Genomic DNA, 72,089 nt, shown 5'->3' with positions numbered 1-72,089 from the left:
TTTTATGAAAAAACTCATGCATTAGAGTTGATATAAGCTTCCTTCCTGTTTTAGCATGTTAAGGATGTGTAATTGTGATCATGGAACGTTTTGAAACTTGTCCAGATCAAATGGGAAGCATGCATAGCTTTAGGATTGAGCCAAGCACCTTCCCCATGGATTGCAGCAGCTTTTTCTGCTGCTACCAGGTCCATCGGTCAGCTAATAGCAATCATTAGAATGACTGCTCGAGACCAATTCCAGTAGGTTTGCAAGTGAAAAGTGACGTTTCGGTCGGCTGGTACTGTTCATTAGCTGGCTGATGATTGAGTTTCGGCCTACTGGTACTGTACATCAGCTAGCTGATCCTCCCTGGAGCTTGGTTTCCTTTCAGCTTCTTGGACAGCTTTCTTGAGTCAACTTCAGAGGGTCATATCTCCTTCGTTTCTAATCCAAATCAGGTCATTCTTGAGCCTAAACTCAAGAGCTTGAAGTTATATTTCCAATGATACCTCCAACCATAGTGAGAGTTATACCAGTTTTAGTGAGATCAGGTCGTGGTACCTCTTAATCGGAGTACGCTGTTTTGTCCTATTTTTATATCTCTTCCGTCCGGATTCTGAATCAAGCGATTCTTGAGTTTAAATTTATTAATTTTTCATTGTCTTTCCAATGGTGTTCACGGTAGCACTTATTTCTGGGTGCAATGACCATATTACCCTTGGTCTATTTCTTCTAGGGTTTTAGAATCCTTGTTTCCTTCTTACTTCCGTTGAGCCTCGGGACTCCTCAAGAAGCCACTTTTGTGTCTTAGGGATAATATACATCTCTAGAGGCCATGTTTCTTTTTAGCTTCCGCATTTTAGATCCGTTTTGGGTCATCACAGGACACACTGGGTTTGTAAAAATCCAGGGTCGTCACACTTGATCACTCTTTTAATCCTCTTTATGACTATTACCCTCCCCCACCATTTTATGAAGAACCACCTCCATTACCTTATTCACCCGAGTTTTAAGAAAAAAATGTTAGTTCTACTTGATGTACTTAATTCACAAACTCAACTTATCCTTTCACATTCTCAAATTTTAGCCAAGCTTGAAGCTCAAGTTGAACAAATTGTAAGTACTCTTTCTTGTCAAGAGGAGGAGGAAGAGGCAAATGAAAAACATAGCAAGAACTTCAATTTATATAGATGAGGATGATGAAAGTGAAGAGTAAGAAGTACCAAGTGAGCAAATTGAGGAATTAATGAGTCCACCAATGGCGAGTCCGATAGAGCACGACATGACTTATAAGGATTTTCCTTATTTTGATCATGATTTGATTCTGACCTTTGATACTTTAGAGAGTGAGGAAATGTTGACCACTATAGAGGTAGGAGAAGAGGAGGAGGAACTTATTGAAGAGAACCTTCCTTCTATTATCTCCAAAGACCCTCTTGAGACATGCCTTTTTGAAATGTATAAAAATTGTGGTTTTGACCTTAAAAGCTCTAAAAATGAAGTGAACTCTCTAATGGACTCCTTAGCTAACTTGGAAGGCGAGGAGATGGTGATTTTTAAAGAAGAGAAGAGGGATGAAGAGAGGGTGTTTCCTATTAACCTAATTGAGTCTTTGAAAGACTTTGCCTTACCAAGTGTAAGGCCGCTCATCATTGATTTTATTTCCAAGACCGTGGATAAAAGGAACGAAATCATCTCTTTTATTTCTTTTCAAGTCGTTCTTTTGGAGGATGAGCATATTGTTGTTAGTGAGGCATAAAATGAGAAAATGGAAAAGAGGGTCAATAAGGATGTTTCATATCCGATTTTTTATTCGTTCGACTAGTGAGTCGACCTAACGTTTTGATAGAGACGTTAAACACTAGCATTCGTAGAGTTTTCAACTCTATTACCCTCCTATTTCTTTTTATTTTTTACTTCTTGTGGCGTCTAGATATGTTCCTCTGCACTTCATTATCAAAAATCAGGTTTTTAGACCATATTTATGCATTTTGGGGTTTAGAAAATTTTCTGCCTTTGAAAAATTTTCGAAATTCAGCATTTTGTGCCCAGGCAGCGCCCAGTTCGATCAATTGAAGGCTTTCTCGATCGATCAACGCTTATTCCGATTGATCAAAAATAGTCTCAATCGATCAAAAATAATTTCGATCGATCGGAATTGCGTCGAAAATTTTTGTTCCCAAGGCATCATTCTACAAGCTTTTTAATCGATCGAGCACCTCTTTCAATCGATCGAGCACTGTTCATAAAATAAATAAATAAATGAATATATATGTTTTTTTTTTTTTTTTTCATCCCTTATTTCATTGCATTTTTATTCCTTGCATGTTTGTTTGTTTTATTTTTGAGTGTGTGTACATACTTGTTATGTCAAAAATAAAAATTAAATTAAAAAAAAAAAGAGTTTTTATTTTCATTTTTCATTATTTTGTTCTTGCATCCTTTCTTACTTTTTGTTTTTCATTTCTTACATTGTACATATTCTTTCATTACATTTTACTTTCTTTATTTTTCATTTTGTATTTTGTTTATGCATTTTATTCTTTGATTTTCTTACATTTTGTATATACTTGCTTTCATTAAATGAAAAATATAAAAATTCACCATTGTGCCCTTATGTGTAGTCATGCTACTTTCATATTTTTCTATTAAGCTTAATCTCATATCTCTCTTTCATCTTGTACTATATTGCCTTAAAATGCTTGATTTACTTATCTTATCTCATTTGATATTTGATGTGAGTTTGCTAGTGTGGTTATTCAAGTAGGTTGTTGATTCCAAGTTTGGGGGTGCACTCTTTCCTAATGGATCACTACCGAGCTTCATGTTTTTGCCACTACGGTATATTCTTTCCATCTTTTCCATTGTTCTCATTGCACATTGAGGACAATGTGCGGTTTAAGTTTGTGGGTAAGGTGACTTTGTTGCATTATACTTAAGTTGAAGCTTTAATTGCATAATTGAGATGTAAAATCCTTGTTAGCTGGTGTCTTCTCGGAGGTCACACAAAACAATACACAAAACTTTGAGTTTGGAAATTAGTGTCAAGTGGGCACCAGAATTTAAATTTATAAACCGCTTAACATCTATACTATGTAGTATAAGTGAGAAGGGATCGTCCTAAGGGATTGAGTTGTTGTACTAGCTTGAGGAATCAAAATTAGGGTTAGTAGGTCGAGTGATCAAAATAGTGGTTGGTTGTTTGAATTAAACTAGATGCAAATTAAACTAAAGTAAGCAATAATGCAATAGAGAGAATAAAAGATAGAGAGATCTTGGGGTTTAGAGATCACCACTAAGCATAGCTTTTCTACATCTTTAATGAATAATTAATGAGGGGAAGAACATGTATTGCAATAAAGTATGTATGTGTGGTTGTTTCATCAAGCATGGATGACAAATTAAGCATATATTGTCTAAACAACATGGTGGATAGTACAACATATCAAATTAAGTCATTAGTCATTTCTTTAAGCTCACAATCCAAACACATCACAAGGTTAGAGATACATGTTACTTGCTTTTCATAAGTATGGAACATTAATAACAAGCATGGATTGTCTTCCCATTTAACAACTACACTACAACTAAGCTAATGACATGAAATTAAACTAATTAAACTTAAGGGAGAGGCACAATCCATCAAGCAATGAGTATGAACCATCAAATAAACCATAAGAACATGACATTAAGCACTATGTCTTGATAATCTCTAGATCCAAAGCATCAACACACATAGACATGCATCAATAACTCAAGAAATAGAGACAAACACATGAACATCTATTCTAGCATACATAAACATATGGATAGAATGAAATGATCAATTGGAAGCATTAAATCACATAAATCATTGAATAAATAAGATCTATATACATATAAGTGTCAAGACATGAATCACAATACAAATCCCCTCAAAAATACATAAATCAAGAAGTAAAAAGCATGTTTAAGGCTAACTCTAGCCCCAAGAGGATGTCTAGCCACTCATGGATGATGTCTCCAATCCTCAAGGGCAAGCTCCATGGAAGAAATCTGCTCCTTGGTTGATGAAGAGTCTCCAATGGTGTCTCTAGCCTCCTTCTCTTCTTTGCTTCCTCCCTAAGAGTTCTCTAGGTATGATATGATATGAGATAATACAATATGATCCTCTCTGTTCTTTATTACAAAAAGTGATCCTTATCCTTATATAGGTAGGTCAAATGACACCAAAAATGAGCTGGGGTCGTACAGCAAATATTCCCCAATGAATGGATAAAGGACAACTTTTGTGAGCTGGAAATTAAACTTTTTCGCACTGGAGGAAGTTCGATCGATCGAACCTTGGACTTGGATCAATCGAACATGGCTGAGATCTATCGAACTGAAGTTGGATCGATCCTCAATGGCGGCACCTTTTTGGATAAAAACAAATTTGAGATATTTTGAAGATATTTTTGGGAAAAGGACAAAAATGGTTGGTAGGGTGGTACAACTGGATAAGATCAATCATTTGGATAAGGGCAAGAATGTTCGATCGATCAGAGAAGGAAGTTGGATCAATCGAACTTTTGAAATCTTTGAACAGGGATAAACATGGCTTAGATCTATCTTGAAGTGCTGAGATTGATGAAAGTTGGATCAATCGAACTTTTCTTGAGATCGATCGAAGTTGCTGAAATTCCACCCTTTGCTTCCTTTTGCTCTATTTTACTCCTTTCTTTGATTAATCCCAGAATTGCTTCAATTATACTCTTATTTGGCTGAGTTAGCTTATTTTGGGGATAAGTACCTGAAAATGGAAATAACACGAAATCAATACAAAACGGTAAAATAAGATTGATAAAGGTTCTAGAATAACTAAGTTTAAGGGGTTTAAATACGCACTTTTCAGTGCTCATCATTAGTTATGATTTTGATCTTTTGAGTACCATGATACTTATAATTTAATAATTGTTTGACTTGAGAGTCCAATACTCCTTGTATGCCTTGTGGATGCCATTTAGAAGTAAATTTTTCGAAAGATTGATATCTTGCTTGCATTTGTGGTCCACATCATCTTGATCTTGTGATTGTTTTGAGATTCACTCTAGGATTCTACACTAGCACAGACGCACACTAGCATTCATTTGTGGGGTACATGCTTTGTTGACTATTAATTTGGTTATATCCCAATTGAGTTAGTAGTGCATTGAAAACTTTCATTCTTGATAAAGGTGGATAACAAACCCTTTTCACTAAGTAGCCGGGATTCTAGCCTCATCAAGCACTGAATTTCTCGCACCGAAAGGTAGAGGGCCCAAACTCTAAGTTAAAAAATAAAAATAAAAATAAAAAAATAAAAAAAAATGTGAGGACTTCTCCCAAACGGTGAAAAGTGGAAAATGATTAAATGGAGGTTATTTTGATTTGTAGCCTAGTTGATTTGAGCTTGTAAGTCCTTAGGGGTGTTTAAACACCTAATGCTCTAAAGTTGTTCAGTTTAGGAGTCATTGACCTAACGCTCGACCTCATGGATTGCTAGAGAGCTTTATAGATCACTACATTGTACCATGTTTCCATCTTTAATCCTCTAGGTTAGTAAAAAATAAAAAAAAAATAATAATAAAATCGAGTGTAAAGAATAAGCGCACCTAATTGAATAAAGCTTTAATAAAAGGTCCATTATTTGTCTTGATGATCGGTACTAAATTTGTGCGCTAGTTTGAGGCCGGATGTGATCATTTCTTTAGTTGGCTTAGATAGCAACATATTTGATACCGGTTCACTTAAAAAGGATTCTAAAGCTGTTTTGATTTGCATGATCATTGTATTGATGTATGGAGGACCATATTTGCTTACTTGGTGTTGAGATTTTAGGAGATTGCTTGGAAAGGGTTGAAAAATTACATACTTGAGGTAATTCTCTCCCGATGCTTGTTTTATATATTGGTTCATCTTTAGTGAGAAAGAGCTCAATGTTTGTGGTTATCATTTCTAGAAACTCTCACGAGACTTCACTTGTCCGCTAGGGGTAACCTAAGGGTTTAAAAGGCTTGTTGCATATGCTAAATGCAATCGTGTTCCCTATGAAAGTGGCGTTATCCTTTTATTGCTTTCTAGTTCATAGTTACTTAGTTATTTATTTCTTTCTTTTCCTTGTAGTTCATTGCTAGGGACTAGCAATATCTAAGTTTAGGGGTGTGATGAGTACTCAAATGTGACGCATTTTAGTACCTAAGTTAGGGTATTTTAGTCCATTCAACTATCTTTATTTTCCCGTTTTAGTACTTATTTGTGTTTTTGTCTATTTTAGGTCAATAAGGTTCAAATGGGCTAAAAATGGTGCATTACAGCCTTTTTAGAGTCAAGCAAAAGTTCCGAGAAGATTACAGAAAAATCCGAAAAAAGGTCAAAAATGCTGAATTTTTGGATGGATCGAGAATTTTTGGATCGATCTTTGATCGATTGAAAATACGATGGCAGTGAGCTGTTTTATTCCTGTGCGCCCGAACTCTACCTACCACATAGCTACAGGATTAGATATTTTAAAAACTTATTTTCTGACTTGTTCACTACTCCAAGGACCTTGTATTTAAAAGGAATTGAACCATTTTGTAAGATATCTTTTGTCTTCAATTTTATTTTTATATTATAATAGTTAGTTTCTCTCTCTAGAAAAAATAGAGATTAGGGTTAGAAGAAAAGAGAAGAGTGGAGGCTCCAAGAACATATCTCAACATCTATACACACACACTCTCTCTCTAGAATTCAACAAAGAAAAAGAGGAAGAAGATGGAACTATGTTTAGGGCTAGCCCTTGAGGGTTCTAAGATCACACCCACCTCCTCCATAATTGGTTAGACTTCTCCTTGGGGCTTGAATGAGCCCCAAGTTTGTAATCTAAACCTCCATCTCTTTCATATTTTTTGGGAAATAATATCTTGTGATTAGTGTTTTAGCCTTATGAATTTAATGAATCTTAGGTTCTCCTTTGATTTCTATGGATTAATTCTTTCTATTGATTCTCTATGTGATTACATATTATTTTATGTGTGATTATTTGGGAATTGATCTCTACACTAGTTTTTCTATATTAATTGCATGTCTATGTGTGGTTGATTAAGAATCTAGTGATGGCTATGCATAATTTTTATTAGATGGGTTTGTCAATTAATTTGATGGATTATGTTTATGCTTGATAGGTTGTTCTACAATTTAATTCATGCTTGTAAGTAGGTAGACAATCTTTACTTGATTTGATATTCCATGGCTTATTATTGCAAATTCCATGATTCTCTAGATTGATGTGTGCTACAATTGTGACTAGTTTGATGGGTCATGCTTAGAATTGATGAGTTGTGCTACACTTAGTTTATTTGTCGGTCAAGTAGACAATTCATACATGAATTTGATGGTCCATGCTTAATATTGCAATTGGTAGTCACATTTTGTTCACAAGAAGGTTTTCCCTAAATTAGTTGAAAGTGTGTGGTTTGGTGAACAAGTTTGGTGACAAATTCAATAGACCCCAAGACCTCACTTCTCATCTCTTAAATCCCTAACTCAACTTAGTTTATTTTAATTGCATTTTAATTTCCTTGCATCTTAGTTTAATCTACCAATCTCTCTCTTTGCAATCAATTAGTACATTAGAGTCAAAATTAAATTCCAACACGTATAATCCTTACGGACGATCCCTACTCACTATGCTTCATTAGTTGTAGTAGTGGTATTTATAAATGTAAATTTGACTAGAAAGGCTTCTGAAACCACATTCATATTTTGACCTTGTGAAGCGACCTCTCACATTAAAAATCTCAATTTTCTAACACATAGAAATGGGCTCGTCAGTTAGGACGGTGTTGCCACATAGGCACGTTGCTCCATTTGGTGAATCAGTAGGTTGTAGTGATGAATTTCATTGATGTTTTGTGCACTATGTGTGTGGTTAGGTCACCTTAGTGATTCTTGGTGGCACGGGTTAGCGGTGTGTCATTATTCTCACGAGATAGAGATTGTCAGTTGGAAAGGATTCTTCTATAGATAGAGTAGAACGTGGTATTCTGAGTAGCATTGGTTGTTCCTTAGCATTATTACATTATATGTGTTGATGTTCTTATGTGGAGTTATATTTTATTTTATTTTATCTCTATGTGGCTTTCTTGGCACTCGATGTGTATGTAGCGTATTGTAGGCTCATTTCCTTCTGCATCGGCATTTTATCATTTCACGTGCAAAGTCTCAGTGTTAGGTTTTTTGGGGGATTCCCGATAGGTATGGGTAGTATGAGGTTGTTGATTTGGGACGGAATCGCGTAAAAATGAGTCAGCGTGATTGAAAGTTCTGTAAGCGTTGTCATGAGTTATCCATTTTTATTGGGTGTGAGTAGTTCAGTTTCATCTTATAAGGGTGGATGTCCACAATTGGACGCTTGATGAGTATTACGTGATGGGGTATTAAGTATGCCCAGATCCGGATTGTCAGTTCTGAGGAGTGCAGGGTCTATTTCCCTTCCTATTTGATATTTTGACATTGTCGTTTACGCGTTTTGTTTCTCATATAGGAGTTATGCATACTAGTGGCTGAGCGAACTTCTATAGAGTCCCCTCCTTGTTGGGAGTCTCTGATGAGTATTTTATTGGAGCTGGTTAACTTACTTCCGTAGAAGGAAGTGAAGGCCTTAGTTTTAGTTCCAGATTCGAAACCATTTGAGTTTAAGATGTGAGTTGTCATTAAGGGATGATGTTTTCTTTAGAGTCTTGTTACAATAACGACTAGGTGCGAGTAGTTATTTGGTTTATGGAACGGACGTGGTGGTTACCTTTGCTCTTGAAGATTCACATATGTGAACTTCCTGGTAGGATGGTTTGGGTTGTCAGGGATGGTTTTGAGGGCATGTGTAGTCACTGGACTATGACACCTCGTGTTTTATTGTGACCTCTAGGAGGAGCTTGGGGATTTAAAGGTTTGCAAGTGTAGTGCATATTCTTCCTTTTAGAGTTGTGTGAGAGTAATGATTTAAGTTCCGACCTGGAGACAAGAACAACATGAATGTCAGGGATGGACTGATGGGAAGGAGTGTCCTGGCCAACTATTTTTCTTAAGTCAATTCCGTTATTGACAAAATGTCAGGTCAAAGGTCAATGATCATTTCGTGTGTGGTGACTAGTGCAGGATGCAGTGTGTCACATAGATTGGAGCTAGATATTTTATTTAAAAGTGAGTTTCGTGTAGAATGGGTGTCATTGGGGAATGGCGATACTTCTATGAATTGATATGGGTTATCGTAAGCAGTGGCACATTTGGTTCAAGACAACGTGTCCAAAGAGCTTGAGTGGTTTAACCATTGATCCTTGAACGGTATTTTAGAGACTTGTGTATCAAGTGCTTATTTACACATTTGAGGATGTGTGTGATTCTTTGTTGCAACAATCATGAGAGGGGGTTTATCCTCATTACTTCCCTTGGGAGTTAGTGAGTATGATTGGTTACTTGATCGTACGATTGGTAATCGTTTGTGTGGTCATGGGGTTATATAGTTATGTAATGAGCAATGTGGTTGATGTTTGTCAGGGACAGCTTACGTGTATCCCTGGGATTTCGAGTCGAGCTCGCGTATAAGTGTGTTGAACGATTTTGTAACCGCCTATTCTTGTGAGCACTTATGGTGTTTAGCGTGGACTGTGTGGGGGTGTTGTGGGTTGGATCTACCTGATAGGGAATCCAATAGTTTCTGGTGAGATGTCTTATGAAGACTACATTGGTGTGGTTCTGTATTTTGGGGTCACTTTTGACTTTGGGTTTAGCAGTTCCCTTGATCTCATGTATGTGAGGGTAAATGGTTGGGTATTGTGATGATTTGAGTGAAGTAAGTTCCTTTAAAGATAAGTGAATTCATGTAGATTGATGGGGATCGTCATTTGTGGAAATATTATTGACCGGTAGTTATGTTCAAAGAATAGTGATTCTAATTGTTTTGAGTGGTTAGGTCTGGATGGATTCTCGTAATTCGTGTTGAGGACTTGTACCTCGTGTGCTTAGTGATTTCCTTAAGGGTGTGATGATGTTTTTTTTATTGTGATAAGTGACGATAGAGAGCTTTGTCTAGTATAAGGTTTACCTTTACGTCCAGTTAGTTATTTTGGGGGTAAAGCAATATGTGGCTGGTGGTCACAGTTCATTTGAAGATACGTTAGGTCATGATCACAGGATTGCAAATGACATTAAGATATAAGATTCTTTAGATCGTGTTTCTGTGGTGTAGCGTGTGCTGTAGATTACTTAGAGACGTGCTCCGCTTAAAGTATCCTGTTGTCCTTCACATGTGAGGTGACGTGATTTCGGGGACGAAATCCTTGTAAATTGGGAGATTGTGACGCCTTGGATTTTTCTGACATTTTTCAAATTTTCTGTAATTATTTATTTTCTACCTCGTTTTATGTGTCAGACACCGTTTAGCGTGTTGTGTGAGTCTCGGGAGTTGATTAAGACATTTATTTGAGTTTAGGACTCTTAGAAATGCATTTTAAGTCGTTTTACCATTTTTTGGGATTTTGGTCCAGGAGGTCTCATGTGGGTCCCAAACTCGGATTTTTTTGTACTCGGGGCTATTTTTCAAGTTCATTACATTTCATATATTATTGTTTAGAGGGCATCTATGTGATTGTGTGTTTTATTATTCATTTGTAGCATGTATAGAGTCTGAATACATAAAATGGGCTTTTTGGTCATTTTAGAGGTCAAACAGGACCTACATTGACCAATACATTACAAAGGACCACATGACCAGATTTTTTGGTTATTTCTTTTCCTCTTCAGCTCAGACCTTCTTTTTCTCTCTCGATAATTTCTTTATCTCTCTAAATTACATCTTCAAGCCTCCATTTCACCATTTTCTTTTAAGATTTGATCTTTATCTGTAACGACCCGGTTATTTGCCTTCCTTTCCTTTTTCCTGAAATTTTACGAATGAATTTTTTTCTTTTAATTTTCCTTTCTGAGCTCTATTTCGTGTCACTTAGTGTCATCTCGAGTGCTCGAAATTGGTTTCTGAGACTTTTTTATGTGAATTGACAACTTCCTTTGAGGACCGAGTCATTTTCGCATTTTTCGTTTTTGGACACTATGCGCTATTTCATTTTTTCCCTATTCTATCTTATCCCCGTTTGTCAGTTTTTGGCACAACCTCACTTTTCGTGCTCGGAGTTAGTTTTTGACTTCATATATCTTGATCTTGCGTGGTTTCCACGAAGTACGTATCTTCACTTTTTTAAGAAAGTACTCTAGTTACTCCCGGTATCCATAAGGGCATGGATGCACAATTCTTTAGAATCCTTTTCATTTCTTGGGGTGTTTTTCGTAAATATCTTTTGAAGATATTTTATTTCAGGGGCATTTAAGAAAATATCTCTTGGAAGATATTTTCATTCTAGGGCAGTTTCGCAGTTAACACTTTTTGTAGGCCCATTGTGCAATTAACGAAAGTTATTGCAAAATATCTCATCTGGAACCTGGATCCTCGTACGAGATTCATTTTCAATTTTTTTTGGCTCGTAAATTCATAGAATTCCGTTCTGGTCGTTTTTCTTCAGTTTCAGAATTTCTGGACCCGGTTGCTGCCGAACTTGTTCGGGGAATAGCTTTCTGCTCGGGACTCGGTTTTTGATGTCGTTTCTTCCGTTATTCATATTTTCTTATTTTAAATCTTTTTTGTTCATAGAGTTTTGCCGTTTGAGCGCGTTTGCTCAAAATCCACTTTTCCGAACCCGGTAGGGCCCTTTCGGGGCACTTTTTGAGATTTCTATAAATAGGTTGCCCTAATTTTTAAAATCAGATTTTCAGACCTTCTTCCTCCTCTTGGCTGGCAGCCATGGGAGCCCAAGGGGCTGCCTACTCTTTCTTCTCTTCCACTTGATTTCCTTGGTAGAAATCCTTCAGCCTTAGCATTTGTTGTTCGCCTCGTCGTGCTCACCATTACCCCTTATTAAAAACCATTTCTGACCAAATTTCGAGTTTGGGTTTGAGGCCAAGTTTGGATTTTCATGGGGCTTCTTGGGGATTCATATAGATCATGTTGTCCCCAACAAAACCCTTCGGTTTTGGCAGATTCGAACACTTTTTTTTCGGTGGGCCTTTGAGGTTTTCATCTCAAATTGAGGTAAGAGGTGTTATAGGTTTAATTCTTGTTATATAACATGCTATTGATGCATATACAACTTGATTGCATGCTTAAATATGAAATCTAGAGATTTTATTTTTTAATTTTCTTGTATTGGATTTGATTTTCCCGGTTACTTATGACTTGTTTTAAACATGTAGCATGGTAATATAATACTCTATAATATGGTCATTGACATATATTAAATTGAGGGAATTTGAACAAGTATTAAAGATTTTATTTAATATTTATCTTAGGTGAAAGATTAATTCACATAGCCTTAACTAGCTTAAAATCAATATGTGTTAGCATATTAAATTAGGCCTTAGCATGCTCTCCAACATAGTTGAATTTGAAAGTGATTGGAGGTGTTTTGAAAATTAGTAATTATTAATTAATTTGATTAATTAATTTGCCCCGAGTGCACTATTCACTCTATTTAAATTCCGACTTGATATTCTTGATTTACATGCCATATAACTTCACATATATTTGATTTGGAATATTCGGTTAGGTTTTGAAACCTTTTATTTAATTAAATTCCATGTTTAAGATTAATCCTCATGGTGATATACAACTTGAAATTGAAGTGTGGCATGCTAGAAAATTAAGCTTAGGTATAGTTGTTCACATATATTAAATTGGGATTAATTACATGAGAATTGCAACTTTTAATTTATATTTAACTTTAGTGAAAGGTTAAGTCACATGGTCTTAAATTGAATGAAATAAATTTGTAATGTGATATTACATTAGTCCTTGACATATTCTCTAAGATATGTTAAATTGAGAGCATTTGGTTAAGTTTAAAAATCTAGAGATTTTAATTAAAAGAATTAATTAAAATCTATTTTGTGGTCCCATTAGCTTAATTAAGGTTTTAACTTGATATTTGTATTGGCCATGACTTGTTTACTGGCATATATTAATTTGGGACTATCTGAAGTTGTTTTAGAACCTTAAGATTTAAATTAGCATGATTTAACTAAAGTTCTACTTTGTTGTTCTAACAACCTAATTGAGTTTTAGAATGGATATAGGTGATGACCTTGCCATGCCCTTTAACATGTATTAAATTGAGGTTAATTGAAATTGAATCGGAAATCTAGAGAATTTAATTGTGTTTATCTACTTAAATTCTATCAATTTGCTCCATGATTTAGTTGTGTTTTAGAAGTGGTTTCTATATTCAAATCATGGACTTAGACTTGTTGTATATTCATTTGGTTATGTTTTGAACATTGGATAACATAGTTGCTATATTTGTATTCGTGATAATATGTTTTCCTTATTGAATATATTGTTGCCTTGTGTAATTATTTACACACGTCGTGTTTAACATCTTTCATGCGTAGCGTGTAACAAATCGCACACTGAAGATTCGACATTCATCATATCATATTAGTTGTGGATTTAGAGCATGTATTGTATAGGTTTCCAAATTTGGTTGTGCTTAGTAGATAGTTGATTATCTTACATATTCCTGTTGATATGCGCGTTATTGCACAACTTGTTGATTTTGGAAACTTGGGGATGTCTTTGTTTGACTATGGCTAAGACGTGGTTCTAGTACGGGGGATAGTCCCTAGTGCGCACATAGGGAGGTTACCCATGGGCTAGTAACCCTAAATTAACTATGTTATCGGTCTGATCCGGCGTGACGTCCGAGTATTCACTTTGTTTGATTTCGCATTTCATTTTCAAGTTGATAACTAGATGATGTTGTAACTTGTTGTTTCTTATTTGTCGTTCCATTTTAAGTTACAGGATGTTAACTTTGCGAAATTATGCTTTATGCGTTGTACTGGAAGTTCCAATGTTGGTTAAATTGCATCGATATTGAAAATCGTGTTTTGACATTCTAATAAAGCTTAGGATTGATCCTATTGATTCATTTATAATATAGACGTTAAGTGGCATGAACCACTACTGTTATTTTGTGCTTTAGATTCTAAGTTGATGGCTTTGAGAACTTAAACCTTGTTGCATTGTATAACATGCTCTTTTGTTGTTGAATTGCATGGATAATGTGATTCTTGTTAACTTGTATTCAAATATGCTTTTGTCATGTTGTATGGATTACTCTAGACCTAGTTCAATTATATTGAAAATGCAATTCATGTTAATCTACGCTCAAGCATTCTTCTTGTCATGTTCTTTGGATTATCCCCACCATGATTCGTTTCATACACGTATGTATATCATGATTCTTGTTGCTTAGACTCTAAGGTAGCTTAGGATGCTCACCGAGTCTCACTTGGACATAGACGTTAGGTGGCATGAGCCCCTTTAACATGTTTCACCTTAAGGTGATAAATTTGTAAAATGCTAGGTCGATGCATGCTCATCTCCTACGAGTAACTTTATGTTACTCACCCGTACGATACTGGGGCATATTTCAGGTACGAAGACTTAGTTCGTGACGCCTAGCATTCCTTGGATGTCGTGTAGCTTTCAAGTTTCCATTTCATGCAAATGTTAGCATGAAATGTCATTTTGTAGACTTATATGTCAAAATATGTATGTTTGATTCCATGTATGTAATGTGTACTTAAGTACACTCCTTTCAATGTATTTGATATGTATGAGATGAGGCCGGAGGCCAATGACCACTATATTGTATTCTATATACTTTTTAACTTCATGAAATATTGTGAAAATCTTGAAAAATCGCAAGTCATTGCTTCACCATGGTTGCATCGGGTGTGGGAATTTCATTCTCATTCTTTCATAGGGTCTCATAAATCATGTTTCAAGTGTGGCCAAGGGCCAAACGATCATTTGATCCCGTTTTGTATTTTTGGATTCCGAGTTTTCATTCCAAGTTCCATTTTTGCCTTTTTGCCCTTTGGGGGGTCGGATTTTGTATCGGTGGTATATTTAAGTCGTTGACCATTGTAGCACGTCCAAATAGGTAAGTTACATTTGCATGCATGGTCGTTTCCGGGCAAAACCTTATCGTTTGTGTTTTGAGCCTCTAGTGAATTCATTTCAATTTTTTTTTTTTGCATATTTTGATCAAGGGGTATTATGGACCTTTCACGGTGGTTTTATTTTCTTCTTTCAACATGGTTGAATAGAAAACATGATTTTAGGGGGGGTTCTTTTCCGTGTTTTTCCAGAAAATGTCGTCTTGATATCGGAAATCGCTTACGAAGTTCAGCTCTCAGTTTTTCAATTTAGCAGCTTTTTGGACCTCCATGACCAGATTTCATGGAGGGGCATTTCGGGCATTCTATATTACATTTTTTTTGAATTCTCTCACAAGTCACGTAGAAAATTCAATTTTGAGGGGAGTTTCTTCTTTGTGTTTTTCCAGAAAAATTCATATTCTAGCCCCTTTTTGCTCTCAGTTGCAGACAATCACTGTAGCAACTTTTAACCCTCTTGTTCAGTTCTGATCTAGGGGCATTTTGGGGATTTCACAGTGAGTTTTTTTCGATTCCGTCCCCTAAGTCAGGTAGAAAACTCGATTTTAGGGGGGTTTCTTCTTCGTGTTTTTCCAGAAAAACTCGTCTTGACCTCCGTTTCAAGCCTCAGTTTTGGGCAGATAAAAAAAAAAAAAATGTAGTAGCAGCCAAGGGCTGCCACCAGCCATGTCTTTGGGCGCCGGTGTGCTCGCGCATGGGCGCCGTGTGCGCCATGGCCTTCGTCGGGCCGCCGCGACATCTCAACTTCAAACCCTCATTTCTCCCTCGTCCGGACTCCAAATTGAGTGAACTTTTTTTTGAACTTGACTAATTTTTCGCTGTCTTTCCAACGGTGTGCTCGGTTGCACTCGAATCTTCTTGGATAATTACTAGTTTACCCTTTTAGCCTTTAGTGCTCATTTTTCTTCGTCAGGCCGTTTCTCCTTTGTCTGGACTCCGAATCATGCGATTCTTGAGTCCATCCTAATTATTTTTTTGTTGTCTTTCCAGCAGTGTGCCCTGTGGCACCCGAATCCACATTTTTCAAAAATGACTATTTTGCCCCTGGGGGCTTATTTGTCATATTTTGACCTTTTGCTTCCGCATCAGTTCTCATTGAGTTTCACGACCTCATGGAAGGTCACTTTGACTTCTTAGAGTCCTGTTTTCTATTTTCGCTTCCGCATATCGGATCTGTTATCGGGTCAAATCTTCGATTCATCACAGGACACGCTGGCCTAAAAACCAGGGTCGTCACATTGTCATTGAAGGCAAAGTTGTAGAGCTTGATGAGAGTTTTGAATTGATCTGAGAAACCTTCCATTTAGGTGACCTAGGGAATTTTGAAAATTTGGGGTTTTTGCACCAAAGGAGGTAGAGTTGTCTAATTGATATATTCCTTAAGTTTTGTATTCTTTATTTTTCCCCTCTATATGCATACCAATTTGATGTTATTTGCATGAGAAAATTTTCTAAGGTTTGGTATATGTGTGAGTTCTTTCTATGTGATTAAATGCTTATCTTAGGTATAAATTACAAGTGGCATGCTACCGAATTTGCTATGTGATGGATTCTATGTTTTCATTATGTAATTGTTGAGATGATAATGACTATTCACATGCTAAATGCTATCCTAATGCTTGAAGTAATGTTATGATAATCAATTGAGCTTGTTGTGAGCATGAAAATTGCCTTTTGTATTATGAAAGCATGATGAGTAGTGAATGAGATATGTATGAAACATTTCTATATACATAGCATTGATGATGTTTATGAATTCATTTGGTGAGTGTGTAGAGGTGCATGTGTGGGATTATGAAAAGTTGAAAATGTGGATTTTATGAAGTTTTGGGAAAAGTTTTTCTCAAACCTAATAGTTGGGGAGGTACCCTTTTTCTCGCGGTGCTAGCTAGTTAATAGGGACACGGGAGGTACTCGTGAGTAATTTAGTGACTTTGGGCCCCAAATGGTAGTTAGGAAGTTACCATTTGTCAGGGACGACTAGCAAATTCTCCCTAGGGACGGTGGAGATACCAAAGTCTGGTTAGTTAATACGTTTTGGTGTGGGTGTGGATATGCGAGGGGGGGTGTGTGATATGTGATTGCATAGTGTATTTCATGCATTATATTGCACGTGAATGATGATAATGGTTGCTTGATGATGGAAATATTATATGTGAATCCCTAAAACGACCCATTTGTCTCATTTATATTATTTGTGTGTAAAACATGAGATTATTTACCTTACTTGAGGAGATGCCACTTAGGCAATCCCTATTGAGCCGTTTTGTTCATTCATCTACTTATCATCTCCCAGGAAATGGAAATGAGGTAATGGATGACCCACAACCTCTTCCATGATGGCATTGTGGACTTCTTTTGTCAACTAGGCATTAGCCTATTTTAAAGCTTGTAATGTTGATGTATAATGGGATTTGTAATGGACGTGTAAATTATTTTGTTGCACGCTTGTATGTAACCATTACTTGTATTTATTTTGAGGATGGAAAGAGTTTAGAGATCATCCTTTATTCTTCGTGGTCTTACTAGGATTTCTAATCCTATGTACGGCCTTATGGCTATGTTAAGATGTATTCGGATCCATTTTGGACACACTTTATGTATCAAGCTAGCTAAAATGATTATGTTGCTTGTTTGAGTGTTATTTTGTGGATTTTTTTATGTTAAATCCATGTTTTGGGGCAGGTTTAATTCACATTTAAGATCACAAGCAAACCACGGGTGTGTTCAAGGCCTTAGGTACCCAAAACTGGCTATTTTTTAGTTCCCAGGGCATGTCGACCAACTGGTGATATAAGTCAGCTGACCAACAGTGCATTTTTGGCATCGACAGAATGTAGGAAAGCCTGGGATGTTGTTTTTTGCAAGTTGACCATCACTATCAGCCAGATGACCCTCCATTTTCACCCGGCTGACCCATGGCTTCAACCGACCGACACAGCCCAACTCACCAACTTTCTTAGCCCGACTTCAAATGACCATATCTCCTTTATTTTAACTCTAAATTGGGTCAAATTTAAGTCCAATTTCAAGGTTTTTAGGCATCTTTCCAATGGTACCAATAACATCCAAAATTTTAACTGTAGAGGAAGTTATGACTATTTTAGTGAGGACTACTCTTAGAGTTTTCAATACTATGAAGGGCCGTTTGTGTGAAAGCATTGTTCTGGACCCTAGAACTTTACGAAATGAGTTAATAAGGACATGGTGACTTAGATAGACTTCCTTTGATTCATTTAAAGTCAACCCACTTCTCTCTCTTACCTTGAAATAACCATTTTGCCCTTGTATGTCCTCCGGTTAAGGTAAAGACCCAGTTAGCATTTCGGACCCCGAATTTGGGTCGTTACAGCCAGTCACCAGACTCTAACTCTGGTTGTATATATAGTGCCTATTTTAGGCTGACCTTAGAGATAACTTACAATTAATAGCCTACTAGTGATGAGGTTAGATGTTCCATTGAATTACATTTATCCATGGCTAAACAAGATCTCGTTTAGAACTATATACAAACTGCAATAATTTTTAGATTTGTTATGAGTTTGAAGCATGCATCAAAAGTTGAACATTGTTCTCAACTAAAATGGGTCGAAGTGGCAGCGGCACGCTGGCAATGTGGTGGCACAAAAAAGACTGGTGGTGGTGAGTGTAAAATTAGTGGCAATAAACGACAGTATAAAAGGTGGATGATGGTGGCAGATGGGGTTGGCATGTGATGTTGGGATTACAATGAACTACAGATTGACTTTGTTTTTTAATTTCACTCTTTGGAATGCCACCAATTAACATTATGCATAACTAAAATAAAAATGTATATAATTCAACAATCTCTACACTACTTCAATGGTTAGTTCAAGCTATATCCCAAATAACCCAGAAGGAAGCCCAAATTCATAAATTATCCTTTACAATCAAAGAAAAATGATAACAGATAGAATAATAATGTAACGAACCTGAGGACACACACGAGTACTATGGTCATTTACTAAGGTCATCCAATGATTAAAATGAAGTCCGGGGGGTAACATGGTCATTTCACGTCATTATCGTGAATCTAGAGTCCATAAGGGTAAAACAATCCTTTACTGAGGTCTTTAGAAACGAAGAGGGTAAAATAGTCATTTACTACACTTACTATGGCTTCACAACTCATCAAGGATAAAACTGTCATTTTATATCCTTTAGTTGAAGTTTGGGGGTAATTATGTAATTATATAGGAGTTTGGGGTTAAATAATGAATAATGGACCATCTGTACACACAGATGGCTTCATGTTATCGTTAAAATGGTCATTCTAGTAAGGTGATCAAGCTGAGGGACCATCTGTACACACAGAAGGATATATCTGTACGCACAGATGACTCCCAATTTTGATTTAAATGTTTAGATGACCCCATATAACGACCCTCGATTTTTCAACCCAGTGTGTCCTGTGATGACCCAAACTGGATCCAAGATGCGGAAGCTAGAAATAAGATAATGGTCTCCCAAGGCACAACACACCACTAAAACCCTAAGATGACCTTCCATGAGGTCACAGAACCCAAAGGAATAAGTGCGGAAGCAAGACAAAGACAAGTCCTTAGAGATAAAAATCATCCCTAGGGCACAAGAATGGACTCTCAAAGAGTTTCGAGACTCAACGGGAACAAAATGATGAGAAAGGCATCAAAACCCTACAAGAGAAAAGCCAAGGGTAAAATGGTCATTTTACCCTAAGAGGAAGGAATTTAACTTTCAACAAGTCAAATTAGATCTAAAACATCCTAAAACACCCTTTGGTAACTTCACATGAAGTCCCAAGGCCAAAGGAAGAGAAATCCCAGATAAACCCTATCCTGGTTCAAACCAAATCCGACACCCTCTCACTAAAACAAGGATATCTTGAGCTATGAGAAAATTCTGAAACTAAAACTGGTACCATTGGAAAGACAACAAAAAATTAATGAAGTTAGACTCAAGAATCACCTGATTCGGAGTCCGGGTGGAAAAAATATCAAGTCCTGAAGTCGAAGGAAGGGAAACCCTATCCCGGTTCGAAACAAATTCTGACACTACCTTACTAAAACTTGAATATCTTGATCTATAAGAGGAATATGAAGCTCTAATTGGTACCATTGGAAAGCTTGTTTTGACGCAATCAATTTAGACTCAAGAACATACCAATTCGGAGTTAAAACGAGTGAGATATTGCCCGTTGAAAAAAAATGTCTGGAGCAGGAACAGTGTTCGCGGGCGCCCGCCAAGGACCCTTAGGGCCCCGCCAAACAAGGCAGATTCTCAGGGGAGCCTGCCAGAACACTGCGGGGGCCCGCCAAGTGAGGCAGAGGGGTGGTCTGGAACCTCAAAAATTGCAGGAACAGTGTTCTTAGCAGATTTTTGAGTTTGGAGCGCGGTTTATGAGGTCAAGATGACATTTTTCGGAAAAACACGAAAAGGAAACTCCCCCTAAAATCACATTTTCTCAGTGACAAAGTTCAGAGCGGAATTTGTTTCCCAAAGGAAATCCCCAAATTGCCCTTAAATCAATTTAGGCTCAAAACGGTGAAAATACAACTTTGCACCAAGCATACATTTGACCCCAAATGCACTTCTAAGCTGAAACGAATATACACGCACACGTAATAGGTGATTTTGAGCATGCGGGAATAGTCCGCACCTCCCGAAAATAGCCGAGTCAAAATTCGACCCCCCCAACGGCCAAAAAGGCGAAAATGAACTTACAATGGAAATTTTGAAATCCAAAATCAACAAATGACTTCAAATGACCGTTTGGCCCTTGACCACACTTCATACATGACTAATGAGATCCTATGAAAGAATTAAAATGGAATTTCCTCACCCAATGCAAACATGGTAAAACAAAAACTCAATAATCTTCAATATTTTCATAATATTCCATGAAGTCAAAAATTACATAGTATACAGATTACATGTCATTAGCCTCCGGCCTCATCTCATTTATGCCAACTACGTTGTAAAGAGTGTACTCATGTACACATTACATATATGGAATCAAATATATACATTTTGACATAAAAGACTATAAGTGGCGTTCCAAGCCAACCTTTACAAGAGTTAAAAACCTTTAAATCTAGAATCATCCAAGCATAATGAGGGTCTCGAACCTTGATTCCTGTACCTGAAAAATGTCCCCACTACGTGGTTGAGTAACATAAAGCTACTCGTAGGAAATGAACATGCATCGACCTGGCATTTTACAATTATATCACCTTAAGGTGAAACATGTTAAAGGGCTCATGCCACCTAACGTCTATGTTAAGGGTGAGACTCAGGGAGTATCCTAAGCTACCCAAGATCATTTTTAGCATAATTCACACCGTCCATGCAATTCAAACAATATAGAAGCATGCTATACAAGGCAACAAGACACCATCAACTTGAAATCTAAAATACGAATAAACTAAGATGGTTCATGCCACCTAGCATCTATGTTCCAAATGAGTCTATAAGATCATTCCTAAGCTACATTTGAACATAAGAACACAAATTACGATATCAATGCAATTTAACCAATATTGGAACTTCCAATACAATGCATACAGCACGAATTCCCAAAATTGACATCTTAAAACTTAAGATGGAAAATCAAATGTGGAACAACAAGTTACAACATCATCTAGTTATCAACTTGGAATTGAAATGTGAAATCAAACAAGGTGGATACTTGGACATCACGCCGGATCAGACCGACACCAAAGTTACTTTAGGGTTACTAGCCCACGGGTAACTGCCCTATGTGCGCACTAGACTACATAGAGGGACTATCCCCAGTACTAGAACCACATCCTAGCCGTAGCCAAACAACAATATCCCCAAGTTTCCAAAGTCAACAAGTTGTGCAACAACGTATATATCAACATGTATATACAAGATAACCAACTATCAACCACGCACAACCAAATTTGTAAACACATACAATACATGCTCTAAGTCCACCACTATTATGGCATGGAAGATGTCAAAAATAAAGTGTATAACTCATTACACAAGACAAGAATATATTTCATAAAGAAAGCATGATCTTATGAATATAAATATAACAATAATGTTACTCAATGCTCCAAACATAACCAAGTGAATATACAACAAGTCTAAGTCCATAATCCTAATATAGAAACAACTTCTAAAACATGCTTGAATCCATGGAACAATAAGATATAGTTTAATTAAATGAAAATAATTAAACTCTCTAGATTTCAATTCATTTCCAAATGGCCTCAAAATAATATATGTTAAAAGACATATCATGGTCATTACATATATCAAATCAAAAGTGCAAAATGGGCAAGATACCATCATGTAGAATTTAATTAATCCTAAATTAATTAAATCTCTAATTTTCAAAAGTCACTCAAATGATCCCAAATAAATATATAACAAGCACTAAGTCATAGTCATACCATATATCAAGTCCAAAATGGGATACAAGCAATGCACAATTTATTAGAATTTAAATCAATTTAAATTCATTAAATCTCTAGATTTGAAAACCTATTCAAATCATTCCAAATTAACATATAACAAAGATCAAGTCATGGCCATGCCATATACCAAGTCAAAAGTGAGTTATAAGCAAACTACCATTAATCATAATTTCTCAAATTAATACAACACAAGCATACAAGTCATATAAGCATCAAAAACATGCAAGATAACAAACATATAACCCTATAACATCCCCTACCTCACTAGAGAAGTGTCTCTCTAGAATCCAAGGCAAAATCAACACAAAATGGCAACCCTTCTAGGGTTATGAAGAGGAGGATGAGGAGAACAAAAAGTGTTCCAAGCTTCATGGTCTAAGGTGAGTGGAAGACCCTCAAAAATCAAGGTCAAAGCTTAAAGCTTCAAGCTCCATCCATGGAGGCTACGGTTTGTGATGAGAAAGAAATGACATAAGGTGAAAAATGGGTGAGTGGAGGAAATAGAAATCCTCCACTCACTATGTGTTCCTACACCATGCTCAACACACACAACTATGGTCAATTGCACAAAAACCCCTCCTTAAAACCATAATCCCAAAGTGTCCCAAAAGTAATTTGCAAGACTTAATCCCAAGCCTACACTTGTCACTCATCCAAGGCTCCATCATAGGCTTAATCTCAAGTCTACACTTGTCAACCATCCAGGCCAACAAGTGCACCAATCCTAAGCTAACAAGTGCTTAAATCTCCACCCTCCACATGTCATCATCCAAGGCATCAAAGTGTTTCCACACAAATGTCAACAAGTGGACCAATGAGAGTGTGACACTTGTCACACTTTTCAAAAATTACAAAAAGGTCCTTTTTCAAAATATCTTTCAAATTAAATTATAAAATGGTCCCTAAGACGAAAAATAATTACTTTACAGTAATTACACAAAAACCCCAAAAGTTTAGAAAATTACAAAAATGTTATGCACTTATACCCTTTACAAGAAAAGTAAACACTTAGCATGTTTTTCTACAAAAGTAAAAATACACATAGCATGGTATTTAAATATCATGGATGCATGCAAAACCGGAGTCAAATCCTAACACGAAAAGTAGGGTTATGCCAACAAAGTGACAACCGAGAAAAAGACAAAAGGTGAATAGTGCTGAAAAATGAAAATGAGGAAATAACTCGGTCCTCACAAGAAAGTTGTCAATCTAAAGGAAAGAATCTTGGAAACCATTCCCGAGTACTCGAGACGACACCAAGAGACGAAAAACCGAACTCAGAAAAGGGAAAACAACGGAAAAGAAAAAATATATATATATATCCATAAAATCTGAGAAAAGGAAAGGAAGGAAAATGACCGGGTCGTTACAACCTTCCCACCTTAAAGGGATTTCATCCTCGAAATGCAGCCCCAACAAAATAAAAGGTGAAACCAGTATAACTACGAAGTACATCTCCGAGTATCCCACACAACATGCTACGAAAACAAATCCCAAAACCGAAAGACAACATACAACCCAATGTCATTTGCACCCACGTGCTCACAACAGGAAAACCTCTCTAAAAGAAAAGTGACCTCACAGCCACACGACAAGTCAAAGGTCACACACAGAACTCAAGGTCAAACAAAGGAATGGAAGGCCACAACCGTAAGCATCCCTCCTGACGAACTATCATACGGATCTGAAAATAATCACCAAAAGAACTCCAAGATAACCACGTATCAAATCAAGGTACCGAATAAGGACGACATGGCTGTACGAATAGCAACCAAGACCCGCCCACGACGTACTCAAATGTGTGGTAGCAATGACAGTGCCTAGTGCCCGCCCACACTTACTCATCAGTAAGGTAGCATCGACGACAACTAGCACTCGCCCACAACACACAACTTGTACGGTAGAATGACAGTATAAGGCACTAGTTCATAACCTGTCCCCACTAGGTCTACCCATGAAACCTCTCGATACAAATGACATTAGTGCCAAAAATGATCAATACCAAAAGCACCACGAAGGCCAGACATTTTGTGAGAGTTGAGATATGGTCCAAGGACGTCCGGCCGGACCATCCTGGCCAATCCCAAACTCTAACAACAATGCCATAGGTACCGCTACGCTTGAGGCCTTAAATCCTCAATACAACCAAGCTAACTCCAATGTTTCAAAATACTTCCATAACAACATCAATCAAGAGTCCCAATCCTGAAAAACAAGTCAAAACTTCCAGAAACCAAAATGAATCTCATTACAAGACATTTCATCGAAAGTCCTACATATCTCCCTGAAACAAATCAACTATAAGACTACACTGAAGTCAAACATCGGAATCACATCCCTATCATGGATAACTAGATCCTCAAAACACAAGTCCACCAAGTGGCATACATATCAAAATTCTGACAACAATCAAAATCATAAAATGAGTCTCTCAAAACCGTACTTGGCAACACCAAGTTAAGTCAAAATTCTTCAATTTCCATGCATAAACAATTACTGGAACTACGATTCCTCAAAACCACGCCTAGTCATACTAGGACGAGAAAACTTTATAAACAAGCCATATCCAACAACGATCTTTCAAAACTCTTCCTAAGAGTCAACCACATCAAGGTTTCCAAAACTGAAACAAGTCTCCAAAAGACATACTTAAAAGAGCATCAAGCTCACCTCACGAATCAAACAAATCCTCAATGATATGGACATAAGTCCCTGAAAATTGATCTCACACCAATCCACTCACTTTGAGCACCACAACCCGTCAACAACCACGGCAAAAACTCCCCAAGGGGAGACACGGAAGAAAGGGAACCACCAGTCCTAAGAAGGACAATACCACAACTCTGTCTCTGAAACGAAAGACACAAGGTCAAAGACTTCACTCCCTACATGAAAGTAAGTCGACCAAAATTAACCAAATCCTCACCAAGGACTCAAGACAAGAATGGTGATCCTCAGGGACCAGCCAACCTCAAAGATGTGCACAACGCAACGAAGAGAAGAGACTCACTCCTTGTGAAGTCCCTTACTCGAACCAAGAAAAAAGAAGAAATGTCAACACGACGAGTACGAAAGGGGAACAAAAGGAAGAACTAAACATGGAAGTCATGCAAATAACAAGGAAATGCAACTACCAAGAAGGTAAATCTACTCACATAGATGAAATCGAGGTCACACGCAGCACGTCTCCACATAAGCACAAAATCATGTCAGTAAGTACAGTAACAACATGGCATCTCTAAGCATATAAATAAGGCATGCTAATGCCACACAACAAGAAAGCAATGTGGACACACTTCCACCAACTCATGCATCACAATATCATAATTTATACTACTAACATGGTAGTAAACAAAACTACAGAAGATAAAAAAAATGATGCAATAATGAACCCTATGGACATCGTGTCCTAGAATGTCTAGGTAAAAGGAAAGACCAGTCCTAGCCATAAACTGTCGCTAAAAACCCAATGCGACAACAACCCGTCTCAAAACAAACGTGAGCCCTTACCACAATAGTAAGACTCTTACAATCCAACTCCGAATCTAGAGGTGACACTAACAGTGAAATGCTCTCACTACCCGAAGCATCAATCAATCGACTTGACCCCAAAAGCATCATCGTACAAGGAGAACTCAAATAAAATGGCAACTATAACCATACCAATAACAACCAAATCAATCACTACGACTGATCTCCAAAATAAACATCATTATCATCGTTCAAAAGGACAACGCCTATCATAACAAAACCAACACTGATTCTATTCGAACTGCACTTGTAGCTAGCTAGTACAGTAGCATGACAATGCCATGCACCCACCCACAAACGTACCCGCCCACGAAAATCACAATCCCAGACGAACCACCCCGAATAACCAAGGATCCTAAGAGGTCCATAACCTCATCATGGCCCAAAACCAACAAATCCACAAACGATCCAAAAGGTCTAAGGCTACCCTTAATGACTCAACTCACAAGAGCCCAAACAAAAGGTGACCTTCCACCTATCTAAAGCCAACGCTAGACCAACAACGACCTAAACTACCATAAAACCATGTGAACAATCACCAACAAGCTCAAGGAAGAGTGCCTAAACAAAACCAGACACACCAACCATCACACTAGGTGCAAACTCACCAAGCAACTCAACCTCGACTCAAACATCCCATAACTAATCACAAGTCCTGTCAAATATGTAAAACAATCATGCATATACAAATCAAATCTAGCATACATCATATGTCATGCTCTTTACAATAAAAATAAATAATGTTAAACAAATGGCATACCACATGTAGCACGTAAGCACATAAACATGTTATTAAACCAAAATATGTTATCATGAAGTATACAAACACATAGAACATGGCAATATAAGCATGATATGCACCCAAAACCCGTCGTCCAAGGTATTCAAACCTAGGAACTCTGATACCACCTATAACGACCCTCGATTTTTCAACCCAGTGTGTCATGTGATGACCTGAACTGGATCCAAGATGCGGAAGCTAGAAATAAAACAATGGTCTCCCAAGGCACAACACACCACTAAGACCCTAATATGACCTTCCATAAGGTCACAGAACCCAAAGGAATAAGTGCGGAAGCAAGACAAAGACAAGTCGTTAGAGATATAAATCATCCCTAGGGCACAAGAATGGACTCTCAAAGAGTTTTGAGACTCAACGGGAACAAAATGATGAGAAAGGCATCAAAACCCTACAAGAGAAGAGCCAAGGGTAATATGGTCATTTTACCCTAAGAGGAAGGAATTTAACTTTCAACAAGTCAAATTAGATCTAAAACATCCTAAAACACCCTTTGGTAACTTCACATGATGTCCCAAGGCCAAAGGAAGAGAAATCCCAAATGAACCCTATTCTGGTTCAAAACAAATCCGACACCCTCTCACTAAAACAAGGATATCTTGAGCTATGAAAAAATCAGAAACTAAAACTAGTACCATTGGAAAGAAAACAAAAAATTAATGAATTTAAACTCAAGAATCACCTGATTCGGAGTCCGGGTGGAAAAGATATCAAGTCCTGAAGTCGAAGGACGGGAAACCCTATCCCGATTCGAAACAAATTCTGACACTACCTTAATAAAACTTGAATATCTTAAGCTATAAGAGGAATATGAAGCTCTAATTTGTACGATTGGAAAGCTTGTTTTGACGCGGTCAATTTAGACTGAAGAACGGACCAATTCGGAGTTAAAACGAGTGAGATATGGCCCGTTGAAAAAAAATATCTAGAGCAGGAACAGTGTTCGCGAGCGCTCGCCAAGGACCCGTGGGGCCTCGCTAAACATGGCAGATTCTCACGGGCGCCCACCAGAACACTGCGGGGGCCCACCAAGTGAGGCAGAGGGGTGGTCTGGAACCTCAAAAATTGCAGGAACAGTGTTCTTAACAGATTTTTGAGTTTGGAGCGCGGTTTATAAGGTCAAGATGACATTTTTCGGAAAAACACGAAAAGGAAACTCCCCCTAAAATCACATTTTCTAAGTGACAGAGTTGAGAGCGGAATTTATTTCCCAAAGGAAATCCCCAAATTGCCCTTAAATCAGTTTAGGCTCAAAACGGTGAAAATGCAACTTTGCACCAAGCATACATTTGACCCCAAATGCACTTCTAAGCTGAAACGAATATGCACACACATGTAATAGGTGATTTTGAGTGTGCGAGAATGGTCCGTGGCTCCCGAAAATAGCCGAGTCAAAATCCGACCCCCCCAACGGCCAAAAAGGCAAACATGAACTTAAAATGGAAATTTTGAAATCCAAAATCAACAAATGACTTCAAATGACCGTTTAGCCCTTGACCACACTTCATACGTGACTAATGAGATCCTACGAAAGAATTAAAATGGAATTTCCTCACCCAATGCAAACATGGTGAAACAAAAACTCAATAATCTTCAATATTTTCATAATATTCCATGAAGTCAAAAATTACATAGTATACGAATTACATGTCATTGGCCTCCGGCCTCATCTCATACATGCCAACTACGTTGTAAAGAGTGTACTTATGTACACATTACATATATGGAATCAAATATATACATTTTGACATAAAAGACTATAAGTGCCATTCCAAGCCAACCTTTACAAGAGTTAAAAACCTTTAAGTCTAGAATCATCCAAGCATAATGAGGGTCTCGAACCTTGCTTCCTGTACTTGAAAAATGTCCCCACTATGTGGGTGAGTAACATAAAGCTACTCGTAGGAAATGAACATGCATCGACCTGGCATTTTACAATTATATCACCTTAAGGTGAAACATGTTAAAGGGCTCATGCCACCTAACGTCTATGTTAAGGGTGAGACTCATGGAGTATCCTAAGCTACCCAAGATCATTTTTAGCATAATTCACACCGTCCATGCAATTCAAACAATATAGAAGCATGCTATACAAGGCAACAAGACACCATCAACTTGAAATCTAAAATACGAATAAACTAAGATGGTTCATGCCACCTAACATATATGTTCTAAATGAGTCTATAAGATCATTCCTAAGCTACATTTGAACATAAGAACACAAATCACGATATCGATGCAATTTAACCAATATTGGAACTTCCAATACAATGCATAAAGCACGAATTCCCAAAATTGACATCTTGAAACTTAAGATGGAAAATCAAATGTGGAACAACAAGTTACAACATCATCTAGTTATCAACTTGGAATTGAAATGTGAAATCAAACAAGGTGGATACTTGGACATCACGCCGGATCAGACCGACACCAAAGTTACTTTAGGGTTACTAGCCCACGGGTAACTGCCCTATGTGCGCACTAGACTACATAGAGGGACTATCCCCAGTACTAGAACCACGTCCTAGCCGTAGCCAAACAACGACATCCCCAAGTTTCCAAAGTCAACAAGTTGTGCAACAACGTATATATCAACATGTATATACAAGATAACCAACTATCAACCACGCACAACCAAATTTGTAAACACATACAATACATGCTCTAAGTCCACCACTATTATGGTATGGAAGATGTCAAAAATAAAAGTGTGCAACTCATTACACAAGACAAGAATATATTCCATAAAGAAAGCATGATCTTTTGAATATAAATATAACAATAATGTTACTCAATGCTCCAAACATAACCAAGTGAATATACAACAAGTCTAAGTCCATAATCCTAATATAGAAGCAACTTCTAAAACATGCTTGAATCCATGGAACAATAAGATATAGTTTAATTAAATGAAAATAATTAAACTCTCTAGATTTTAATTCATTTCCAAATGACCTCAAAATAATATATGTTAAAAAACATATCATGGTCATTACATATATCAATCAAAAGTGCAAAATGGGCAAGATACCATCATGTAGAATTTAATTAATCCTAAATTAATTAAATCTCTAATTTTCAAAAGTCACTCAAATGATCCAAAATAAATATATAACAAGCACTAAGTCATAGTCATACCATATATCAAGTCCAAAATGGGATACAAGCAATACACAATTTACTAGAATTTAAATCAATTTAAATTCATTAAATCTCTAGATTTGAAAACCTATTCAAATCATTCCAAATTAACATACAACAAAGATCAAGTCATGACCATGCCATATACCAAGTCAAAAGTGAGTTATAAGCAAACTACCATTAATCATAATTTCTCAAATTAATACAACACAAGCATACAAGTCATATAAGCATCAAAAACATGCAAGATAACAAACATATAACCCTATAACATCCCCTACCTCACTAGAGAAGTGTCTCTCTAGAATCCAAGGCAAAATCAACACAAAATGGCAACCCTTCTAGGGTTATAAAGAAGATGATGAGGAGAACAAAAAGTGTTCCAAGCTTCATGGTCTAAGGTGAGTGGAAGACCCTCAAAAATCAAGGTCAAAGCTTAAAGCTTCAAGCTCCATCCATGGAGGCTACGGTTTGTGATGAGAAAGAAATGACATAAGGTGAAAAATGGGTGAGTGGAGGAAATAGAAATCCTCCACTCACTATGTGTTCATACACCATGCTCAACACACACAACTATGGTCAATTGCACAAAAACCCCTCCTTAAAACCATAATCCCAAAGTGTCCCAAAAGTAATTTGCAAGACTTAATCCCAAGCCTACACTTGTCACTCATCCAAGGCTCCATCATAGGCTTAATCTCAAGCCTACACTTGTCAACCATCCAAGCCAACAAGTGCACCAATCCTAAGCTAACAAGTGCTTGAATCTTCACCCTCCACATGTCATCATCCAAGGCATCAAAGTGTTTCCACACAAATATCAACAAGTGGACCAATGAGAGTGTGACACTTGTCACACTTTTTAGAAAATTGCAAAAAGGTCCTTTTCCAAAATATCTTCCAAATTAAATTGCAAAATGGTCCCTAAGACGAAAAATAATTACTTTACAGTAATTACAAAAAAATCTCAAAAGTTTAGAAAATTACAAAAAGGTTATATACTTATACCCTTTACAAGAAAAGTAAACACTTAGCATGCTTTTCTACAAAAGTGAAAATACATATAGCATGGTATTTAAATACCATGGATGCATGCAAAACCGGAGTCAAATCCTAACACGAAAAGTAGGGTTATGCCAACAAAGTGACAACCGAGAAAAAGACGAAAGGTGAATAGTACTGAAAAATGAAAATGAGGAAATGACTCGGTCCTCACAAGAAAGCTGTCAATCCAAAGGAAATAGCCTTGGAAACCATTCCTGAGCACTCGAGACGATACCAAGAGACGAAAAACCGAACTCAGAAAAGGAAAAACAACGGAAAAGAAAAATATATATATATATCCGTAAAATCTGAGAAAAGGAAAGGAAGAAAAATGACCGAGTCGTTACACCCCATCTAATCGTTTAGATCATGCTCAAAATCAACCCATCCATATGCATCCTAAACTCATAGATCATGAAAATATAAGTCCATAAATATCAAAATATGCAAGATTAATCATATATACATCCATTAATCATACCGTTTGTACATCAATTGAAGATCAAATCATACAAATCTCATTTTTTATACAATTTCTAAAGAATCAAATACAAAGAATATGGCCACCATGGCCATGTTTATATACATAACTTTAACAAAAATGAAATCCTAACTATGTTTATGTCCATGGATACACATCTGTTACCGGATCAACTCTGAAAATCCTTAAAATGTTAATAATAATAGGGTAAGCTCAATAGCTCAGTAGAGTAAGCCTAAAATACATTCCTAAAAATCCTATTAGCCACAACCAAAGAAGAGGAGATCAAAGAAAGGGGATCATGGGAATATCAATCATATCATCATATATAAATTTCATGAATTTATAACCATTTCATCACACATGAAATGCAAATGCCCTCTTCTTTTTTTCCAACCCAAATCTCACCACAACCATCATATCAAATTACTACACAAACCATCATCTCACTTCTTGTGATACCCCTCGATTCTAGAGCTAGGTTAATCAAGTCCGAGAACAGAATCGAAGGATATCAAAAATAATTTGATAATTTAACAAGTATATAATACAAAAGAAATAAGAATAAATAAAGAAGCTGAAAGAAACTAAAAAATAAATCCTTGATTAAATAATCCTCCAACTAAAATATTCAAATCCTCTGATTCCAGTAACCTTATACATTACAACTCAGGAATCCATCATATGGACCCCTTATCCAAAACCCTAAAACAGAATCCAAATACTAAAACATAAAGAAGAAGTTCTACGTAGAGTCGGAAGAGTGAATAAACTGTCTCTGCTCAGCACGAACAATCTCTATGTCTGGAACTGACAAACACCTGTAAAATAATGGTGGGTCAGGTCCACAAACAAGTTCTAATCTACTACATCTCAAACAGAAACCCGATACACGTATATATCCTAGTTAATTCAACAATAACTAATATAGTCCGTATATATATATATACATACACACACACACACACACACTAAGGAACCTCACTAAACTATAGGGTTGCCTCAACCTGAATAGTAGGCAACATGCAAAACGCACATATAATGGGCATGAGTACCTAGACATACCAGGGCACACAACTATCTACTATATCTAGCTACACATTCCTAGCAATATATGCACCCTAACCACTGATCCTGAGGCTCAAGCTCATATCATGGCATATAATTATATATATATAATCCGCCCTATCCAATCATAAAAGTAAATTATCCATCCATATATTTCAATGGTGTGTCATCCAACTGTTCCGTTGACCTGACAAAAATAAGAAAGACTTAACTCTAAGGTTAATCCATTCCCTTATAAGTATAAATAGGTAGGACTTAACTTATAAGTTAATCCGTCCCTAATATACCCCCATCCCATAAATGGTGCATTAATCCATAACATAACCAAATAAAGATTTCCAATCCAAGGATGATGCAAATAATATTTACATCTAATAATCCAAAATAAATATGATATAAATCATATATACATCATTTGCATTTAATTGAGCAAAAATAACAATTCTAAGTAGTGTGCATTTAATTTATATCAAAAGAAATTAACATGCATCTCAATTAAATTGTACATCTCCATACTCTGATTAAATTCATTTAAATCTAAACAATTGATCAAAATAATTTAATCCAACCATATTCAACCATTAATTTAATCTTTTAAATTACTTAAATTCCATACCTAGCATATACACTTTAAATCATGCATTTAAATCTTCTATGAATCTAATTAAACAATTTAAAACATGTAATAACAGATTCAAAGCTTCAATTCAACATCCCAGAATGCCCCAACAGCGACAATACAGTATATAAACATGATGTCAACATTGTAGAACACAATTCATGCATCAATTCGTTAAATCATGCAAAAATTACACAAACCCATTAACATATAATCATACTTTATAAATATAATTTTTATATGCAATTAGGTTTATTAATTAAATTTAAAAATCCTAGAATTAATCTAGACATGTATAGAACACGAATCAAAGGAGAAGAGTTAGAAAAAAAACTTGCCTTATGATTTTCATATTGAAAATCTAAGTCTCCTTATTCCTTGTTTTAGCCCTCTTCTTTGCCAAAACCTTCTTCTTTCTTTCTCTAAAACTCTCTCTAATATTTTGTACGTAAATAGAGTTTTCTAACATTTTTATAAGCCCCCAATACCCATATATATAGATAACTATAAAATCATATTCCGATTCCAACTTATAGAATATAAAATCCTATTTCCAATCCAACTTTCCTTAATTAAAATAAAGGAAAAGGAAAATATAAAATATAAAATCATATTCCCAATCCAACTTACCTTAATTAAAATAAAATAAAAGGAGAATAGAAAATATAAAATCATATTCCCAATACAACTTACCTTAATTAAAATAAAGGAAAAAGGAAAATATAAAATATAAAATCATATTCCCAATCCAACTTACCTTAATTAAAATAAAGGAAAAAAGAAAAAAGAAAATATAAATATAAATATACCAAATCTGTTACATATATGTATATAATATATTTAATTATAATACATATAATTTTAACTTTCCATAAAAATAATAATAACAATACATATAATTCTAACTTTCCATAAAAATAATAATAACAATAGTAATTATTAAAACTATCCCTATATATATATATATATATATATATATATATATATTATCGTAAATATATAAATGTAACTATTCATGGATAAATATTCATACCCATTAAACTTTCTATCCAAGTAGTCAATGGGACCCAAATGGTTGATCCATTACTACTATCCATATCCAACAAACTTTAAAATAAAGTAAAATAAAACAAACAATTTAAATACAAATAAGCACATAGCATGTAAACAAATAGATACACATATCACTTAGCATTTAAACAAATCAATTGGTACCAATAATTAATTAAAATAACATTTAAGCACATAAATTAATTTAAACAAATAATTCAATTAAAAACACAAACAAGTAGCCTCATAAATAACATTTAAGCACGAAAATTAATTTAAACAAATAATTCAATTAAAAACACAAACAAATAGCTACTTAATCAAATAAATCATTTAATCAATTAAAGATGCAGTAAAACAATAAATTAAATACCAAGACTATCATTTTAAAATTAGGAGTATTACACTTCTCAACCTTCTTTCTCACATCACGCCTTCAACCTCTCAAACCCAACACCCATGATAAACACATGAAATTTATACAATTATTCATCAAAATACCATCCATGAAATACATCAAAATGAACACATCATGATATCTAAAATATGAAATTAACCATACAACTCATTCATTAACATCCCATTATATAACAATTGCATACTTATCACAATTAGCATATATCATCTTATCCACTTCACCAATAAAGTAGATCAAAAATATATCATGCCTAAACATCACAACCTAATACATTACAAAACTAAACGCGCTCACATCATCAAAATTCCATGTAAAAAGATACATAGAAACTCACTAAAACAATAGGAAATGTAGTTTAGACTTCCCTTACCTCAAGATAGCAACCCGAGCTCCAAGCTGCAAATTCGAATCTTACCAAAAGCTTGCAAGAACGGTACCAAATCAAAGACCTTGCAACGATCTACAACTTTGCTAACTCCTGCTTAAACCAAATATTCATCTAGCTTGAGGAAAACATGAAAGGAGAGAATAATATATAAAGAGAAAGAAAATGGAGAGAGAGTGTGTGTGGGTGTGTGGTTCAAAAATGAAAGGAAATGAATGAGTGGACTAAAATAAAGCCATCCCTCTTGGCTTCTAGAATCCTCTAAGTTAATGGTCCAAGAAACCCAAATGGCAACAATGCCATCAAACATTCTTATAACCTTAACAATGCCATATAATATCCTTTCTCACTCAACCACACTAATGATCACATATATACATGTGAATATATAATCACACACTAACAACCATATATATATAAATATGTAAATAATCACCGCATAAATAAAATTCTCAAGGGAAAACAAACAAATAGATGGAACATTAAGGAGGAAAATATCAGGACCCACACGATGCGTAAATCGAGACGCATCAAAGAATAATAAAAATGAAATAATCGAAAAAATACTAAACGTTACAAATAATCTCGTGATCTCAAGGTTATCAAAGTCATAATCCTGGATCATAGAATCACACGATTCTACCATCCCACAACTCAGAAACGAGTCAACTCGTATAAAAATCATAAATATGCTGAGAATCAAAATAGAATCCCTAGAATCGGTTGGAGAATCGCACGATTCTAACTTATCCCTTATTAGGCTAATTTTTCAGCCTTATTCACTGTGTTTTTTAGTGTTGGGGTTCTTAAAAAAGAAAGGCCGAAGTTGCACAATTAAAAGTAGGGCAATTCCTGTTTGCAGGTCATAATTGTATCGTGTCGGCCTTAGGGTATTTTACTAAATAGGTCAATCCGAACACAACCCGCTTAATAATCGTGTCAAGAACTCTCAACACTAACTCGACCTATTTATTAAACATGTTACACGTGTAAACCATATAATGACCTATTTACTAAAAAAAAAAAACATTATATTATTTAAATTATTAATAATACTTAATCAAACAATAAATATTAAAAACATATAAGTTTCAATCCAACCAAATTACTAAGGGCCTATTTGGTGGTTGCTTCTACCACATGTTTTTTTGCTTTGGGCCAGTTACTATAGCGAAATTCTAGCCCAAAGCATATTTGGTGAAAACTGCTACGCTTCTAAACGATGTTGAAACACTTCCGAAAATGGGCCTATTTTTAAAAGCATCAAAATGATGCTTCTTGTTGCTTCCAGAACTATAGTGGTAAAATGCTTCCTGCACTATAGCCCATTAGTGGAAACATTGGGCCCAAAATACTTGAAGCAATTATTCAATATCCAGCCACAAATGTTAAAAGCAAATGAGAGCAAACCCTAGGGCGATTTAGAGGCGATTCCACTGTGCACCGAGCTTCAACCATCCCGTCGCTACAAACGATGTTCTTGCAGGATCTGATCGGTAAATATAATCCTCTTCTTCTTCATCTTGATGGTAATTTTTTCCTATTTCGTGTTGGTTTTTTTGCTTGGATCTGAAACCCTAGTGCTGAAGGTTTCAGTTTTGTTACTTGGATGAGTTTTTTGTCAAGTTGTGTAACATTTTGGGTCAACTTTGTGCTTAGATCTGGAAACCGTACTTCGAAAATTCAAGTTTTGTCACTTTGATTCAGATTTTACTATCTTGTGTCTTATTTTTGGTTGAATTTGTGCTTGGATTTGAAAATCGTACTTCGGTATTTCAAGTTTCTTACTTCGTTTCATTTTTTATTATGGTGTGTATAATTTTGGGTTTATTTCTGTCTTGGATTTGGAAACCCTTCTTCTAAAAAATCTTTTTTAATACTTTGATTCAATTTTGTTTTATGTTGTATATAACTTTGGGTCTATTTGTGTCTTCGATTTGGATACCCTATTTCTGAAATGAAATTTCAACTGTTTTTAACATTTTTGTCACTTCAATAAAATTTTTTATGTTTGTGTTGAGTTGTTCATTTATAGAGTATGAGTGTTGCAGTGGCATGACGTTATCACTAGCCTTTAATTTGTCCTAAAAGTAAGAATTTCAACACTACTTCTGAATTTACAGATTTGTGTTGGATAAATTTTTGTTTTATGCAGTGTATAAATTTGGTTTTTTTTTTTTTTTTGTCTTTCATTTTTCTGAATTTACAGATTGGTTACTTCGATTCATTTTTTATATGTTGTGTCTAATGATCTTGTTTGTGTTGAAATTACAGATTGGTTAGTTCGATTCAACTTGCAAATTTTTTTTATGTAAAAATCTTTTGTCATTGGTTACTGAAACTCAGTTTTTGTGTACAACAAAATGCAAACTTAATTGAAATCCAATTGATATATTTGTTAAAACTGTTTATCAAGCTACCTATATGCAAACTGACTTCCAACTTAACTGGTTTTGATTTAAAAATCTTTTCTTTCCCGGTAAGAGTTATAATATATCTTCATATACTTTTTATTTGTATTGAACCTGAGTTTTTGTGTATAAATGTATGAAAATTGAATTGAAACTGATTGATCAAATTGTAAAATTGTGTATCATGCTACGTATATGCAAAGTGACTTTCAACTTGTAACTTTTTTTCATTTAAAAATATATTGTCATTGATTACTGAATGTCAATTTTTTTTGTAGAACTATATGCAAACTGAATTGATACCTAATTGATCTAGTTGTTTACACTTTTAAATGGTTTACAACACAGTCATTTTTCATGTCAATATTTGTAGACTAGATGCGGCTACATGCTTTATACTTTGAACTTTGTCTATTATGGAATTTCATAAACATGTTAAAAATGTCGAGTAAAGTTTTCAGACCCATTCCCTGCTGATGGCTGTGATTGGCATGGTGTTGCCTTGGATAATTTTATTTAAAGAAGGGAAATATATTAACACCCAAATTTATGCGATTAAGTATCAGTAGGATTGGTTAGCAGTCTCATGAAAGCACACAAATCCGAGATTGGGTGTTATAGTGTTGGGGTCCTAGCCAAGCTATACTTGCAGTTTGATGATATTATCAAATTTTCGTATCTACATACCTTGAAGCTAAAGGACTGTGTGTGCATATATGTGTGTGTAGTGTGGTTATCTATGAAGTATGTTCGAATCTTTTCTTTTCTTTTCTTTTCTTTCTTTCTTCTTTCTTTCTTTCATTCTTTTTCTTTTTCTTTCTTTTTTTTTTCTTTTTTATTTTCTTATTTTTATTTTTTTTTATGACAAGTAAGTATGTTTGAATCATATAATCATGTCATTTTTGTTTTGTGGGCTAGATATATGAGGAATGATCCTTCTTTCATAAGAAATTGGAATGTGCTAGACTTGAGCTTGATCTTCTTATTGTATGCATAAGTTGTTTGCATTTTGGAATTCCTTCCCTAGGCATTTTGTCTCGTTTAATTGGAACATGGAAACGGGTTGATCTCTCATTTTATATTAGGTGAATGTCTTTTGATATGTGATTTAACTTTTTACTAGCTTTCACGTGCTTGACGAAGCAGAAAGATCTTGCATGATGCATTGTGTGTGCTTTCCCAGACTGTAAATGACAGCAGGGTTTTGCTTGGTGGTGGATGGCCTGAGATGGCGATGGCAAAGGAAATGGACGAGCTTGCCCGGAAGACTCCTTATATACCATATACTCATTCTATAATTTTTATTGCCATACAATAACAAATATATATATAATTTTTATTGTATTAACTTCATATATAAATGTTTTAGTATAGTATATTGTAAATGTTCAACAAGGAATTTGGAACTTTTATTTCAAGACACTCATGATAACTTTACTGTGATTAGATGATGTGTTTTCCCCGGGATTGTTTATGGGGAGGATTTATGGCTATCTTTTGTTAACATTGTTCATGCATGTCTTAAGATGATGGGTTGGATGCAATTATTTCAACACTACACTTGTCCAAATCTTGATTTATACATGGTGTGATATGGATGAAAATGTCTTGTTTTATTGTGCAGGTGACAAATAGGTTCAAATATTTTAAATAGAAATAATACGGATAAAAAAAGTTTCAAGAGGTTGGAAGGAATCACTTATGCATGGTGTCATATATATGAAAATGCATTTTTCTCCTTATTCAACTCTCTATCTCTCTCTATCACACACACACCTCATCATCTGAGCTATGAAGAAATGAATTTTTTTTTTTCCAAATTCTCAATTTTCTGTCTCATTTCCTTTATTTTTTAAAGATAAAAGTAATACTACTCATATAAAGTTTGAACTTCATTTTTCATTAATGTAAATTGGATTTATATATACTACACACTTCTCTTTTGCAATTTTTTTTAGTTGTTGAATTACATTTTTACAAATTTTTGATATTAAGATAATTTAATATTATTATAAATAATTTAAAATAATAAAATACATGAATACAAACCATTATTGCCAAAAATATATTTTCACAATACTGACGTTACCAAATATGTTTTCATTTTTTTTGCTTCCGAAGCATGGACGTTACCAAATATGTTTTTATGTTTTTGCTTCCGAAACATGGACGTTATCAAACATATTTTCATGTTTTTGCTTCTGAAACATGGACTTTACCAAACATGTTTTTATGTTTTCGCTTTCTAAAATTTTACAACAAATAGACGTTACCAAACAAGTTTCAAAACAGTATTCAACACACTCTAAAAACAAAAACATTGATTCTGCTTTGGGTCAAATTAAAAGTACGAAGCAACTGTGGTTGCCAAACGGGCTCTAAATAGTTTTTAATTTATAAAAGAGTAAATTATAAAATATAAATTTAAATAGTCATTTTGATACTTAGATATAAATTTGTTTATAACAAAAATAGTTAAATGTATTATACCGGTTATGTGTTATACCGGTAAAATCCTTTAATCTAAATATTTTATGTTGACTCATTTATAATCAAACCTGTTTAAAATTAATCTAAATTTGTTTAATTTGTGTCTTGTTGTGTCGGGTTATGTCAAATTAGAAGTTCTGTTAAAACTTTGTAAAAGAATTGTTTAACGTATCATCGCCATGGATATGTTGATGGCCCTACTACATATTTTAACTTCGAAGTTAAAAAGCAAAATGGTAAAGTAAGGCAAAAACTTAGGGCTTAATTGCGACGGTGGTGTGTTCGATTTGGGGGCTCTCCGGCGACCAGGTGAGCTCTTTTTATCTTCTTCTTCCGTCTTCTTTTTTTTTTTCCTCTTCTTCTTCTTCTTCTTCTTCTTCCTCTTCTTTTCTTCTCTTTCCCTCTCTTCTTCTTCTTCTCTAATTTTTTTCCTTCTGCTGTTCTCGCTTCTCTCTCTCTCTGACTACTACTTTTTTTGGCTTTAGTTTTTCTTCTGGCTGTTTTTTTTGTTCTCTCTCTGTCTCTTTCTTCTTATTCTCTCTCCCCCTCCTTCATCTTCTTCCGGTGTAATTTCTTTTTTGCTTTCTGCTCTTTTTTTATTCTTCTGCTCTGTTTTCTTTTTATTCTGCTCTGTTTATTTATTTATTATTATTATTATTATTATTATTTTTAATCTGTGCTTCAGTGCTTTACTGCTTCCCTAATTACTAATAATTAGTATAATACATGTTTTAAATATAATGCATGATTTTTTCATCGTGAAAATACCTCCTGATTAACAAGTAAGTTAAATAAAAGAGGCACCCTCCTATTCATTAACCATAGTTGCTATAGAGCCATGGATGCTATTTTAGCTATGAAGATGCCTGCTATTTTTTTCCTATGAAAATATCTGCTATTTTTTTCCTTAATACATTTTTTGTTTTTTTACTGGTTGGTAGAATCTTCTGCAATTCCGATTCTATGGAACCCAAAACGATCCAACTTAGAATCCTGATTTTAACAACCTTATGTGATCTCACCTCAACCAGTAGGTAGTAACAACTAACAAGATTAAATCAGTGAGTGAAAAGTTATCAGCAGATAACAAAAATATTTGTGTACATGTTCTTTTGGTTCAAAGACAATTCAAAATTATACAAGTTAACAAGAATACCAAATATTGGGTTATGTATATACATATATATAAATTTTTTTCCTGGGCTAATTGATGTATATTAGTTGCTTGAATCTTACTAAGTGTTGTTTTGAACTTCACTTCTGCTTTGAACTTTATTTTGCTGATATAAATTACAATTTTTTTTTTTTTTTTTTTTTGTTTTCTTCTATGATGCTTAACGGTTGTCTTGGTCATATATTAGTGGATGAAACTAAACATGCTTTGTAAACTTGAATGAAGTTGAAATGTAGGATAGGGTATGATTCTTTAAACCGTACATTCTACTTGATTATTGGTCCATACTTATCAACCAATTGCCTAATAGATGACAAGTTGGATAATCTATATTAGGTTGTTCATCTAATTGGTTGGATATTGAATTAGAGCAGAACATGTTACACGTGTAGGTTCTTAAAGATCTTGACTAGGTTTGAGGTGCTTTTCTTTTATTGGTGGCTATTGTATGTTCGAGGTCCTTCCTTTCCTTGGAGGGTGGTTTGGTGCGCCAAAGCTCCACTCAAGGTCGTCTTTTTGGATGAATGGTTTTGTAGATGGAGGATTTTGTAGATGGTATGAGAGCGTAGGTATTTTTTGGTTGGTTGACATTATAGTATCTCTTGTACATATGTTCCTTTGGACACACTCCCCTTTTGATTGCTTTTACTGAAATTTTACTTATCAAAAAATAAGTAGGGAGTGCCTCCTAACTAGAGTATGGAGCCTCACAGGTTAGTATTTTCTAAATTTTAGTAGCTACAGTTTCAAAGTGAACATTTTTTTGCACAACTAAAACATACCTAATTATAATAATCTTAAAGAAGGGCGAAAAAGAAAGGCCTTTGTGCTATTCTGTTCTTTTTTTTTTTTTGATATATTTATTGTGGTTGTTGCATTAGGTTGGGTTGACCTATGGACCATCCACCTTGGCCCCAAGTTGAGAAATTTTTACATGAGTTAGTTATAGTAACTATATGTGCATATGTACATGTATATTGGCATGTTGAAAATTTAAAACCTAACAGGTGTATATAGAGGGACACACTCTTTGGGTTTTGTAAACTCTCTCTCTCTCTCTCTATATATATATATATATTTCTCATGAGTGCTCTCCAGGATGAAATATGCAGACTTATTGATGCAATTAATTAATAATTTCTCTAGTCAGGATTGAGTCAGTCAATATTGTCTTGAAAAGTGTCTAGTCATAGTCTATTTAGGAGTAATTATGGTATGGGAAATCTGAAACTGTCCTGGGAATAGCAGAAGTTGTCATTAAAGCTTTGTGGGTATTTTGAAAGTCATTCTAGTGAAAGTAAGTGTCACTAATAGTTTTATTATAAAAAGGGGCAGCCCTATGTATATGCGGAACCAAGTTTTAATCAATATAATTTTGAATATCATCAGTTTATAAACTTCCCTTTAGGCTTTTCCCATATTTTCCTTTAGAAATCTAGGCTTCGACGGTGATTAGAGTATTTCTAGTCTTTCTTACTACTGTAAGAAGACTTGTGTTTTTTCTCTTTGCTTCAAGTGGTATTAGAGCCTTCTGGAAAGATCTGTGATTATCATGGATTTATGGCTAGGCAAGGAAGCAAGATAGCCACAAAAGAAGACGGTCAAAGTCTTTCGCATCAAATTTCTCAAATGAGCACTGTATTAGAACAAAATGGAATCATTTCTCCTTAGAATCTGGACATTGGGAGATGAAGTGAGCGAATGGATGAATATCAATGTGAAAATTGGGTGAGACAGCCTGCTGAAGAGAGATTTCAGTGCCTTATGCATTGGAGAAATGCAAAACAGAGTGCTGCCAAATCAGTTATACAGTCGTAGAATACTTGGACAGCAATGGTGAATGATACCAAGGAGTCTGAATTTTGGTGCTTCAGACACGGGGAGCTGAGATGCAAATCTGCCATGTGTCCAATAACCTTAGATAATCACATGATCAATGCAAAACAATTTTTGCTCGAGGAAGATGCTGGAAATGATGTTGATTTTGAGAATGCAAAATCGGCTTGGGATGAACTTACCGGATAGGAAGATGAAGAATGTGAAATACAGGAGGAAAATTCAACTTTCTCGCTTCCAGAATTTGACAACAATGAAGAGGAAAATGAAGGAAAAAAGAATGTGGAAGAGGAGAAGTCTGAAGAAGCAACCAACAACACGTCAGAAGCTAAGACAACCATCATCATTCAATATGCATATTGTGGATTTGAGGTGAGAAAGAGGAAACCATTGAAGAAATTGAAGCAAATATCTCAAGTTGATTCCCAAGTAGAAAAAATTTCAGAACTTTCATGCATTAACAGACAAATAGGTGAATATTTCGAAGATAAGATCGTTGAATATTGGTAAAGGGTGCATTAGAAAGAACATCAGAAGAAGATTAGTTGAATAATTTGGTTAGAAATGAATATTCTTTCTTCATGGAGTTAAGTAATCATGAATTCTATATTAGTGATCTGATTGGGGATGAATTCTTGACGCAACATCCAATGCAAATAACAAATTAATTCAACTTTTGTTCCTGATCACTGTTCAAGTAGGTTTTGGAAATCTACTAAACTTCAAAAGAGAGCTCTGAAAATTTGTGCAAAGGTATTCTTTGTTATTAGCTGAATATTAGTGTGTTTGGTTAGAGTACGGAAAAGAAGAAAGAATGGATGGAAGGCTTTCCTCGGGTTCTTCTTTGATCGTGGTAAATTGTTTCAAACTTGAGGGCGAGTTTTCTTCAAGGAGGAGGGTCTGATCCAAATCATTAATGGTACTTTTGTCAGGATTGAGGCAGTCAATGGTGCCTTGAAAGGTGTCTGGTCAAAGTCTATAATGTCTATATAGTAGTAATTATGGTATAGGAAAAGTGTCTAGTCAAAGTCTATAACATCAATTTAGTTGTAATTATGGTATAGGAAATTTGAAACTGTCCTGGGAATAGCAGAAGTTGTCATTAAAGCTTTGTGGGTATTTTGAAAGTCATTCTAGGGAAAGTAAGTGTCATTAATAGTCTTATTATAAAAAGGGACAGCCCTATGTATCTGCAGAACCAAGTCTTAATCAATATAATTTTGAATATTATCAGTTTATAAACTTCTCTTCAGGTTTTTCCAGATGTCCCTTTAGAAATCTAGGCTCCTATGGTGATTGGTGTATTTCTAGTCTTTCTTTGTACTGTAAGAAGACACGTGTTTTTTCTGTATGTTTCACTTATGATGCTGAGACTAGTGTTTTGTTTTTCTGAAATAAATCTTTAAGTCACTATGCCATTGATTTTTCTAGGAAGAGAAATGAAGGATATAAAAGGAAAGTAAAATGTTTTAACTTTGGGTTATTTTCAAAGCATTTCTTCATATGCTTTAAAGCATATCTTCTCATTCTTGTGGGGTGTTGAGGAGTTCTGTGGGGGTGGAGAATATTTGTATGTTGTCGGATTTTTAGAGATTGTCACCGGTGCTTGAGGTGGAGAAGGGGGATTGCCCGAAAGAGAAGAGTGGGGATGTTTCTATTTTTTCTGGGTCTTCGGGGATGTTAGCCTGTGTTTTAGTGAACACTACCACTAATGTGGAAGGCTGTGATGGAGTCACGGTTTGTGTGGGACGTGATTTTCAGTTCCAATTGAGTGATGAGTCAGCCACTATTCTGGTCAGGGAGCTTCAGTTACATAAAGCATTGAAAGGGTTCAATTGCCTTTTGGTTGATGGGTCGGAAGAGAAGGGTGATGGTTTTGACGGGGACTTTGGTATCCCTTTGGCTGACAGTAGATCGTCAGCTTCCGTTTGGATGGTTGGGACAGATTGCCGGGTTCTTCGGTGGATGGGGATATGGGGATTGTTCCATGGGAATGGTGTGAGGTTTCGGTTGATGGCCTAATTGTTCCTTTGGCAGTGGTGGGTCCTGAGGGGGAGAGGGATGAATCATTTGCCAGTGGGGGAGGGGAAGGTGGGGTTGATGGGAAATGTAGGGAGGTGTGTTGAGGGATAATGCTGGATTTTTGGGCAACCTCATTGGAGTGACTTATGAAAGTGAGAACGTTAAGGCAGTGGGAATGTTTCATGAAGTCAACAAGAGTAAGAAGGTGGGAGAAAGGGAAGGACTCCCTCTGAAAAAGAGGAGAGGGAGGTTTGGAACCTTATTTCTGATATCAATTATGAAGGGAAGATTGGGGTGTCAAGAGAGAGGGGTAGAAGGAAGAGGAGTGGGAATGATATCTCAATTGTCTGCTCACGAAGTTTCACATTATTTTGTGTAATGTTTGTGGTTTCAATGACCCGGAGAAAAGGAAGGTGGTGAAGTTGGTGGTTTGTAAGTGGGGTGTTCATGTGGTGTGTTTGCAAGAAACGAAACTCACCTCGATTTTTGATAGAGTGGTAGGAAGTCTTTGGGGTCGAAGATATGTGGATTTGGTGGCTTTGGATGATGTGGGTACTTTAGGGGGCATTCTTGTGTTGTGGGACAAAAGATTGGTGTCCAAGTTGGATGTGTGGGTTAGGAAATTCTGTGTGTCTTATGTGTTCTCCATGGAAGAGGGTGGCTTCCATTGGATTTTTTTCGGTGTTTATTGCCCTATTGAGGATGACCTCCAGCATTGTTGTGAGAGGAATTTGGTTCAGTTCGAAGGAGATGGCCTTCTCCTTGGTGTGTTAGAGGGGACTTTGACGTTATACGTTTCCCATCAAAGAGGTTAACCCGCCCGGGTGCCCCGCCTTGGGGGGGGTGGGGGTGCCGCCGCCGCTATGGAGTAGTTTTTAGTGTTTATTGACAATTACTGATTGGTTTTCCATTGGAGGGAGTTCTTTCACTTCATTTAGCGGCAGATTATCTCCCATCCTGGACAAATTTCTTTTATCTGTAGATTGGGAGGAGAAATTTTCGGATGTGGTTCAGGCGGTGTTGCCTAGACCAACTTTGGATCATACTCCGTTTGTTTTGGATTGTGGTGGGTTGCAGAAAAGGAGCTCCCCTTGTAGATTTGAAAAGATGTGGGCTTCGAGCAGTGAGATTGGTGGTAGGGCTATGGGGTGAGTGGCATTTCGAGTTTTACCCTTTCGGTAAATTGTGGTTTTTGAAGGAAGATATCTAAAGATGGAATAAAGAGGTGTTTGGGAATTTGGAATGGCGGGAGAATCGAACTTTTTTCCTAGATTGTAGAGATTGATCACAAGGAGGGGTTGGGTGACCTTATGGAGGCATTCAAGAGTAGGAGTTTGGAGTGCGAGGCGAATATTGGTGAGATTGCCACCTTGGAGGAGATTTCGTGGAGACAGTAGAGCCTTGTGGCTTAAGGAGGGGTTAGAAACACGAGGTTCTTCCATGGGCTTGTGAATGGCCATCGGATGGGCAACCATATTGGGAGGATTTAGGTTAAGGGAGGTGTTGTGCAAGGATGAGGTGTGTAGGGGGTTGCCTCTTTTTTATCAGAAGTTGTTTACATAGGTGTATAGGCGTCTAGTTGGAGACCTTTGATTCGGGGGGGCTTCGCAGATTTTGACAGTTTGGAGAGGCCTTTTTCTAAAGAGGAAGTGCTGACGGCGTTGAAGAGCTGTAATGGGAATAAAACCCTAGGTCCAAATGGTTTCTCTATGAGATTCCATTGAGAGCTGGGAGGTGGTTAAGGGGGAGGTTATGAGTACTTATCATGCTTTTTCATTCCCAGGGTCGCTTTGAAAAAAGACTGAATGCCACTTTCATTGCTCTCATTCCCAAGAGGAAGGGGGGGGGGGGGGGGGGGTGAGACATATGATGTTAGGGACTTTAGACCTATTAGTTTGGTGGGAAGCATTTATAAACTATTAGTTAAGGTCCTTTCTTTGAGATTGAGGGAAATCATGGATCATGGATGGGGTCATTTCGAAATCGCAAATCGCATTTGTTGGAGGCCAACATATTTTAGATTCAATTCTTATTGCAAGTGAGTGCGTTGACTCTAGGTTGTGTAGTGGGATTTCAGGGATTTTATATGATGGTTTTTGAGATGGAGGTGAACTGAGTTCTGCATTTGCAGTGTTCGTTTCTCGGTCCTGGTTAACGGAGCTCCGACGGGTTTCTTCAATAGCTTAAGGGGTCTGAGGTAGGGGGATCAACTCTCTTCCTTTATGTTTCTCATTGTGATGGCGTCTCTCAACACATTGATGAGGAGGGTTGTGGACTTGGGTTTTTTTGAGAGGTTTTAGGGTGGGTAGAGATTCTACTAGTCAGTTGGAGATTTTCCATTTGATGTTCGTGGATGACACTTCTGTTTTTTGTGATGCGGACGTGCTTCAAATGAGATATCTGAGATGCATTTTGATTTGGTTTCAAGCTGTCTCTGGCTTGAAGGTGAACGTGGGAAGAGTATTATGGTTCCGGTTGGGGAGGTTCCTGAGATTTCCACCTTGCTTGACATTCTTGGGCGTAGCATTGGCTCTTTCCCAATTTTGTATTTGGTGTTGCCTTTAAGGGAGAGTTGGAGGGTGGGATCCCGTGGTGGAGATGTTGAGAAGAGGTTGGTAAGATGGAAGAAGCAACATCTTTCGAAAGGTGGGAGGGTCACATTGTCGAGACTCCCTACCTATTTCTTGTTTCTCTTCTGGATTCCCTCTTCTGTGACTGAGAGGATTGAGAGGCTGCAGCGGAACTTCCTTTGGGGTGGGATGGGGGAGGAGTTCAAGTATCATCTGGTTTGCTGGGAGTAGGATTGTAGCCCGATTTGGATGGGAGGGTTGGGTATCAAAAGACTAGAGCCTTTTAATAAGGCCTTTTGGGGAAATGGTTATGGAAATTTGGTATGGAGAGGCACAGAATTTGGAGGAGGGTGATTGCTAGCAGATTCTAGGAGGCGAGAGGAGGATGGTTCTCCCTTGAGGTGAGTATCCCAGGCGGAGTTGGTGTTTGACTACTATTGGCTTGATAACGAGAGAAGGATTTGGGATGTCTGTTTTTTTGAGGCATTTTCAAGGTTGGCAGATTGAGGATGCTATTGGCTTTTTGGAGGAGTTGTATCACCAGGAGATTGTGGGTGGAGATCCTGACTCTTGGGTGTGTGTTCCCTCTCTCCAAGATCGCTTTGATTATTGGTCTTTTTATAGGTGTATTTCGGATGTTCTGGGGATTCTTTCACATGGAAGGCTATTTGGCTTACTAAGGCTCCACTCAATGTGTCTTCTTTTGCTTGGACTTCTGTGTTGGAAAAGATTCTGACTCAGGAAGACACATAGGTTGTGGTCTATTGGTGTTGCATTTGTTAGAGAGATGAGGAAACGGTTGATCACCTTCTTTTGCATTGTAGTTGCAACTCGCAAGGGACAATTGGGTCTTGTTATTCGGTTTGGGGTCCAATGGGTTATGCCCAGGTCCTCAAGAAGTTTGGTTGAGGCTTGGAGAGATTTTATAGTGGGGGCCCAACCCTATGATTGTTGGAGGGTAGCGCTTCTGTGCGTCTAGTGGTGTTTATGGCTCAAAAGAAATAGGAGATCCTTCGAAGGAAAGGAGACTCCTATTGGTGCGCTGAAGTTCTCCATTATTAGCACCACTTTTTGTTGGGTTCACGGGAGAAATTGTAAATCCATGGAGGAGATAGTTGATATTTTGGACTCGAGAGTTTAAAGGCCGTATTTGGCCTTGTGTAGCTTTTGAGGGATGAGTTACCTTTTTGAATGCCTTTTTATTACAATCTTACTTATAACCAAAAAAAAAAAAGGCCCTTGTGTTTATGGTGGTGTATGTGGAGGGAGCGGAATAATAGATCCTTTGAAGGAAAGGAATCCTCGATTGCTTTTCTTACGTCAGCTTTTATTACATCTTTTATGTTTTTGGGGTTCGGGTAGGCTTTGTTCCTCCCCGGAGGAGATGATTGATTTTATTTCTTCTTTGGGACCATAGGATCCCTTTGTTGTTTTTGGGACATGTTCCCGTTCTGAACGTTTTTTTTAAATGAATTTGCTTAATTATCAAAAAAATAAAAAAAATTAAAAAAAAGGGCCTGTTTGATGCCATGACTTCCAACTAATGAGAACTGCTATTATGGAGGATTGTAATAATAAATACAAGTGAAAACTTATAAATGTAAATGCATATTGGGGTAGTTATTTTTACTGCTGTTGTTTCTACGAGTAGTACATCTTTCAAGCATAATTTGACTGATATGTATGATATACTGTTTACATTTTTTTTTTTCCTTAAACATTTGAAATTTGCAGATAAATATCAGTTGACATCTACGTGTGGGTGTTTGAAGAGTGATAATTGGACTTGAGCTCTTTTCCAGTGATGAAGATGTATGTTCTTGCTCTCTTAAATGCTTAGTTTCTATTAATCATAGTTGATAATAATATGTTTCTTTTTATTTTTTAAATTATTTAGTTTGTAATAGCAAGTTGATCTTCTGCAACTTCTTTTCTTGTTTATTGGGGTAGTATGGCTATGTTACTATTTCCAGATTTAAATGTCATAAAATAGATCAATAGTTTTTTATTCTTATGGTGAATATATATTTATTTTTATTGGATGTCTTGCAGACTGAATGCCAACAGTCGTGTACTCACCAACTTTGAAGTGCTTGATTTTCTTCGATCTAGAGGAGCTGTAAAGGACACACAGGCTATTGCTTCCATAGCACCATCTGAGTTAAAGGTTGGATATTTTTATCTTTGAGACATTTTTTGTTTTATTTTTAAAATGAACTATTTTAAAAGTAATGAAATTTTTTGCGTGACTGATTATCTTTGTTGTGTGGCGCAAGTGGAATCTCGTAAGGATTCAGTGTATTCAAACTAGACCTAGAGAGGTGTTGAATAGTCTTTCAATTACTTTCACTAGCAATTATGAATTTAAATAATTATGACCAATTTGTAAGTTTACTAGTCAGTTGCACATTTAGCGACATAAATGGAAGTCCCACACGGGAAAAATCAAGGAGATTTCTATCGCAGGCAAGTCGATCCATTTAAGCAAGATAAAGTACACCAATACTCCCGAGTTCAGATTACAGTCCCTTCAGAATCACATATTCTTGATATACATCATAGTATAACATTCATAGCCAGTCGAGACTCCAGTGTCTTCGAAATCATTGGCCTGCTTCCCAAGTCAACCACAATCACTCCCTAGCGACATGCTTCTCTCCTTTAGTGATTGATTATAGTCAACAGAGCATGGTTTCCACTAAATTAATGCTTGATTATATGCTTGTATGCTATGTGAATTCTTTTTTTCCTCCTATATTTGGTGAATGAAACACGCACGCACACACAAAATGCTCAAAAGCCTTCTAATTTAACTAGGAAAGTCATGCCCAAGAAATCAAGTTTTTGGATTGCGTTTGGAGTAGAATTCTGATTTAAATTTGAACAGCTTCTATCAGTAGAAGTCCAGAATGTATCGGTAGAAGACCTAAGTGTCTCAACTGGTAGGAAATCTAATGTCTCAACTAGTAAGAAATCTAAAATGAAATGGTTCACAATGGAAAGGAATGTATATGTAGGAACACAAAATGTACTTAGATTATTGAAAGTTAGATTCTAATTCCATTTTGAATCCATAGTTATGTTATAGCTCTTATCGAAAGGATTATCCTAAGCAAAACTGTATTGGTCCGCAACAAGAATTTACCTACTGATTTTGAATCCGTAGTTATGTTATAGCTCTTCTCGAAAGGATCACGGGACCGTCCTCTAGCTTGCACTTGTCCAAGGTTCTTCAGGATTGCGACGGATTAAACAAACCATAATTGTCGACTACTATTGTCTTGGTAGCGGAGGGTTGACATAGGACGTTCAGCTTGTGAGGCAATTCCAGGATTGGGAGTTGGAGGACATCTACGAGCTTTTGGCAGTGCTTTATCGCCGGAAGAGGGAGGGGGATGAGTGGTTATTGGTTCCCTCTTCTCAGGGGAGATTCAGGGTGCGCCCCTTCTATACGAGACTGGTGAGCACTCAGACTCTTCCTTTTCCATGAAAGTCCGTGTGGTGCGCGAAGGCAACCTTGAAGGTGGATTTTTTTGCTTGGATAGTTGTCTTGGGTCAGATTCTTATGATGGACAACCTGAGGAGGAGGGGACTGATTATAGTGAACCGGTGCTACATGTACAAGAGGGATGACAAGACTGTGGATCATCTCCTTCTTCATTGCTTGGTGGCTTGAGATTGTTGGGATATGTTCCCAGGCCTTTTCAGGGTTTAGTGGGTTATGCCTGCTTCTGCGAGGAGTGCTCTTAAGGCTTGTAGAAGTTGCGTAGTGGGAGCTCAGGCTAGAGATACTTGGAAGTTGTGCCCTTGTTTTTTTGTTGTCCTTATAGAGGGAAAGAAATAGGAAGTCCTTTGAGGTAGAGGAAACTCTTATTGGTGTGCTTAGGTTCTCTAGTCTTCACACTTCATTATTTGTAAATCTATAGGGGAGATGCTGGATTTTTTTGGATACTTTGAGTGTTTAGGGGCCCTGTTTGGTAGCCGTGTAGTTTTTGGGATGCGTTCCCCTTTTGAGTGCTGTTTATAATACTCTACTTACCAAAAAAAGAAAACACTTGTATGCGTGCCTAGGACTGTGTGACCTAATATGAGTAACCAAACTGTTCATTATTCACTTGCCTCTTTTGGTCTTCAACAAGATGATGCTCATCTTCTTTTGATATCTTTGACTCACTTTGATGTGTAGACATTAAGGAACAAAAAGAAAGTACAACAGAAGTATTTTTATATAATTTTGTGAACTCTAAGACTATGTTCTAACATTTTTTTTGTCAGGTTTATAATTATTTGGAGAATAGTGCTGCTTGCAGTCAAACAAGAGAGAGCATCAAGGAGTTCTTGGAAAAGCGCAAAAAGTACGGCCTCAAAATGGTTGAGACTATAAGTATCATCAACTCTAGGCCATCTTCGGTCGTCGAAATTGACCCGGTAACTCTTTCAGAGCGCTATTGAAGCTCACTTAATGTACTTTTAAACTTGTTTTCTTGTAGAGATCTCTTTATGTCCAAGAATCCTGCCTATATATATATGCCTCCTAGTAATTGCTCCACATTAGCCAATATATTTTCCTAAGAAGCACGGACACTCCAAAATGGGCGAAGAATCCGTGTCCGACACGTGTCGGACACGGACACGCGTCGGACACGCCCCGACACGTGTCGGACACGCCAAAAAACGTGTCTGGAATTTTTTTATTTTTTTTAATTTTCGGACACGGCTTGGACACGGCTCGGACACGGCTTGGACACGGCTCAGACAGCTCGGCCACGGCTCAGACACGGCTCGGACACACTTTTCTGGATTTTTTTTTTTTTTTTTTTAAATTTTTAATGCTGATATGTTAATTTTTTTTTTTTTTTTTTAAAATTTTTAATGCTGATATACTATTCGCCGTGTTCGTGTCCTAATTTTTTTGGATTTGCCGTGTCGCCGTGTCCGTGTCGTGTCGTATCCGTGTCCCATATCCGTGTCCATGCTTCTTAGATATTTTCTCATCCATATGTGCAATGAGTTTTGTGCGAAATGATTGTCAAATCTGTAGCTTGGAAGGCTATTGCTTCTTTTGAGATGCAAGAATCTACAACCACAACTTCCATAGGAAAATGTTGCACCTTTTTATTTATTTTTTGTTCCTTTTTAATATATTTCTCCATTTCTTTTTAAAGTGGTGAAGTCATGTTTAATTCTATCAGCAGTTGTATATGGAATCCTATGACTGGATGCCTTTGCTCAACTGAATGGAGCTCGAGAGCGTTTTACTTGAAGATAGAGATTGGTTGGAAAGGCCCTTCGGTGAAGATAGGTTGAGACGGCTTTGAGGAGTTGCAATGGTGATAAGGTCCCGGCATTGAAACACACGTTGGACCAAAAGAATCCCAGGTGAGGGGACGTGTTGAAGGATTTAAATATTTAAGTTACACCCTCTCTAACAGCTTAAGCTTTTAGAGTAGATGGTTGTTAACAATATGAAAGTTTATGGTCAAAGTCCTTGCATTACCGTTGAGAAGAGTGATTGATGGTGTGATCTCGGACTCTTAAAATGCTTTTGTTGGTGGGCCATTAATTTTGGATTGGGTTTTGATTGCTAGTGAGTGCTAGAATGCAAAATTGGTAGTGGGGTGCTAGGAACAATTTGCAAACTGGATTGAGAAGGCTTATATGACCATGTGAATTGGAGTTATTTATTTATTTTTTTTCCTGGGTAAAGTGGAAAAATATATAGATATGAACAAAACCGTACATGGAGAAACTAGGGCATGCCCTTGAAAAAACAGACAAAACAAAGTCCCAAGCACAGCGAAGGACTCAAAAGAAAAGAAGCAAAAGCAACCTCAAAGCTGAAGCAGACAAAACACTGGCACAACACATTAAAACACTAGGCAGTGATACCAAAGTAGCACTAACTGACCTGGGCTGCAGCACCACAGCCACTCAACAACAGCTAAAGAACAAACCAGATGCACACCAGACTCTTGTTGGAGAAGCAGAAGAGAAGAAGATCAATTGATCTGCATAAACAGCTGGCAACAGCAACAACAACAACTACAAAACATTTGCAATGGACATATTAGCTAACTCCAAGACTTCCCACCACACAAACCTAGCAACATCCAGTGGATCCCTGGACTTTTGGTGATGCAACCTTCTGTGACTCTCACACCAAATTTGCCTAACAACAGTTGCAAAGATCCTTCTCTGAGCTCTCTGTGTCATTTTCTTCCTGACAAACCATTGCACCAATGGAGAAAGAAAGTCACTCGGGAAAGAAAAAAAACAGAGTCAAAACACATGCAAATTCCAGCCCCAAAGGTTATAGAACTACCTCCATATGGACACAGCAAAGGGACAAGAAACAAAAAGGTGATGATCTAAGTCATCACAGGCACACCAGCAGTGTGTGGCAAATTGAAGTAAGTTGAAGCCCCCACAGCCACTCAACAACAGCTAAAGAACAAACCAGATGCACACCAGACTCTTGTTGGAGAAGCAGAAGAGAAGAAGATTAATTGATCTGCATAAACAGCTGGCAACAGCAACAACAATAACTACAAAACATTTGCAATGGACATATTAGCTAACTCCAAGACTTCCCACCACACAAACCTAGCAACATCCAGTGGATCCCTGGACTTTTGGTGATGCAACCGTCTGTGACTCTCACACCAAATATGCCAAACAACAGTTACAAAGATCCTTCTCTGAGCTCTCTGTGTCATTTCTTCCTGACAAACCATTGCACCAATGAATGGAGAAAGAGAGTCACTCAGGAAATAAAAAAAACAGAGTCAAAACACATGCAAATTCCAGCCCCAAAGGTTATAGAACCACCTCCATATGGACACAGCAAAGGGACAAGAAACAAAAAGGTGATGATCTAAGTCGTCACAGGCACACCAGCAGTGTGTGGCAAATTGAAGTAAGTTGAAGCCCTCTTATTCTCAAATTCTCAAGGGACAATAGTCTGTTGTGGATAGCAAGACAGCTACCGCCGGTTAACAGGGGTGCTTAGTCTTGCTGACCAAACACTTTTGAAGGTAAAAATACCCTGTTTCCAAAGAAAAGAATCAGTTCCACCATGGATGGGGACAGTGTATAGAAAATTCACCATGTTATAGTAGGTGAAGGCTTATGTGACCATGTGAATTAGAGGTTTTTTTGTGTATATTTGGAGAGGATGGGTTTGGCGAGAAATGGAGGAGGTGGATTCCTTTTTGCATTTCCATGGTGAAATTTTCAGTTTAAACGAATGGTCTTTAATAAGATTTTTCTCGAACTCTCGAGGATTTAGTTAGGGTGATCTCTTATCTTTATTTATTTATTTTTTCCTTTGTGATGGAGGCTTTTAGTAGATTGATTAGAAGGCCTGATGTGATAGGTTATATTAGAGGGATTTTTTTTTTTTTTTTTCATAATTGGTGTCGTATTAGCAAAGGATCAAGAATTAGAGGTGCACAGAGGGCATACCCTCAGGATAAAAAGAAATGGCTATACAGCATGCTATTGAAAAAACCCATTTCCTGTACAACCCAAAAATCAGAATAGAAGCAAAGTTACAGTAAGTCATGGAGTGAGGCATTATGCACATCACTTCAAAAAGTAATTTGGAAAAATTGGCGTACTCAATTTGAGAGCCTGACTATCATTATATATGAGAGGAAAATTACAAATATGGAAAGAGAATAAAGGTCAAATCAGAATAAAAATCAAATCCCTAAACAAAAGTCTAAACATTAGTTTATAATGAAGACCCAATAAATCTGCCACAATTATCGAGTCAACTTATAGATATGATTTCCAACACTCCCCCTCAAGCTGGAGCAAATATGTTGACCAAGCCTAGCTTGACTATGGAAGACTGGAAAAGAGAAGGCCCAACAGAATTTGTGAATACATATGCAGTCTGTTCTGAAGAGGGAACAAAAATAGGATTAATGATACTTGATCGAACCTTCTCTCGAATGAAGTGAATGTCTACCTCAATATGTTTCGACCTTTCATGTAAGACAAACTTGGAAGCAAGCATAATGGCTGATTTATTGTCACAAAACAGTCTTGAAAAACCTTTCTCTACAAGACCTAACTCTTCCAAAATTGATTGAAGCCAGAGGAGCTCACAAGTACCTTGGGCCATAGCTCGGTATTCAGCTTCGACAGAGGATCTGGAGACAACAACTTGCTTCTTACTCTTCCATGATATGAGATGATTACCATAAAAAGTATAGAAGCCAAAGGTAGAACGTCTATCTGTCTTACATCCAGCATAGTTTGCATCAGTAAAGCATGAGAGTCTAGACTGATTTCCTGAGGCATAGAACAAACCAAGGCCAGGGCACGACTTAAGATACCTCAAAATATGGTAGACTGCATCCATATGAGCTGAACGAGGGGCATGCATGAATTGACTAACCACACTAACAACAAATGTCAAATAGGGCCTTATGTTAGTCAAGTAGATAAGATGACCTACCAAACGTTGATACATGGATGGATCTGGAAGTAATTCCCCTGATTCAACAGAGAGTTTGAGATTGGGGTCCATAGGAGTGGGAGCGGGTCGACACCCAAGCATGCATGCCAGTATCTTGAAGAAGATCCAAAACATATTTCCTTTGAGATAAGGAAATTCCACGACGGGATCTAGCAACCTCAATTCCAAGAAAATATCGAAGGGGACCTAAGTCCTTCACGTCAAAGGACTTTTGAAAATGAAGTTTCGCCTGAGCAATCCCTAAAACATCATCACATGTGATAATTATATCATCCACATATGCTAATAACATAATGCAGTGACGATCATAGCGACGTCAAATAAAGCAAGTATGGTCTGAGTGGCAGCGCACAAAGCCCATGGATAGAACATCGCTGAAACGACTAAACCAAGTTCTAGGAGATTGCTTCAGACCATAAAGAGACTTCCGCAGCCGACAGACTTTCCCAGCATACTCCCCCTCAGCCCGAAATCCAGGGGGTGGATCCATATATATAGTCTCAAGTAAGTCTCCATTAAGAAATGCATTCTTGACATCTAACTGATGCAAAGGCCAAGAATGGGCAGCAGACAAGGAGATAAGCAGTCGCACAGACGTCAATTTTGCCATAGGAGCAAAGGTAGCACCAAAGTCTTTGCCCTGAATCTGAGTAAAGCCTTTTGCCACCAACCGAGCCTTATACCGATCAATAGAACCATCGACTAAGTACTTCACAATAAAGACTCATTTACAGCCAACCGTTTTCTCCCCAGCAGGTAAAGCAACAAGTTCCTATGTATTATTACGCTGTAAAGCATCCATTTCTGTTGTCATGGCAGACACTCAATTGGGATCCTGGAAGGCCTCTGACATTGGTCGAGGAATAGAAACGGTCCCAATCTTGTCCAGGAAGGATTTATATACACCTGAAGACCATCATAGGAGACATACTGGAAAATAGAGTGGTTAGTGCTACTAGAGAAACCATACCAATTAGGAGGGTGACGATCACGGGTAGGTTAACGGGATGTATGCTCAGGAATGGTAGGAGCTACAGGAGAATGAGAGTTACCTGGGCCTGGTTCTGAAGATGATTCTGGCAGGGGAGGTTGAGTGCGATGGTGACGAGAGTAAACCTGCAAAGGTGGAGGGGAACCCTACATGGATGGAGAAGAAGATTCCTGGACAGTGTGATTTTCAAAGAGGAACATGTGGGGCAATAGGAGAGATCTCCTTCTCCAGACCACAAGAGAGAGAATCTTGTACCACAGAATTAGTACTATAAAAAGGAACAGTTTCATGCAAGGTCACACAAGAGAATGATACATATGTTTGGCCACAGGATCATAACAACGATGGTCCTTTGACATAGCGGAATACCGCAAGAAAATACACCTAATAGATTTATCATCAAGTTTATGACGAGAAGGACTACATGGATGGAGAAGAAGATTCCTGGACAGTGTGATTTTCAAAGAGGAACATGTGGGGCAATAGGAGAGATCTCCTTCTCCAGACCACAAGAGAGAGAATCTTGTACCACAGAATTAGTACTATAAAAAGGAACAGTTTCATGCAAGGTCACACAAGAGAATGATACATATGTTTGGCCACAGGATCATAACAACGATGGCCCTTTGACATAGCGGAATACTGCAAGAAAATACACCTAATAGATTTATCATCAAGTTTATGACGAGAAGGACTACGGTTATGAACAAAAAGAAGCCGAAAACATGAGGCAAAAGGTGAAACAATGTATAATCAGGCTGGAGAATTTGAAGTGGGGCCTTACTAGCCAAAACTCGACTGGAAGTATGATTAATCAGAAAAGCAGCTGTAAGAACAGCCATATGCCAATAGAATTTAGGCATATGCATACCACTCAGAAGACATCGGACCACAGACATAAGATGATGGTTTTTGCATTCAGCCACGCCATTTTTCTCAGAGTGTAGGGGAAGGTGAGTTGATGTAAAATCTCCTTTTTATTAAGTTCAGTCCAGAACTCATTCGAAACATATTCACGTCCATTATCAGAACGAATATTACGGACAACAGTGTTATACTGGGTTTTGATCATTTGAAGAAACTGGGTAAATAAAAGAAGCACATCAGATTTCTTTTTCAATAAATAAACCCAAGTACAACGAGAATAATCATCAATAAATGTCACATAATATTGATGCCCAGAGAAATTAGAGAAAGCAGTAACTGGGGAAGGGCCCCAAACATCAGAATGAATAAGATCAAGCATACTAGGAGCACAACTCGTATGAGAAATATAGGTAGTTCTAGTATGTTTAGAAAGCTCACAAACTTCACATTGAAACTTATGGTCCTTACATGCTTTATTTAACGAAGGAAACAATAAACATAGATACTGAAAGTTTACATGCCCTAAACGTGCATGCCACAGACTCAAAATGCGAAAAGAAACATCATAAGCACTAGAAGCAGGTAGGACAGAAGCATGAAGACCTGTTCCTGGTGGTTCCCCAAAGTAGTAAAGCCCATCACGCTCATAACCCCTGCCAAAAATTCTCTTCGAACAAAGGTCCTGCAACAGACAGTGATCTGGTAAGAATATAACTGCACATTGGAGGTTTTTTGTAAGCCGGCTAACAGATAAAAGGTTAAAGGCAAATTTAGGTACATGAAGGACAGGTGAAAGCGTAATATCAGGAGATAGATAAATATCACCCTTACTGTGAATGTAAGATGTAAAGCCATCCGCAAGGTACACAGATTGGGTAACAGGTATGACATTGGCCCCAAAATACAGAACCCAAGTAGGCTGCTTGGCCTTAACATGAAATGCAGTAGTAGTACCTGTAGCAATAGTGGCAGTGGGAGCAGCTAAAGGAGCAGTAACTCTATAAGCAAGGGAGCCAAGCTGGTCTTGGATCTGCCCAATTTGAGACTGAAGCTGGCTCAATCCAGGAAATACAGTAGATCCATCAGTAGTAGCAGGAGTCTCTGCAACAGCAGCAGTACGAGAAGAACCAGTTCCAGATAAACGGTTCTTAGAAAATTTCTACTTCAGTTCAGGATGAAACTTGAAGCAGCGAGCCTTAACATGTCCAACCCCTCCACAATGGTGACAAATAATCTGACCTTCCGAAGGACGTGATCTAAAGTTGGCTGCAAAAGCCATATTATCCCCAGCAGGCTCAGACACTGGTAGAGGAACAAGTGAGGGCTGAATTAAACGGTGCCTGCGTTCTTCACCATCAACAGTAGCAAGTGCTTCCAACAGGGATGGCATTGGTGATGCATTCAAGATCTGAGACTTAAGTGGTTCAAATTCTAGGTGTAATCCCATAAAAAATTGATAGGTATGCTGACGATCAAGACGTTTGACAAGAAGAGAGACTGTCTCAGGAGGAAATTCACTGAGAGGCTCATATTGAGCCAGTTCCTCCCAACGAGATCTCAAATACCCAAAGTAATCAGCTATAGACAAATTCAGGCCTTCCTACGAGGCCTTAGCAATATCTTGGTATAACTAAAAAATACAAGCATCATTTCTAGAATGAGTATACATTTGATTCAAAGCAGTCCACAAGTCATGAACAGAGTCATAAAACATGAATATATTATAAATTCATTCCTCCATAGAATTAAACATTCATCCTAAAATGGTGCAATTGTCCATATCCCATTAAGCATATTTAGGATCTTTAATAACTGGTATCTTTTCAGTGCCTAAAAATTACCCTGATTTGCCTTTTCCACCAACATAAAGGCAGAGGGAACGAGCCCAGGATGCAAAATTACGGCCATTCAACAGCACACTAGTAACTCATTGAGCCGGTGTGTGTTGCGCCGAAGAGAGAGTTTCTTTATTATTACTTAAATCAGCCATAATATTAAATAGACTAATTCAACAGATCACCAATAATTTCAAATAAAGGAGGAAGAAACCTAATTTTGATCAAATCATGAAGCCGGAGACACGGCGGTCCGGTCCGAAAATGCTGCCAAATATCCCGGCAGCCCCAAAAAATTCCAAACACGTCTTCTGACCCTTAGTGTATGAAAAAAACTAAGGGAATACCCCTACAGGGGTCGAACCTAGAGGAGATTGGCACCCCCTAGGATTGTCGCAAAAGCGGCTTGAAGAAAAGAGAGGGTCTATGAAGAAAAGAAAAAAAGAAAGAGGGAAGGGGCTTTGACGAGATAAAGAGAGACAGAGGGAGGCGTAGGTTTGAGGCTCTGATACCAAAAAGTAATTTGGTATAATTGGCGTACTCAATTTGAGAGCCTGACTATCATTATATGCAAGAGGAAAATTACTAATATGGAAAGAGAATAAAGATCAAATCCCTAAACAAAAGTCTAAACATTAGCCTATAATGAAGACCTAATAAATCTGCCACAATTATTGAGTCAACTTATAGATATGATTTCCAGCACTTCATATACCATTTGTCTAGCTACAACTACTGGGGGTCTTGAATCTGTCCCGTGAAGCCTAGCATTTCTCTCTTGCCAAGTACCCCAGATTGTGGCAATAAAGAGACTGTTGTGGAGTTTGGATGCATGAAACTGTTGATCAAACCATAAAAATAAGTCTCAAAAACTGTGAATCCCAGCAAACCGCTCCATATTCCAACCTAGCACCTCACCAAACCACTGCCAAATGGACTGAGCATACTTACAAGAAACAAACAGATGCTCTCTTGTGTCCACCTCTTTAAGGCAATTAGAACATCTGGATACCAATTGAAGCTTCCTCCTCTACAAGTTTACCATAGAAGGTTATCTGTCAAGCATTACAAATACAACATTAACTGACCACCTAGGCCTGGACTTGCCCCAGCACATTCTGTACCAACCAACCACCTCTTGCTCCTTTCTACAAGTGTGCCAAGCCCTTTTAAAGGAAAACTAACCACCATTCCACATAAGTTTGTCACTACCAGTGTGAATAGGAACAACATAGAGAAATTGTCTAAGATCAACAAGAGAATCATCCTGTAGTAGTGTCCAATTCCAAGCCCCACTAGCTTGAAGACTCCCGTTTAGCATCCCTAGGAAGGTTAAGTCTCCTAGCCACTCTATGACCAAATTTCTATGTCAAGGTCTAGCCATTGCACCATGGATCCAAGAATAACTGAACCACCTGTCCTCCAATGGAGTAGTTGGTGTGCTGTAGCATAATCTCTCTAACAGTCAAAAGAGATTTCCATATGCATGAATGAGATACCAATGTGTTAGCATTCCAATAGGAGGATGAATGAACGTATTTCTGCTTAAACCATGGAACCCACAATCTATCTATTGTACAGTATTGTATGAGTTGTCACACGTGCACAGTTAGTATTGTATGAGTTGTCACCTACCCTTTATTACCATATATAGAATTACCATGTATAGGGTTTTCTTGTTCTCCATTCACCTACTTCCGTAGTTTCTCCTATATAAACACCATTGTATTACTGTATTACTTACTCAATAACATATACGTTTTCATATATTCTCTTTCTCTCTCTCTCTTTCAACATGGTATCAGAGCAGATTTATCATACCGTACTCTATACTCTCCTCGTCTCGGATCTCCGGATCAACTCGTCTCGAATTTCCGGATTAACTTGTCTCGTCTCGGATTTTCGAATCAATTTGTCTCGAATTTTCGGATCAACAACTCATCTCAAACTCTCGACAACTTCATATCTAATTTTAAGTTAGACACTTGAGTTAAATCTATGTATACCAACTTGAAGAGTTTTTGTTTGGTTTTTTTTTTGGGTGGGGGGGGGTTGGAGAATAATTATAGGAGTGATTTAAGCGCTTAAATCACTCATTGACAGAATGTTAATGTTGCTATACTTAGCAACAACTAACAAGTTGTTGCCATATTTATATTTGACTTTCTGTGTAATTCCTTCATTACAAGTCTTCCCCAATTCACCTATAAATAGAGGTGGTTATTGTAAACAAAATCAAGAGAGAATGTAATGAAAGAGATGTTGCCCTCTGGACTCTTTGTGTAAGCCTTAGTGGCTGAACCACGTTGTATTGTGTGTTCTTCATATTTTAATTTCTCTCTTCAACTTTATTTTTCTTTCAACATGGTATGCGGAAATCGATCCTTTTTTTTTTTTAATAGTGTTTGAAAAGACTCCGATCTTGATTCCGTCTCGGCTTTAATCTAAATCTCTTCTCGGCGATCTCTCCTCGGTGATCTCAGTTCTCGTCTCAGCAATCTCTCTCGGATCCCTCCTCAGCTCTCTCCTTGATAATTTATCTCAGGATCATCTTGGCTAGGTCTTGGTTCTCTTATCTCGGCTCCCTTTCGCTACTATATCTCATTTGTACGACAGCTCTTGTGATGGATATTAAGGAATCCCATTTTCTTCGGTCAATCCCTAGCATTGAACTGGTAAAGCGTGAGCGTGCAAATCAGCCCTCCTCCACTGCTACTATTGTTACTTCAGGTAATACATATCTCCATGCTATATTTTTGACATCTTGGATCATTGATTCAGGGGCATCCGATCACATGACAGGTAACCCATCTCTTCTTTCTGATATTTCTTATGTTTTCTCACCATCGATTGTTACTATAGTGAATGGTGCCAAATCACCTGTTTTTGGAATTGGTACCTTCCGGACTTCGGGTCTCACTCTTTCATCAGTTTTATATATCCCTCAATTTTCATTCAATTTATTATCAGTTCGCAAAATCATATCAGATTTAAATTGCTCAGTTACTTTTTCTCCTACCCGTTGTGTCTTTCGGGATCTCAAGACGAAGAAGACAATTGGTGGGGGGTTTGAGAAGGTTGGTCTTTACTACTTCCAGCCAACTACTGCTCCTATAGCTCTAAATTCGACCTCCTCTTCAGCTTACCAATGGCATTGCCACTTTGGACATCCCTCTTCAAATAGTCTTCAAGCCTTGGTCCCTTCTTTAGTTGATTTTTTTTAAGTTTAATTGTACTACTTGCGAACTTAGTAAACATCGTCAGGCTACTTTTAAGTCTCGTTTTGATAAAAGTTTAAAACCTTTTGAGTCAGTACATTCGGATGTTTGGGGACCAACTCGTACTACTGGTTTATTTGGTGCTCGTTATTTTGTGTCATTTATTGATGATTATTCACGTTTAACTTGGGTTTATATTCTTAAAGATTTTCAAGTATTCTCTGTTTTTCAATCATTTTATGCTGAAATTCAAATTCAGTTTGATGCAAAATTACTTATTCTTAGAATTGACAATGCTCTTGAATATAAACTTAATATTTTTCAAAAGTTTCTCGAGTCGAGGGGCATTATTCATCAAACATCTTGTGTTGATACCCCTCAACAAAATGGAGTTGCTGAATGGAAGAATGGCCCACTCCTAGCTATCGCTCGTTCCTTGATAATTTAAATGCATGTTCCAAAACATTTTTGGGCAGATGTAGTTTTGGTTGCTGCTTATCTTTTAAACTGCATGCCTTCTACGGTCCTTTAAGGAAAATCACCCTTCCGAATGATGTTTTCTGACAAAAATCATTTTTCCATTCCTCCAAAGGTGTTTGAGTGTGTCTGTTTTGTTCATAATTTAAGCCCGGGACGAGACAAACTTGATCCTCGTGCTCACAAATGTATTTTCTTAGGTTATTCTCGCACTCAAAAGGGATATAAATGTTACAGTCCAACTCTTCATAAACAATTTGTGTGTGCACATGTAACTTTCTTTGAGGATGTTCATTATTATTTTCAGGAAGGCAGTCGTTTAGAGGACTCTGTTCTTTAAGAGTTTGTTCTTCCAACTCCAGTTTTTTATTTTGGACACCCCACCAGCTCTTCGTGTCTATACTTGTCGCCGGAGAGTAGTTAATCATGTTCCAACGACTGAAGTAGTAAACCCAGCCTTGCCACTTCCACCAGTCGCTTCAACGCCTAGAGAATCTTCCATCTCTTCGGACTCTGATCTTGATCAACCTATTGTTGTTCGGAAAGGTAAACGGTCTTTTACCAATCATCCTATCTCTAATTTTGTATCGTATAATAAATTATCCTCCTCCTTTTAAGCTTTTTCTTTGTCATTATCCTCTATTGCTCTTCCTAAGTCCTACAGAGAGGCACTTTCTCATCCAGGGTGGAGGAAAGCTATGGAAGAAGAAATAAATGCTTTAAAATTGAATCATACTTGGGACCTTGTTCCTAAGCCTGCTGATACTTAGGTTGTTGGTTGTTGGGTTTTTATTGTTAAACAGAAGGCTGATGGTACCGTTGACCACCTCAAAGCTCGACTTATTGCGAAATGCTACACTCAGACTTATAGCCTTGATTATACTGAGATGTTCTCTCCTGTGGCCAAACTGAATTATGTTCGTGTAATAATCTCTCTTGCAGCTAATCTAAACTGGCCACTTCATTAACTTGATGTTAAAAATGCCCTTCTGCAAGGTGACCTTAATGAGACGGTCTATATGACTCAACCACCTAGGTTTGAGTCTAAGGGGGGGTGTGTGTGTCATCTCAAGAAGTCTATCTATGGCCTCAAACAGTCCCGTCGTGCATGGTTTGATAAGTTTAGTAAAGCAATGGTAGCTCATGGCATGACTAGAAGCCAAGCTGACCACTCTCTAAGAAAACGAAACGTGGTATTGTGATTCTTGTGGTGTATGTAGATGATATTGTTATCACCGGCATGTAGATGATATTGTTATCACCGGCAGTGACTGTATTGTATGAATTGTTACCTACCCCTCATTACAATATATAGAACTACCGTGTATAGAGTTTTCTTGTTCTCCACTCACCTACTCTCAATAGAATTTAAAACTCTCTAATTTCAAAAGTTAAGTAGGAGCGGGATTTAATCTTAAATTCCACAGCCTTCCATTGTCGATCTATGGTAAGGTGGAACAAGTATCTCGCCACCAATCTTAGGTGCTCCTCCGAAGGGTATTTGTTTCACTGGTTACTAGATTTAGATCTCGTATGATAGAACTAGTGGCAGGCAGATGGGGACGATCACCATTAGGAGACGGACCTCATTCAATTGCACTACTTCTAGACAATGGTATACACTTGACTAAGTGGGAGTACGCTCCATCTCAGGGGGTATTTTCACTTAGGGGCCAAGGATAAATCGGCTGCCATATTTCATTTGGCATGAGATGCCTAGATAGTGGGATATGGTGGCAATTATTTCCGTCTAATCAAGGTAGTGACATGATCTCTTGGTAGTGGCATGTTCTTATTGCCCCCTGAGAGAAACGAGTGAATATCTACATGGATTATGATTATCGATGTTTTCATTACATCAGTGGTTTAGAGAGGCCCACTGAGAGACTATATGAAAACTAAAGTTTAATTTTTGTTTCTGAATGTATGCCCTTTTATTTATGCATGAATGTTTATATTTCAGATGTCGAATATTTTCAATCTGCTTGCTTCTATACTTAAAGGACAACAAATTAACCAGGTCGAACTATGTTAACTGAAAGAAAAATCTTCACACTGTGCTTACTCAAGAGTGCCCTCTTGAGCTTAGCCCCAATGACATCCAGGAGCACAAAGAAATTGATTCTAGTGCTGGGGTTGTCAAGGTTAAGGGCAATAAGTAGGATAAGTCTAAAAGGAATTGTTTCCATTGTGGCAAAGAGGGACACAAGAAAATGAATTGTTTGGTATATCTTGCTAAGAAACACTCTGAAGATATTTTTCATTCACTTGTTGCTGAGACATGTTATGTGGCAGGATCTACAGATACCTGGTGTGTAGATTTTGGAGCCACTAACCATGTTTGCAATTCATTGCAAGGGATCCAGGAAACCAGAAAGCTAAGTGATGAGAAAATTTATCTTCAACTTGCTTCACAAGCAAGGGTAGCAGCAGCTTCTCCCATATAAACACCATTGTATTATTGTATTACTTACTCAATAACATATACATTTTCATATATTCTCTTTCTCTCTCTCTCTTTCAACACTATCCTTACTTAAGAGGAAATCCCAAGTGAGCACTTAGCAGCTGTTTGAATGTCAATTTTCCATTGAGGAGGGTGTCTATTTAGAATCTAGTTGTGGAGCGGTTTGGAGGAGACTTGTAGAGTGGAAGAAGCAATATCTTTTGAAATGGGCCGTATAACTCTAGTTAAGAATACCCTTTTGAGTCTTTCAAGGTCTGGCCATTGCACCATGGATCCAAGAATAACTAAACCACATGTACTCCTCCAATGGAGTAGTTGGTGTGCTGAAGCATAATCTCTCTAACAATCAAAAGAGATTTCCATATACATGAATGAGATGCCAATGTGATAGCATTCCAGTAGGAGGATGAATGAACAGATTTCTGCTTAAACCATGGAACCCACAATCTATCCTTAAGAAGAAATCCCAAGGAAGTGAGCAACTAGCAGCTGTTTGAATGTCAATTTTCCATTGAGGAGGGTGTCTATTTAGAATCTAGTTGTGGAGCAGTTTGGAGGAGACTTGTAGGTTGGAATAAGCAATATCTTTTGAACTGGGCCATATAATTCTAGTTAAGAATACCCTTTTGAGTCTTTCCACTCACTTTCTATCTTTGTTTCGGATTCCCTCCTATATTGTGAAGAGATTTAAGAAGTTGCAAAGAAATTTTCTATGGGATGGCATGGGCGATGAATTTAAGTTTCACTTAGTGAATTGGGGGAAGGTGTGCAACCCTATCCAGTTAGGGAGTTTGGGTATATGGAGGTTTGATCTGTTCAACATTGTTGAGAGGGTTGAGACGAGGCTGGCGGGGTGGAAGAAGCAATATCTCTCGAAGGGTAGGAAGATTACCCTTTTGAAGAGTACGTTATCGAGCCTCTTTACCTATTTTCTCTCCCTTTTCCAGATTTCTTCTTCGGTGACTATAAGGATTGAAAGGCTTCAACGGAACTTTCGTTTGGGTGGCTTGGGAGAGGAGTTCAAGTACCATCGTTTTCATTGGGAGCATGTTTGCAGGCTGATCTAGTTAGGCGGTTTGGGGATCAGTAGACTGGAACCTTTTAATAAAACCCTTTTGGGCAAGTGGCTTTGGAGATTTGGTGTGAAGAGAGGGACAGGCTATAGAGAGGAGTGATTTCTTAGAGATTCGAGGAGGGGCGGGTAGTGTTCTCTTGCGGTGAGGATTCCTGGTGGGGTAGGGGCTTGGAAATTCACCACGAAGGTGTGGGATGAATATTCAGAACCCATTAGATTCAAGTTTCAAAGGTCACATTCATCCGCTTTTGGGAGGATTGATGGTGTGGGGATTGTGCATTGGCGTGCACTTTACCTAGGCTCTTTAGGATTGCCACGAACAGGCATGCTTTAGTTGTCGACTACTATCGCCTTGATGGTGGGCGGTTTGGAGATCAGTAGATTGGAACCTTTTAATAAAACCCTTTTGGGCAAGTGGCTTTGGAGATTTGGTGTGAAGAGAGGGACAAGCTATAGAGAGGAGTCAGTTCTCAGAGATTTGGGGAGAGGGGCGGGTGGTGTTCTCTTGCAGTGAGGATTCTTGGTGGGGTAGAGGCTTGGAAATTCACCACGAAGGTGTGGGATGAATATTCAGAGCACATTAGATTCAAGTTTCAAAGGTCACATTCATCCGCTTTTGGGAGAATTGATGGTGTGGGGATCGTGCACTAGTGTGCACTTTCCCCAGGCTCTTTAGGATTGCCATGAACAGGCATGCTTTGGTTGTCGGCTACTATCGCCTTGATGGTGGGTGGACGACTTGGGATGTGTGTTTTATGAGGCATTTCCAGGGTTAGGAGCTTGATGATGTCTTTAAGTTTTTGTCATTGCTGTACGCGAGAACGTTGTTATGGGTGAGGTTGAGTCTTTAGTTTGGATCCCTTTCCCCTCGAGGGAGGTTGGATGTTCGCTCCTCCTTTGGGGAGCTTTTAGATAATTCGGGGGGAGCTTTCCTCTGGAAGGCAGTGTGGCGCACCAAGGCCCCCTTGAAGGTGGTTTACTTTTGCAAGATGGCTATTTTGGGAAGATTCTAACCTGCAACAATTTGAGGAGGAGACAGATTGTTGTCAACTAGTGTTGTATGTGCAAGAGAGATGAAGAGACAGTTGATCATCTTTTGATGCATTGCCCGGTTGTAGGGACACTTGGGGTTTGATTTTGTCTTTGTTTGGATTTATCAAAAAACAAAAAATGTCTTTGTTTGGGGTCCTCTTGGTTATGCCTCGGACTTCGTTGGGTTTGATTAAGGCTTGGAGAGGTCGTATGAAGAGTATCCTTTCTAATCTTCCAACATGTTTCATGTTTCTTTTTCTAGATGAATATGTATGTAGTCCGGAGAGCAGAGAAGATTCAGAGGAAGTTAATGTGGGGTGGTATGGGAGATGAGTTCAAATACCACTTAGTGAATTGGGGGAAAGCATGTTCCCCGCTTCAAAAAGGGGGTTTAGGGATTAGGAGGTTGGATTTGTTCAACATGGCTTTGTTCGGCAAATGGCTTTTGAGATTTGGGGGAGAGAGCTCCAAATTATGGAGGAGGGTCATTGTTTGCCAGACTGGGGAGGGTGGTTGTCTAGGGAGGTGAGATCTCCATCAGGTGTGGGAGTTTAGAAGCTAATTCGAAAGGGTTCGAATGAGTTTGCCTAATGGCTTTTTAGAGACATGTAAGATTTTGGGAGGATCTTTGGTGCACGGACATTGCTTTGGCTCATAGGTTTCCTTAGCTTTTCAGGATTACTATGAATAGACATGTCCTGGTTGCCGACTGTTATCGGCTTGATAGCGGGAGGATGACTTGGGATGTGCAGTTTCAGCGAGAGTTCCATGATTGGGAGCTTGTGAAGGTAGCAGAGTTCTCAACTTTACTTTCTAGCTAGGTGGTGGAGGGAAATGGAATGGATGAGATTGTTTGGGTGGACTCCCTTAGGTCTTCTTGCTATCAGGGCCAACTCTTTTGGAGATCCCGAGTCCTGCTACATTCTCATGGAAGGCTATTTGGAGATCGAAAGCCCATTTGAAGGTGGCTTTTTTTGCTTGGTCAGATGCTCTCAGAAGCATTCTCACTCTTGACAATCTTAATAGGAGACGACAGATTGTGATAAATTGGTGTTGCATGTCCAAGAAGGCGGAGGAAACAGTGAACCACCTTCTCCTTCATTCCCCAGTTGCATGAGATGTCCGGTCTATATTTTTGGCCGTATTTAGGTGTCTTTCAGTTCCATGGACATGATAGATACTTGGAGAGGGTGTATAGTAGAGAGCTGAGCCAGAGATGCTTGGAGGGTTACTCCCCTTTGTTTATGGTAGGGTTTGTGACACGAGAGAAATATGAGATCCTTTGATGGAGAGGAAACTCTTATTTAGTCTCTCAAAGTAGGGAGTGGCAATTCGTGTTGGCGAGCCGTGTTCATGGCTTGTTTAGGGAGTGGCAATTCGTGTTGGCGAGCGGTGTTCATGGCGTGTTAAGACTTGAGTCTCCTATTAAATGGGTTAGCACGAACACGACACGATTAATATTCGTGTCAAGGTTTTTTGACACGAATACGACACAATTATTACTCGGGTAACACTATACGACATGTTAAGACTTGACACGACACGAAATGACACAACAAGATATGTTTCAGTCATTTTTGACACGAATACAACATGTTTATTGGATGCATATACTTAAATTGATTGTTTTTGACACAAACATGACACATTATCTAACACGTTTATTTAAATGGGTTAATCGGGTTGTTGGGTCAAGTACGAACATGACACGTTTAATTATCGTGACAAGTCGGGTTGACATGATTACGACATAAACACGATTAAGCCAAACCCAAATCCACTTATCCTGTGTAGTGTTAGCGTGTCGTGTTAAAAATTGCCACCCCTATCTCAAATACAATATATTGACTCCATTATTCTCTTGGGTTGATGGTTGTAATTGTAAATCTGTGGGGCATTTTTTGAATTTTGTGGGATAGTTTGAAACACTAATTGGTCGTCTTTGGCGCCTTGTGTATTCTCTTTGAAATGCTCCCCTCTTGAGCGCGCCTTTAATGGAAAAACCAAAAAACCTTATGTACCCTTGGTTTGAAACTAGGGGGAAAAAAAATTATGAAGGTGAATATCAATTAATATCAATGTTAGTTGATGGAATCCATCTCTCTCTCCCCCTTGTTTTATTTATGATTGAAAATCATCATGTTGATAGACTTCATTGTTTACAAATCTAAATGCACTTATATTTGTTTTTAGTTGCATTGTTCGCTAATTTTCCATTTGTTGAGCCATCTCTTTATCTATTGTCTACTTGTTGCTCCTATTTTGCACAGATGATAGAATTTTGTGAAAAACGTTTGGGAGAAGGTGTTGAAGAATTGGTAGAGATGGTAGTACAGGTTTTGCCCTCTCCCCCCACCCAAATGGAGTCGGACGAAGGAAATGGTGATTACAACGATAAAGTTCCAGATGAGCAACAACCAGAGGCAAGTTAGTGCCAAATTCTTGTTTTGGAAAAGAAAGTTCATAGAAAACAACAAAAACAAATAGTTTATATAAAGTTTCTACTAAAATCGATTGATAAAGTGGTGCTTTAGTAGTATTGGTGCCTTTGCGACGACTGAGGAATCTAAAAGTTCATTTCTCTGGATATGGGATTTCATTTTTTTTTTTTTTTGCCTAGTTGGTATTCACACACACTGAAATTTGAACCCCTGACCTTCATTTGAAAAGTAGGGGCCTTATACCGCTAGGCTAGGCCACAGACCTGTTGGTGATCTGGGATTTCATTTAGTAGAGTTTGCTTTATTTGCATGTAACTTCAATACTTCTTTATATGGGTAATAAAACATGTATAGAGAATTCTTGTATTCTTGCTTACCCTTGTGAACAATATTGGTGAATTTTGGGTGATACTATGCGAAGGTAGTTCCGAGCATTGGATGAGACCAAAATTTAAGACGATGTTTGTGTAACTAGTTTTTATTTTTTTCCTCAATAGGTTTGTGATGGAATTCACATGAATTCTAATTGAACAATTAATTGATGTTTTTATATATTAATTAAGAATGAAAAAAATATATATATATATATATATATGTTTCAATCTCTGTAGGAAATGTCAAAGAGCTTTATCCAAGGAAGATTAAATCCCGAGTTTCAGGAACCACGTTCTACATGCACAATGGAATGTGGCATTATGTAGACCGCATATTATTCACATATATGTGGTGAAGAATGTGCGTAAGCATGGAATATAGGGCAGAAATATTTACAGTAATTGATCGAATTCTGAGGCACGTACAAGACGAGAATTGATGGAGTGGGCATGTAAAATTTACAAAATTTTTGGTGGGCATGTAAAATTTACAAAATTTTGGGTAAAGAAATGAGGACTGCAACGACAAATAGTTTTTCTTCCAACGTAATTTTGAGTGGAAAATGATTTTGCATTAGGCTCTGTTTGTTTGTTTCGACGTAAAATATATTTTTTGAGAAATATATTTATTTTTTTTAGATAAAATATTTTTTTATTTTTACTTTGTCGGTATTTGACAGAGGTTTACGTCAAAATTAAGGTCGAGTGTATGAGGAGGATATGTAAAATAACTTGTCAAAAATTTATAAATAAATTATTTTTGTTAAATTTTAATATTTTTTTTCTTCGTAAATATTTTACGACAATCAAACACCAAAAAATAAAAAAATATTTTCTAAAAAATATTTTACGTCCAAACAAATAAATCTATAGTGGAAAATGATTTTTGCACTAGTAGTTACAATGAATTACTAGATTTGCTATTGCTTTTAATGGGTCATTTTAAATAAAAATTAAAGGGAATGTAATCATCTACTTGTTGTAGTTAACATAAATAACTAATTAAAAATCATTCACTCTTTGGTATAAGTCATTTTGAATAGTCTTACATAATGGATTATTGGTAAGGGTGCAAGTTGGGCAGGCCCAACCCAACTCCGTCTCAACCCAAACTCAACCCGAAGTTGGGTTGGATTGGGCCAACCCGATGTCACCTCAGATATGGGCTCTCAAGTAACGTAATTGTTCAAATATGCAAATTACATCTCTGTTTAAAAATATTAAAAAAAAAAAAAAATTTCTCATGGCTTTTGGTATTATAACTTAAGTATTCAATTAATTCTTATTATTTTGGGAGAAAACACAGA

The 72,089-nt window shown here is 37.3% G+C and overlaps 1 protein-coding gene across 2 annotated transcripts; it reads left to right on the top strand.

Annotated features, from left to right (window-relative positions):
* Positions 1-40,093: 40,093 nt before the first annotated feature.
* LOC132278774 (uncharacterized) lies at positions 40,094-70,774 on the top strand. 2 transcript variants are annotated; one of them, XM_059780660.1, is made up of 5 exons: positions 40,094-40,224; positions 49,252-49,329; positions 49,570-49,684; positions 51,793-51,945; positions 70,238-70,774. In XM_059780660.1, exons 2-5 carry the CDS (start codon positions 49,322-49,324, stop codon positions 70,397-70,399), a joined length of 438 nt encoding a protein of 145 aa, XP_059636643.1. In that variant the 5' UTR covers positions 40,094-40,224; positions 49,252-49,321; the 3' UTR covers positions 70,400-70,774. The 2 variants fall into 2 exon arrangements, with proteins under 2 accessions (XP_059636643.1, XP_059636644.1); XM_059780661.1 differs by lacking the exon at positions 40,094-40,224 and adding an exon at positions 40,578-40,697.
* The last annotated feature ends 1,315 nt before the right edge of the window (positions 70,775-72,089 follow it).

Source organism: Cornus florida, unplaced genomic scaffold (assembly GCF_030987335.1).
Source record: "Cornus florida cultivar Cherokee Brave unplaced genomic scaffold, ASM3098733v1 CherokeeBrave_3.0.0_Hap2_Chr10, whole genome shotgun sequence".
NCBI lineage: Eukaryota > Viridiplantae > Streptophyta > Magnoliopsida > Cornales > Cornaceae > Cornus > Cornus florida.
Note: the sequence above shows the minus strand (reverse complement) of the source record. Positions and strands in the feature narration are given on the sequence as shown.

Bases quoted from the DNA above. Each gene is read 5' to 3' on its own strand.
- LOC132278774 (XM_059780660.1), top strand. The intron at 49,685-51,792 runs GTTGGATATTTT...TTTTTTTGTCAG, and splicing joins TAGCACCATCTGAGTTAAAG to GTTTATAATTATTTGGAGAA. The intron at 51,946-70,237 runs GTAACTCTTTCA...TATTTTGCACAG, and splicing joins CGGTCGTCGAAATTGACCCG to ATGATAGAATTTTGTGAAAA.